The 72,089-nt window shown below is 36.7% G+C and overlaps 1 protein-coding gene and 1 non-coding gene across 2 annotated transcripts; both read left to right on the top strand.

Moving 5' to 3' along the window:
- The first annotated feature begins 18,673 nt into the window (after positions 1-18,673).
- On the top strand, positions 18,674-47,223 carry triqk (triple QxxK/R motif containing). The gene is made up of 4 exons (XM_026942443.3): positions 18,674-18,789; positions 24,687-24,753; positions 38,698-38,783; positions 46,213-47,223. Exons 2-4 carry the CDS (start codon positions 24,693-24,695, stop codon positions 46,318-46,320), a joined length of 255 nt encoding a protein of 84 aa, XP_026798244.1. The 5' UTR covers positions 18,674-18,789; positions 24,687-24,692; the 3' UTR covers positions 46,321-47,223.
- Positions 47,224-57,224: 10,001 nt separating this feature from the next.
- LOC113543915 (U6atac minor spliceosomal RNA) lies at positions 57,225-57,338 on the top strand. Its single transcript, XR_003404456.1, has one exon. It is a non-coding gene; the product is annotated as a U6atac minor spliceosomal RNA (small nuclear RNA).
- Positions 57,339-72,089: the final 14,751 nt, after the last annotated feature.

Raw genomic sequence — 72,089 nt, 5'->3', positions numbered from 1 at the left:
TGCCCCATTTACCAGAGATAATAAACCCTATTTCACTCTGTACTTATTTTTTAGATGCTCTGTTGAAATACCATTAAAAGAGTCATTTTCCAAGAAGGTTTTTGCCATTCATTTTATTCTTGTGTGCAGTTCTTTCCATGCCCATGAACTATTGTTTATATGCAAGATCTAAGACAAATTCAGACATTCATTATGGTACAGTTCTTGTATTGCATTGTTTACGCTATTACGTAACCAAAGAACTAAGAAAGAATTTCACCCAAAATCAGAAATAATCATATTTAGTCCACTTGTTTCTGATGATTAGGCCACAGGTTCTCATCTACATCGCATTTGATGTTTTCCCTTGCAATACACCGAGGGAAAACTACCTTGCATGACGTAGCCATCCCTGGCAGTCCTCTGCACCTATTGCCAGGCAACCAGCATTCATTGCCTCCAGGAGGGACATCTGGTCATAAGGTAGGTTATCATACACCTTCCATCTCCAAGCAGAGATGAACTACTCAATTGGGTTAAGAAAAGGAGAATATGCAGGGAGGAATTGCATCATCCCACAGGAGTGTGCTGCAAAACATTCATTCACAGGGCGAGAGTGGTGGAATGCAACATTCTCCCAAATGATAACATACAGAGTCATGTCAGGCCATGTCAGGTGGAACCAGTCTTTCATTCAGTGCATGCAGAAATATGATGAGATGTTCTGTATTGTATGGGCCAACAGTTGGTATTTGGCAAAGGACACCATCATGGGAGATGGCAGCACACCTGTTGATACTGGCACCCCTCTGCCATGGCCTCTCTTTACAAATACGTGCCTTTGGCCTCTTTGATCCATGCTTGCAAATAGCAACTCTAAGGTGTCATCTTTCATAGTTGGATAAGAACTGATTGCTGATTGAATAATAATGCAAAAGAGTCTAATACAGGTGCATTGGAGAATCATAATTACGCAAGTAATTGCTATTAGCTGTCAATAAAGGCTGTCCTTATGTTTGACACAATTAATCCAATAGAGTATTTGGTCTGTGATGTTGATGAGATGTGTGTTAACTGTTTCTAAAAAAGGTTGTGAAAAATGTTTGAAACCAATGAAAAATGTTTGAAACCAAAGAAAGTGCTAACACATTTGCAAGAAAAGACCTCTACTGTTTCATTAAGCATATCTTAGCAATCAAGAAAAACTGTACTAACTGTACATGTCTTAGCAATCAAGAAACACTGTACTATGACCTCAAAATCTTGAGCTCTGTATGCCTTTCAAGTTTTGTGCAAATCCATGCAAGCAATCATGAGTTACAGCTGTTTGAGTAAATTAAGTTCCGCCTCCTTAGAGTTGATTGACATGTGGAGGCGATACTGTTTAGAAATATCAACATGTTTTTGATCATTTTTGAGATTCACACTCTCCTGAGTAGTTTCATATCAGAGGGGATTAATAATAATAATAATAATAATAATAATAATAATAATAATAATACTGAGTGTTAGTTATTATAATTAAATATTAATTATAATGTGTTAGGAGTGAAGGAAAAACATTATCTGTCTGTCTATCTATCTATCTATCTATCTATCTATCTATCTATAAGTAGGAGTTAAACTTGTGTTAAGGTTAACCTTAACATTAATTAAATATATGGATTCAAGAATTTTAATAAATAGTGTTAGAATGGTGTATTCGTATATAAATATGTCATCTATTAAACCTTTGTTTTTAACAAACTATATTCTGTAAGGAATACAACACAACAGGGCACGCTGTTGTGGCCCAAAGTGTTTTATTCCTTTTGTTCCTCAGCAATAACATTTGGCAACAAATACTATTTTTTTTAAATTTATTAAAGAATGACTCATAAAATTTTTCATCTTATAGTTACATTTAAAATTGTGGAACGTCCACAAAATGAGTTAGGTCCTGTTATCACTCAGGTTCTAGCAGTCGTTCTCTCACCTGCCTCTCTGAAGGCAAATTGTAATGCTAAGACATCTGCTATAATGCTATACAATTCTATGCTTTTAACTTTGTTGCAACAGTTTTGGTAAGAGCCAGTCAGGTGTCCACATACTTTTGGCCATATAATATAGCTGTTACTACAGAAACGACAATGTATTAGAATGAGCACATTAATATAAACCTATGATTAGAATTATAGCCAACACTACTGTCAGAGCAATGTGGTCATAGAAAATTAATCAACACCTTCTGACCAATCAGAATTGAGAATTCAACAGTGCTGTAGTATCATCATAAAATCATAATTAACAACTGAGTCAAATTTTCTTCTGACAAATAGTGAAACCAATAACCACAGATGTATGGACAGATGTATGGACTTTACTGTATGTGTATATGTTCTTTATATGCTTTTAAATGAGCTGAAATCTGTTATTTTAACCTTAAACTCCAAATTGTCACAAACAACTTTTAAGAACACTTCAGACCTGGAATATAATGAACTCATTGCAGACACAGTGTGAAACTTTGCAGGAATGTTGTGAACCTGTTGTTTTTGGACTGAGTAAATTGTTAGTGTGATACAAACTATGGATAAACTAAAACGTACAGGGGAAAAAAAGATGAGATGATCAAAATGCAGTCTGTGTAGCCGTTCTGAGTCAGACAGCAGGCACACACTCCCTACTGAGACCATTCAAACCTGTGTGCTGAGAATCTCTAGCTGAAATGTCAACCTGATCATACGTCAAACTCTTAGGGACTCTGAAGAGTAAGAGTGAATTTTTTGGATTTCCTATGCATAAATCTCAATAAGAAGAGTTACAAGTGCTAATAAATCTACTAAGCTTTACCATTCATTATGTTTTGGATGAGTTAGATGTGAACCTTTACAAATTAGCGTAAATTTGAAGACCATGGTGGAAATCTTTTCCATCTATATTGCATTCAGTGTGATTAGGTAGCTTTTGTTTATGATGTTTCACACATGTAATATATTACTAATTTTATTTACAGTGTCAAACTGTGGAAGCCTTACACGAAGTACTGGCAACTTGGCAATGTTTAAGACCCCTTTAGCAACTTTGTTTCAAAAAAGATATAGCAACAATATGGCTCTCCAGCTTACATCACTGCTGCTGGTTACACAAGTTGACAAAGCAGGCTCAGACTTACCACCAGTGTGTAAAGTCTGAGTGAGTTGTGCTTGCACAAGCCTATGTTCCCAACTAATCACTGATCACCATTGTTCCCAATGACCAATCACCGATCACCATTGTTCCCAGTGACCAATCACCGATCACCATTGTTCCCAGTGACCAATCACCGATCACCATTGTTCCCAATGACCACTTACTGAACGCCATTGTTCCCGATGACCTATCACTGATCACTGTTGTTCCTAATGACGAATCACTGATCACATTTGTTTCCCAACTACCACTCACTGATCACCATTGTTCCTAATGAAGAATCAACACAAGTCTTTCCCAAAGACCAATCACTGATCACCATTGTTTACCAGCGCCCAATTACTGATTACCATTGTTTACCAGCGCCCAATTACTGATTACCATTGTTTCTCAAAGACCAATCGCTGATCACCAATGTTCTTGGGCACTTTTTCTTCATTGGCTATATTATTGGCTATATCTTCTTGGCTACATTTACAAGTAATAAAAGTGAACACCGTTATAATTTCCTTTATCTCTATTTCTGAACTACTCACTACTACTGCTTCTTGTTTATACTGCTTCAGAAAATCTTCCTTTTTCATGTAACACATTTTGATATGCAAATGATCATGATGGTTCAATGAATATATAAATTAGCTTATGATGTTTTTGGTGACTCCTACTGACTTTTGAGCATGCGTTAGTTACAATCCTATGAAAAGATCTGGCAACACTGCTTGCACAAATACAGTATGTACACATATGCAAGAATAGTTAACACATGGTGGCCTTATTACATGGTGGCCTTATTATTATTATTATTATTATTATTATTATTATTAATAATAATTACATATGAAATCCAAAAAATACAAATCTCTCTAAGTTGGTAATATTCTTACAAATGTTGCCTGTCTGTGCATATGATCTATCCCTGACTGTATACCAGCATAAGCATACTGAACTTTAGCTCTTGGAACACTATTAATATTTCTGAGAGGTTACTGTATTTTAGGTCCAAAATTAAACTTCAGTCAAACTATGATTAACAAAAGATTAACAAGCGTGGAAAAATAAGCTTTGGATTTAAAGTTTTGTGGAGTATTGCATAATGTTTCACGCTTCTTGTCTTCTTTTAGCTCTGAATTCTTTATGGTAAAAAGGCAAGGTACAGTCAAGGTTTTATGTCAATGCCTTAATGAAATAAAAATGTTATTTTAATATCCCAATATCTCTCTCAGCAATTTCGAAAATTTATGGTTGTCAGTTGGGCTTTGAAGAGTTCCATGTATCAAAGCCACGTATTAATTCAATTCAGGCTGCATATGTTAATGATAGTCATAAAGTTAAGAATTAATCCAATTGCACATTTGACGGGAACTGAAACTTTCAACTTGAGCCTTGAGCCAGTGTTTGACAGAAGCTTGATATGAGAGTGAAATAGTCATTGAGAGGTTGATTGTACATTCGCAAGGTTCCCTACTGATTGAATCAAAGAGTCTCAGTGCCTCGTTCCTTTATGCACATTCAATATCAGTCCCAGCTAAATAGCCTCTGGTCATTTATGTGAATGTGCTAGATTCATTGAAATGGCTCGCTGTTAAGGACCAAGGTTCAAATTTCAGCCTTTAGACCTACAATGTCAATATGTAGAAGACATTGTCTCAAAAAAAAAAAAAGGATTAGAGAAGTGCTCTCATTGGGCTAGTAATGTATGTATAAAGCTTTAGAGAATTACTGTTAAAAAAATAGTTTTAGAAGTCTACTTAAGACAGAAAAATTAGGTAAAAATGTGTTTTAAAAGTTCTCAGAGCAACTCTTAGTAAAGAGTAGGAGTTAGTCCTAGGAGTAAACCTTACATGTGTTTAAAAAAAAAAAAAAAAGAAAGAAAAAATCTCTCTAAAAACAGATACACAAGAAAGAAGTAGATAACACAAAATATGCTGAAAGTATTATGGATCAAAGCATATGTGATCACTCATATATCAGAACCTAATAACTAACAATGCTTCAAGCTGTCCTTCTCTTATTATGCATCTGTAATGACTGTCTATTGTACAGTATTGTACAGCTGAAATGCCTGTCTATTGTAAGGCTCGTTTATGGAAGACAGTCATAACAAAAGCACAGGACATGTTTCCAGGAAGCTGAAGTACACGAGTTATTTTCAGTCTACTTGTTTTGCTATTCTAACTTTTTAATTTGGAGCTCAAGGTAAAAATCAGATCAACCTTCTTTAGAAAGGATTCAACAGATGAAATACATAATATGATATAATTATATTTGTATTTGTATTTGTATCTGTGATGTATTGGGCTGTATTTTGAGCTCAAGGTGAAAATCAGATTTCAGCTTTCAGATTTCGTATTCACTGAGAGAATAGCTTCTCCTTGGAATGCTTGAAATATGCTTATATTTGTAATTATGAATATACTAACATTTGTTTGTGATGCATCAAGTTGTATGTTGAGCTCAAGGTCATATTTCAGACCTTCAATCTTGTCTAGAATTTTCTCTCTTAATAAAGTGTGACATAAGGCACCTTTAGTTTGCACAGATGAGTGAGACTTTACTTGCATGTGTCACTCATATGTCTAATTTGAGGGTTCCATTTAATTATTTATCAAATGCTCTTATCCAGAGTAACTCACAAAATGTACAACTGAAGAAGCAGCCATACAAAGCACCTGGAAAGTCTGCAAGGATTCATAACCTGAAAAAACATGAGAAAAACGGAAGTGCTGTAGTAGTATAGATAATGACAAAAAGACAATAATAAGATCAGGAAACACAGAAGTAATCTAAAAATGACTGTCAGTGTCATGGAGACGGACAGTTGGACACAGGTGCAGGTTTATAGGATTTATTTAATACCAGACAGGCAAACAAACAAAAAAGGGCTAGACATTGCTCAAATTAAGAGACAATTAAGTGAAGGGTCAGGGAATTGGCAAACAGACATAAACTAGACAAGGCTAATGAGATAAACAATGATAAACAAGCAAAATCAAACAAAGAGACGAAAAAAAAAAAACAGAGACCAAAGGATTAGAATTGTCACAGACGCAATACTGGAGTGAGACATCGCTAAATCTGTTTGTTTATTCCGATTATTTACGGGAGTGTGGGTGATTCTGAAGAGATGCGTCCAAAAGGTAATCTGGAGATTTTGTGACAATGATCATGTGACAAGGTAATGAGTAGAGGATCATGGGTATTGTAGCCTGCAAACAATGTGGGTATCATTCAACAACAGAACTGATACAATATTTCCTTTTTCAATCATGTTTTTAAATAATAATATTTCCTTTTTATTAGGTTTGTCCATTTTAGGCTCTGGATCCACCCCAAACCTGACAAGGATAAAGCAGTTACTGAAGATGGACAAATTAATGAATGAAATTAAAATTTCATTTTAAAATATTAACCAAGTAAATACTACATATAAGTGGTATCTCCTAAATATGTACTCAAATATATTTGTGTTAATTCTGTGTTTTCTGTTTGCATCATAGTCATATTAAACTTTACAGGGCTCCATTTGATTCATTTAATTTGTTGAAAGGTACTGCAAATATATTTAGTGATGTTTAATTAATATTACTTATAATATACCAAATCATTAAGATTAAATCCTGGAGTTTTTGCCAGTGAGAGACAGAGAAAGAGAGACAGACGGACAATGAGAGAGACAGAGAGAGAGAGAGAGAGAGAGAGAGAGGCAAAAAAGAAAGAAAGAAAGCAAGTCAAATGAAATGTCAGGGGATCAATGTGCCTTTCCTCTTGAATCCCTTTGAGTCTGTAATTAAGCAAAGTTCAAACAGCTCATGACTGATGCCTGTGACCTGGGACCTGGCTGCAAATCTGAACATTAATATTTCAATTTTTCCCATTAATTTAATCAAATTTCATATGCTGATTTAAATTGGCCACACTCTTCCTTCATGAGTTGACTTTAATCCCAGCCTAATTACTAATTATACGGTCGGAGGATGATTGAACCAATCCTTTCAGCTCAGGGCCAATTTGCCATCTCTGATGTCAAGGACATTTTTATGCTTGATGTCTTCCGTGTTTTGTGGACGAATGGATTTTTATCAAAGAGGCTGTGCATGCTGGCCTCTGTTTTCATTAATAACAAACCCTATCATACATCATATATCCTGCTGAAATAAACCAAAATCAAAGTTCTGTGTTTAGAAATGGGGACCAAAATGGAAAGGCTAGAAAAAAGAATCCTAAAATTTTCATTTCGTGGTGGGAATAAAACACCTGAATAATTTTGGATGTTTATATGTTATAATAACTTTCAGTTTTCAAAAGATTTAATGAATGCAGTGGTTGGATATGTGTCCTTCTCTCCATATCTCTATATTAATTAATGATAGTACGTGTGCACTTGTAAATGTCAGTTTAATTATTCCCTGAGCCTGGATCGTGCCATCTCTGATGCTGGAATAATAATGAAACTATTCAGAGACTAGCAAACCTTGGTAACAGCTAACAGATTTCTTGTTTGTTTTCAGAACAAAAAAGTAATATCAGAATTATGCATCATGTGTGGCTGTGTGTAGAGGATGACTTTAATGGCACTTCAGTATTAGTTTCGTAGCAATGTATAGTTAGTGCAGCTGTGTAGTCAGGAGTGTGCAGGTTTTTCTCTGTGAGCTATCAAGCCCAGATGGCATCTTCTGTTGTTTATGACCCTGATGATAATTTATTTAATTTTAAGTTTATTCATAACTTTACCCATAGTAAATTCAGTCCTCAAGACATGCAATGTCTCCTTCAATGCTGTCTTCTCCAATCTCTTCCATCTGATAAAAACAAAAAAGCCTCAAATGGCATTCTATAGTTTTTAAAAGACTGGGAAAAGACCAAGCAATGTTTTTCCAATCATCGCCTGTTCAATTTTGGTGATCCTGTGCCCAGTGTAGCTTCAGATTCCTGTTCTTGGCTGACTGGAATGGAACCTGATGTGGTCTTCTGCTGCTTTTCTGCTCACCATGGTTGTAAAGAGTGGCTACTTGAGTTACTCTAGGCTTCCTGCCAGCTCGAAACCAGGGTGACCATTCTCCTCTGACCTCTCTTATCGACAAAACATTTCTGCCCACAGAACTGCTGCTCACTGCATGTATTTTGCACCATTCTGTGTAAACTCTATAGACTGTTTAGTGTGAAAATCCAAGGAGATCAGCAGTTTCTGAAATACCAGCAATCATGCCACATTTGGATGTTTGATGTGAACATTAATTGAAGGTCTTGACCTGTATCTGCATGATTTTATGCATTGCTCTGCTGCTGCCACATGATTGGATGATTGGATAATTGCATGAAAAAGGATTCACTTTTAAAGTGAGTGTAAAATGCTAGATGATGAAAAACAACACACAGTAATTTAGTGACTGCAACACAAACATGGGCACCATCTCAGATAGACTTGAACTAATACATTATTTAAAACTGAGAGAAATTAATTGTTTTTGCTAACAAAACAATAAAGCCTTGTAAGAAATTGATATATATATATGAATGTTCTGTTCACACACCGTTTTTCTTTTTAATTTTTCACTGCATTTTCCTAATACACATACTATGACTGAAACGGCACACTATCACTATCAAACTATACATACACTTGCTGTCTCTTAATAACCTGATGTTGACTAAGTTACTGCATGTTAATGCTTGTGCTTTTAGTAAATAAGAACATTAAATCTCGACTTAATTGGTGAAGAAGGCACTATTTTTGAAAAAATTTAATTAAAATGAAATTGCCTTAATTAGTTGGTTATTTGGTAGGTTTTAGATAGATGGTTGATTAAAAATAAATATTTCTAAATATATTTGCAAATTGTAAATTTATACATTTAATAATTACAGCTTATTTCATGTTGCTAGTAATAAAGGAACAGCTCAGTGGATAGTCCTGACCAGCTTTGCATCTAGCTCAGTGCTTCTGTTTTTAAAAGCAAAACATGACCAGAGGTAGAAAAAGAAACATATAAAAAATAACCATGGCAACATAATGCAAATGTAACAAGGTCTCCTGAACCTACTGCTCCATTTTGTCTCTCTCTACAGGCTGCATTTCCAGAGCGTTTAAATTGGACTTTGGCCAATCTTTCCGCTACAGGAAGTGACCATGGCTTTCTGCAGCATGGTGCCGGAGCTGAGGCTGGTTAATGGAGGTCTGCATGTAGACAAACTGCCATCTAATTAAACTGTCTTAATATGTATATTATGCCCATTATGGATGCTTTCTTCCAGACCGGCTATGTGCATTAAGTGCCATTAAACTATAATTTACTGCTTTTGTTAGACAATGATTGGTGAATAAAGTAAACAAATAAATTATGGTTCTAGGCTTTTACAGAACAGAAATTAAGAACGCTATGGGTCCATTTTAAGTGGTAAGTGATTTGATGATGCCAATTCATGCGAATAGTAATTTGCAGCGCAATAATATTGTTTCATTTGTTTACAAATAGATTTACAATCAGCAATCTACTAACAACATTAACTAAGAACCGACAAATTAATGTTCACTGTAAGTAAACACAATGCGTAACATTTGACATGTAGTGTCTGAAATAGATAAACCCAGTACATTGCCAGAGTCTTGCAGAACAAAACTAAAAGTGCACATGAAATTGCACCTGTGAATTGCACAAGCAAACGTGTGACACCATGCCAACGATGTGATCACATGTGAAAAATGAAATACATCTAAAAATTAAAGACACATAACCTACATGTGGAAAAATTAACCTGGAAAACAAAATCATGTGGAAATCCACTATATGTAAAAGGTGTGAAACAACATGTAGAGGAACCACGTGATTATTCACACGTGACGTTAATGTGATTTTAAGGAACAGTATATTAGGATATTTGTGTATTTATTGCTGTGCCACGAGTGAAACAGAGAGAAAGACTGAAGAGAGAGAGAGAGATCCCTGAGGTAGTTATTGCTCAGAGTTCTACTCTGCTTCCTTCTAACGTGCAGGTGTGTGTGTGTGTGTGTGTGTATGTGTGTGTGTATGTGAGATTTACAATTTCTTCAAGACCGCAGGTGATGACAGACTTCATAACTATGTAGAGACATTGCATCCGGATGCGTTCACAGATTATAAGGTTTCTGATGAAACCGTCCACTGCTCAGGATTTTATGATACAATTGACAGCTTGTTTGTGTGTTTGTGTAAGTGTGTGTGTGTGTGTGTATTTGTGTATGTGTGTGTGTGTGCAGTGGTCCTGTTCATTTGGGTGGACTTCCATATTTCAAATGTGCTCTTTTGTAATTTATTGCAAGATGTAACGTGTGTTGCATAATCCAGAGCTTAAAGTCAACTTCATCTGCTTGCCTGCTGGAACAGAGTCTCAGCTCGCAGTATGTCTCAGGCTTCCTCCAGTCAGTTTGAAGAGTAATAGTAAGAATGCACAACATTTAATTTCACATAAAAACATGCATTCCAAATATTTATATTCACTGTAATTAAGTGGAATACTCAGTCCATTTAACAGATTATATTTATTTAAAGGGGATCGTACATACTGTATGCAATACTCTGCAAAAGTCATGTAAGGAATTCTGTAAGGAAAAACATCTACAGAAATTGTGCAAAGCAGAGATGCCTTAAATATGCTAAATAACATATTTTATGTATATATACAACATCTTGGAGGACCTACTATAGTACTTCTGCAGATTTTATTTGTCTCACATGCATTTGCTTCTGAATACCAGTATACCAGTAATATCTTTATGTTTTTAACATATTACCTAATATGTTACTTTCTTTAACAATGTAGAACCATTTCTCTGTAACATTTAATGTTTTTGGAAAATTAGTGTTTGGAATTTTTGCACATCTGCACTGACATGCTAATGCAGAAGACATACAAAAATAAAGGCAAATTGTACAGTAAAAAAATGGTGCTTTTTTGCAGTACTGTATGTTTAAATGGCAGATCCTAATAAATAAATATTATAAAAGTAATAATAATAATTGAGCCCAGGGTTCCCGGGATAGGCTCTGGATCCACCACGACCCTGACTGGGATAAAGCAAGTACATATTATGGAAATATATAATGGAAACTAATGTGTGTTCTAAAATACATATACAGTATGAATATATTTATATTATTTCATATCCATATTCCTGTTCACTCATTTGGAATATGCTTTTGGTTAAATAATGATACCAATGCTGCAAAATTGTTCTCCAATGTTAGGCTTGTTTTTATTAAAGTCTTTGAAATAATCCCTTCAGGGAAAACCTGTCTCTATCTTCAAGGTTGTTCTGATGCTTTGTTATATGAAGTACAGCTGGATAAGGCCTTGGAGGCTTGAGGGATGGCTGTAGACTTCAGGAGAAGAATGTACCCAGAAAGCACTGTGATCTGATGCACGCACTTAAACTTGTTAGTTAACAGTCCTCACTCCCATGACTACATATCTTTCCTATTTACTGTAGTGTTTCAGTTCATAGTCGATGAATAATATAGAGTGTTATTTTCTAGCATTTGGCAGATGCCCCTTTTCCAGACCACCTTACATTTTTATCTCATTTATACAACGGAGCAGTTGAGGGTTAAGGGCCTTGCTCAAGGGCGCAGCAGTGGCAGCTTGAACTCATGACCTTCCTATCAGTAGTCCAACATCTTAACCACTAAGCTACTGCTGCCCTATATACAGTACTTTAAGAAGATGTGGTGAGGGCACGTCAGGGAAGCTGAGCTTAAAACTACATAGAAACAAAGGATAGACTTTTAACAAATGCCCAGAAGAAAGTACAACATAGCCGAAGGACGGACAGAGAGAAACACAACTAAACACCAAGGCAGGAGCTCAACAGCAGCGATGGTTGTAGTGTATAATCTGTAACAGAACTGTCACCCAGTCATCTCTGGGAAGCTGTTTGTGCAAATGAAGCGTGCTTCTATCTCTGCAAATGAACGGAGCTTCTCCTTCTGAACCGTCTGCAGAATTGCAGTGGGTCGACCCTGGCAAAGTCGTTTTGACATCTCAAATTGAACAGCGATGAAACAATCTCACAGTTGCGGATTTCAATTTGAGGCCCCGAGGGAATATTGTTTCAAGCCATTACTCCTCATCATGGCTGAAATGGCTCTCCCCATTGCGCTGTCTGCAGAACTGAGACGCCACTGTCCTTGGATTTAAGAAATGAACTGCTTTTTAGGCATTCACAATGCTCTTGACACTAGACTAATCCTCCCCACTGACTCTGTTGAATATTCTCGACGGTAAACCCGGAGCACTGATGAGCCTGGTGCGTTGATTCATCTCAGGCCGAGCCAGACAGCGCAGAACTTTTTTGAATTAAAGGAGTGACGGGATCATGCGGCTTTAATCTTCCCCCGTCGCGCTGGCGTGTGTGGGGAGTCACGCGCGCTGCCGTGGGAGGCCAATGATCTTGCCTCTATCCCCTGCTAGCCTTCATGCTTTGCTCCTCAATAGGAAATGATCTATCTGTGCTTATTATTCTTGTGCCCTCCGGTAGCGCGAGATGAATCATACCTGTCAATCGCGGCTCACGCGGGGGCGACCATGTTTGTTTCTATAGATTGAGCATATGCGACGCAGCTGCTGATGCTCACCCACTTGCCTTTGCCAACCGAACAGTTGGCAGAACATGCAGTTGATATAAAAGTGATATAAATGGCACAAAAACAGATTGGGAGTGATTTGTGTGTCAGAACAATTAAGCTAAGTAGAAGCCTCTTTGTAAAGCCTCTTACAAAATACCACTGTAATAGGACATAGACTTGTATTTTATGGGTTCTATATTTATGAAACCTGTGGTTTAAAAAGGTTGTGTGTGGTTGTGGAAAACTCACACCACAGCATCTGGATATGATTACAGTCCTAGGATTGGTGCTAATTTGTGTGACTACTGTTTATAGACTTCAAAAATTTGTCAGAAGTCAAAAGTTAGTGTGTCAAGGACATGCTTTGGTCTGACACACATTGCTATGATGTTGCGGTCCCCTGACCCTGGAGAACTGAGGGCGTCAGTGGATATAGGTCATGTTTAATGTTTCAAAATCTAAATTACATGCTTGAAGATAACGCTGTATAAGAATGTGCAACTCAGGCTCTTTGCAAACAGAGCATCTATTTGATATCTTTCTTAATATTTTTGCTACGTTGGTGTACATCACAAGTATCCATGTTTGCATGCTGAAGATCCTGCTGCATTATAGCTGGGTTTGCCAGCATAAACAGTGGGCTTGATAGAAGGCCAGCAGCTGCACCTGGACAAATACACTCTGAGAAACTAGCTTACACAGCTGTAGCAGAACCAGCACACTCCCGTAACTTGCTTTACAGAAAATAGAGCAGCATATTGTACAACTCTAATATACTAGCATAATTTGGAGACACTTACTGCTACTAGCAGGCAGATCATGCTTGACATATGTTTTTGACCAACATAATTTGATCAAATTGCCCTATTCTGTATGTCAGTGGAGTCTTTGGGCCACCACAATTCAATCAGTTAAATTCTGACTATTTTACATGCCTGAAATAATGCGCTCAAATTAAATCAAATTTAATAAAATCATTACAATGTGGTAAACTTATGTATGGTAGGTTTTAGGAGGATTACTTAATTTTTACAAAAAGAAATGCAATTTATACAATGAATGAAATATTACTGAATGATAATTTAAACATATTTGTACTAGTTAAGTACGTTAACTAATACTTAACCAATACTTGTTTACTTGATATAGCAACCCCTTAAAATCAAAGCTTACTATTCAGTTATTCATTTTAAAGCTTATTATTCAGCATCTACTATGAATTAGGAAAGGCAACAAACCAAAAACAGCTTCCAGGATTATAATGCGGTAGTTTATATGGTGCAGTGCTTAAGTAAAGGAGTAAAACATGACGGAGTGTGCTTTTATAGGAAAGTAATCACTCACAGTTTTGTGTGATGTAGCCTGATGCAAAGTAGAGTTACTTATACCACAACTATTACAATTTTTTAAATTTATTAACGAACCAGTTATAGTTGCATTTAATATTGAGAAAAATCCATAAAGCAAGTTAGTTCCTGCTATCATTTTCATTATTGTAGCAGATTTTTGTCTTATTGAAGTTAAGGCAAAAAAAAGCAGCTTTTCATGTTACTGAGAAACCACAAAAAATAAAGATCCCCATCCTGAAGACTTTCCCATGATGGAACACAACAGAAACAGCTTTACTTTATTAGAAAGTGCCGACACTGAAGACTCCTTCCATAACTGTTAAAAAAGTAACTCCTTATGAAAAGCATCACCATATCAGAAATTAAGTTTTTATGATTTCTGAGTTTTGTTATAAGTCCCTGTGAATTAGCGCATTAGAATTAATCAACACCTTCTGATCAATCAGATTCAAGCAGTCAACAGTGCTGTGGTCTAATGTTAGTTATCACTTAAAGTAAGGTCCTACCAATTATTATTTTATTTTTGCAGGATTTACTGTAATAAAAGCTCAAATATTTTTAGCCAATCCAACTTACAAGTATGGTAAAAGAGAGTTGTTATGGAGCTTTCAGTGCTAAAGTGCCACAGGATTGATTGAAGTTTTCACTGACAGCCAGAGTAAGTGCTAGTGTGCAAAACTTATCACAAAAAGAAGTCAGACAAGTAATAGACAATAATAACAATAATAGAGTAATAGCCATAACCTCAGGGAAGATGGGCCATTTATTACCTCAACAGTTAACAGCATAGCCCCACAGAACTAACATTTACACACCCACCCACTCACCCACACACTCACCCACACACACACACACACACCATCAACACCAATGTTCATGTGTTCTCAGAAGAGCTGAGTCTTTACTCAGACTCCAAAGCTGTGAGGGAAATTGCAAAGCAAACAGTTCATTCTACCATTGCTGGACCACAAGTGGAAAAATTGATTGAGTTTGAATGTAGACTCTTAAAATGCCAGAACGATAACAGACCAAATGTGGGCCTCATATACAATGAATTAGCTATGCGACTGGTTTACGCTACCGTTGCACTCAGAGTCATGCATTTCAACCACAGTGAGCTGATAATATGTGAAATGGACAAATTTTATGCTCAGATAAGCATTTATCAGTGGAAAGGCAGTTTATAAATCCAGGCATCTCACAGGCCCAAATTCATTTTACAGCTATCGCTGCTTACACGGCTTTGTCAGTGTGGGACCTCTGTAGCGCAACGATAGAGCAGAGAAATTCACTACAGGCTTAAGGCATGCCGTGGAGGAAAGATAAGAATATTAAACAGTTGAATGTGTTAGTACATCACTCCCCAAACCAATAACTTTGGGCTGGGAATAAGAGTGAAACTCACATTAGTGTGAAGGAGCATTGCATTCCCTGAACAGATGAAAGACTTATAAAAACACTTCAGGACTACAGTTAGAGGAAATATCAGGATATTAAAGTCACAGCGATGCAGTTTTGCCATACTGGCAAAAATCATGATTTAAAGAGGAAACAAAGCATTTAATTTGGACTTTTTATTATATATATATATATATATATATATATATATATATATATATATATATATATATATATATATATATATATATGTATATTCACTGGCCAGTAAAATAGAAACACCTGTACAATTCATGCAATGATCCAATCAACCAATCATGTGGCAGCGGCACAATGCAATCAGTCAGTTACAAGTCAAGAGTTTCAGTTACTGTTCATGTCACACATCCGAATCAGGGGAAATGTGATCTCTGTGACTTTGATTGTGGCGTGGCTGTTGGCGCCAGATGGGCTGTTTTGAGTATTTCAGAAACTGCTGATTTCCAAATAAACACATAAAAAATCCAGTGAGCATCAGTTCTGTGGGTGGAAACGCCTTGTTGATGAGAGAGTTCGGTGTAGAACAACCAGACTGGTTTGAGCTACAGTAACTCAAATAACCACACTTTACAACTATGGCTGGTCCGAACTAATAACCCATTTTTATGATTTATTTTTTTTCTGCAGGGGAGCATCATCAGAGTTGCTTGACCACACGCACTCACAGCTTAGAGGGAACAATGTGTGTAATGTGTGGGTTACACATAATACCCATATTACCCTGACCTTGACCAGGATAAAGTGAGTGAGTGAGTATAAATGCTGTCACTGAATACTGGATACAGGATACAGAAAGTAGATGCTGCTTTCAACTGTATCTGTTGAACATTTCAATAGGTAAAAAAAATTAAGAAAAAAAAATGCAGGTTCCAATTATTTCTGAGTCTGAGCTGCAGATTCACTGTAGGTGGCATGAAACTGAGCAAGCCAAAGGGTAATTGTGATGTATCTATTTTAACTTGAAATAGAAAAAGAACAGCAATTAAAACTCAGCAGTATATCTTATGTAGGTGAGGTTAAGTTGTAAAGCAAAAAGAGGGTTTTTGGTTTTTTTTATACATTTTTTTTATGATTATTATGTTTTTTTATAACCCAACATTTATGTACCACATAAATTAAATGCGTAAATGTGGCTGTGGGTAGATAATCATGTGTCATGGTTATAATTGAGTTCTTGAGGCTATAGTGGGCACAAGTTCACCAGATCTGGACAGTGGAAGATTGGGGAAAAAACATATATATGTCAATGTATTGGAATCGCAAGGCCTTTTTTGTTGTACTATACATATATATATATATATATATATATATATATATATATATATATATATATATATATATATACATATATGAATATGAAAAATGGGTTATTATATATATATATATATATGTGTGTATGTGTGTGTGTGTGTGTGTGTGGTTTCTGCTGTATATTGTATAGTTAAAAACCCTGACAGAACCTAGGTCAAGAATCAAAATGTTGGCAATTCTTAATGAATAATAAATAAAAGTCATTATATTTCTTCTCCTCCATGTTCTTTCTTCTTAACAACTCGTGTCCATTGCGAATATTGACTAAATTCTGTAAAAAGCATGCTCTTTGTATGAGATGTTTAATTTTTTCCTCACACTAATGTGACACAATGGTGCAACATCATAAACGCTGATGAGAATTCATTTGTCACTTGACGTAAATAATGGATTCCTTGACAAGTTCAGTTTTTCATTTAGTAATTATGGTCTTGTGGGAGATATTTTGTTTTGAATTATCTTGCATTGCCTTGGTATAGTGTATTCAAATACTGCATTAATGTGTAAAAGCACTGGCGAACGATTTTTCTCCCCATCAAATGAATGTATTGAGCCTTAAGCGCTCTGCATTTATCAGTTTGACAGTGCATTTGGATGCTGCATGCAAATGAGAGAAAATTAATTATGCAAAACAAATGATAAGATTGCGTTGCAAGTCATAATTTTATACAGTTGCCATGATTTATCTGAATGTGTGAAAGAGGTCGCCCAGAGACCTTGTACATGTACATAATTTTTATACACTTTTGTGCATTTATGAAAAACATATGTTATAAATAAACCCTTTAGCTACATTTAACTTTGTATTCTGTATAACAAAACACAGTCATTGTTAATTCTTTTTAGGGAAATATCATTTGCTGCTGTCCTGTACTGATCTTACCAGCCAATCATTCATCAGTAACCGTTTTATACTGATTCCTGGTGGATCCAGAGCCTATCCCAGGAATGCTGTGTGTGAGACAGAGGCAGGTCACCGTGCATGCACACATTCACATCAAGGGGCAATTTAGCATAGACAATTCACTGATTGACATGTTTTTTGGAAGTGGGAGGGAACTGGAAAACCCAGAGGAAACCCCAGCAGACAGGGTGAGAACTGTACAGAAATTCTGCAATGGCATCAACCAAAGGTTAGGCTTGAACCAGGGACCTTGGAGTTATGAGGCATCACCAGCCATTCAGACTTAGATTAAACTGCTTCAGGCAAATTTCAGAGGACAGCAAGGCGATTCACGTACAGATATCACTGATCCACATGTCCTCACATCTATAGGAGAAGCGGCACTGCTACAGACATATTATAAACAGATTATTAGTTGCTGCTGCACTGTTTGCAAATTAGCTGCCCACTGGAAAGAAGAAAAATATTTTTTTTAATGTAAAAAGCACCAAACAGTGGCAGCCACTTTGCAAGCCATGTGGCCTCAGGCGTAATAAAGCAATAAGCCTGCATGCAATTATGCAGACAAAATTGTGAGAAAAAAAAAAGTGAAATGTAAATGACTGCTAAATGATGAAGCCGGTAAAAGAAAGAGACAGGAATAAAGTGTTGCTCTCTTTGTCTTGCTGGCACAATTGGGTTGTGAGTGAAAGCCATTTATGTAGCTGCAGGTATGCTAATATGATCTTCCCTCATGGCTTCATAATTACAGTGCATCATCCAGAGGGCATGCATGAATGAATAATTGATCACATTTATATTCCTGCTTATGATATTTCATTAAAAATATTTTCTCTTTGGTTTAAACGTTACTCTTTTACTGTTATGATTTTATTTCAATATTTTATTTTTTCACTTCATTTTATTTCATTTTATGGGAGTACTGCAGCTTGAAGAACTGAGTGGGCGGGGAAACGACGCTGATAGGCTGCAGCCGCATTCCCGCTGAGCTTGCGTAGACTGAATCAGGAACTGGATGTAGAAAAGATTTCTCTATCTGGTAAGACAAAAATCTTCAAACAAACCCCTCCATTTATCACACTTATATGAAATGACCCGTTTATAGAAGATAAACGTTCAACTACTCAGTTATTTTCTTGTGTTTGGGCAGTACACTTGCACCGCAAATGCAACTGTTTTCGTTATTTAGTATGTGTCTCTTTGGCGTCATTTCATTGGTCGGATTTGTCATGGCTATGCTGTGATTGGATAGATTTGATGCCTGTCGTTTTATTAGACCCTCCTACAGGAAACTAGTGGCAACATTGTCCAAAGTCCAGAAAGAACAGGCTAAATCCCAAATGGGCTTTTCGGAAAAATTATATACTACATAGGCTACAGCGGCCATTGTAATCATACGTTATGTAGTGCACATGAATAGGGAGTAGGGATTCATTTGGGATGTAGCCTCAGTGTAACGGCCTGTAGAGTATTGTTGTGTACGTGGCGCTTTCAGTAGTAGGGAAAGAACTAAAGACTTTTTAAAGTAATAACATTAATTAATTTAAATTAAAAATTAATAACATTATATTCTTATTATCTAATTCATATATATATATATATATATATATATATATATATATATATATACACACACACTCACACACACACACACACATATATGTAGTGTGTATTGTGTGTGTGTGTGTGTTTATAGAGTTGTTTTTTCTATGTCCTCATGTAAAATTCAAATTTTTTTTTTAAAAGATGGTGGCATACGTTAAAAATGGCATAATTTTGTGGTGTAAAACATTTATAGTTTGCTTGCTGATGTGTGTTATCTGTCTATCTATCTATCTATCTATCTATCTATCTGTGTCTACCATTCATGATTAAAGTCCTCAGTGATGAAAGCCCTTCATGTTAGATGTCTTTGAAATACACACTGCACATTAGTACACATACTTTGAAATACACATTCATTCAGCCTCTTAGCCATTCATTGATACATTGATTGATTCATTTGCACTAATTTTAAATGAGTAGTGTAGATTTCCTGTACGCTATACTTTTATCATATCCTACTCGTACTCATTCATTCATTCATTCAAGTGAAGGATAAAGTGTGTGTCAGATACCTCTGTAATTCACCTTGCCTCACAGCAGCTCTAATCATAAACAATTCATTCATTCATTCATTCATTCACTGATTCTTTCATTTACAGTAATCTTTAAATTCATTAGGCCAGTGCAGCCCATATCTATCTATCTATCTATCTATCTATCTATCTATCTTAGAGATGGTTTTATTCAGCTATTCAGTCATTCATTGCCTCCTGTATTCACTAGTATTTGTTGGTTGTTTATTCATTAATTTAATGGTATGATACAATAAAATATGAAATTTTATCTGTCCACAGCAGCTCCAATAAACAAACAGCTCTTTGTTTCATTCATTCATTCATTCATTCAGTCAGTCAGTCAGTCAGTCATTCAGTCAGTCAATTTTTCAGATATTCATTGATCTATTCATTTACAACAATCTGTAAAAATGTTATTTTTGCCTGCATACACAGAAAGTCTCAGTATAGAAATATACCCTCGCCGCACCTTCTCTTTTTATCTTTCACGGGTAGTGGAGAATATGTGGTCATCATGTTTATTTTAGAAGGTGCCTGAGGTGATAATTTTAACCTCTGGTCTCGTTCAATTGAAAATCTTAGGCAGCATGAAAGAGATCCTGCGCTTAATTGAAGTCCCCAGAGCAGGAGTGCACACTGCCTGTGGCTACCTTCAGCCTTCTTTATGGATTGTTCAGAGTTTCTCCATTGCATTTCACAAACGTTTTCAATGTGCAAACAAAAAATATTATTAGCGGTATTAACACATGGGTCATGCTTATGGCTAAACTCTGTTAGACTATTTAGTTTTGTTTAGTCATGCATGGCGATTTGGGAAGCTATTATCCAATATTCATGATCTGTGACCCTCTTCACTTCCTGACCCCTAGCTGAGTCTTCAAAGGAAAAAGTGCCTGAAGGTGTCGGGAAATTCACAACCCCCTGTTTACTTCCTGTAGTGGTCACGGTCACTTGTTCACAAGATTTTAAAGCCGTAGGGGCTTTGCACTTTGTTGTGTAAACGTTATAATTGCCATCTTCCTCCATTGTTGTCAAGAAAGCCATTCATGTCATTTCTGCGTGTGTGGCGTGCCGACACTCTGTAATGACATCACTTTGAGTTAGAGAGTAAAAATTCACAAAGCTTGAATTACACCTGGATTGTTAGCTGCTCCAACTGACCTCCTCTTGAACATTGTTCACTCCTGTTCCTCATCTTTAGCGTCATTATACCTCATTAATCTGTGTATGTATAGGTTGCATCCCCAAAGTTACTGTAAAATATAAGAAAACGATTATCTGAGGCTAATAATAAATAAATAAATAAATAAATCAATAACATGTTGCTATTTAACAAAGAAGAGTGTAGGGTGAAGCTTTCTGTAATTAATGGAAGGAGTCTCCGGTGTCAGCGCTTTGTAACGGTCAGGAGGTTTTCCACCATGGGACAGTCTTCAGGACAGAGGCATTTTTCCGGTTCCACTGTAACATGACAAGCTGCATTTTTTAAATTAATAATTTAATTAATAAAAAGGAGAGGCTGGTAAGGGAACAACTAATAGCTGCTATAATGTATGTGACTTGTCTTGAGCCGTTCCACATCATTAAATGTAAGTATAAATGGAAACATACAGTAGTACGACATGCCTTTGATTAGAAATAGTAATTGCTCTGGAAGAAGAGGAATAAAACACTTCAGAGTTGCGGTTATTGGAAAATAATCAAGGGTAATTTAGGGTGAACAGAAACTCCGCTTTACATCGGGCCACAGCACGCCACTCTGTTACTGATTAGTTTCCTATAACAGCACACCAAGTCGTGTTTTATACCTTATTTGTAAGTTGAGACAGTGTGTGTATATATATATATATATATATATATATATATATATATATATATATATATATAATATATATATATATATATACATAGCATCACAAAAAAGGTCGCTGTTAGGAAAGAAGAACTTTACTTAGTAGTCTAGTAGGTAAAATATTCCTTTGTCCTTAAAGCATTTCTATCCTGTGTATGTGGAAGTAAATTCATGGTTATTGAGTCGATGCTCTAAATACGTCCACACACTCGGCTAAAGACTGACAAAGAGGGAGTTACAAAAGAGAATTACACAATGATTTAAATGTCACAGCTCACAGCCATTTTTCAGTAATATAGCTGACACATGCTTGCATTGCATTATGGGTAATACACAGGGTGCCTGGATCTCCAAGCATATAGAAAGGAACAGTGGTAAAAGTTTGGTGGTCAAGTAGGAGTTGGTTTTAACAAACATTTAACAAACAAATTGTGCTCACTGCTACTGAAATTGTATGAAGTTACAATATTGAAAACATCAGAATGAATAATGTAGATATTTAGGAAAGACAGCTCAACACTGAATATCTTTATGCATTTTTCTCTTTTCTCACAAAATGCCAACTTTCACAAAGATGAAGTGAGTCCTGAATATTCATAATAGTGTTTACTTATCAGTGGTGAGAACTTTTTTTAATGCTATTACAGCATTTAATGTTTTTTTTAATATTATTATTATTATTATATATTTCCCAAGGACTGCAGACAACTTTCTCCAGATCTGATCGGTTTGTAAGGTTTTGTGGACTGGTCTGTGAGGGTGTCTGTAATAAAATACGTGCATGCCTTCTTCTTGATAAAGCTAATTACGCTCCTGTTCATGCTCGTATGAATAAACGCAGGATGCAGGAGTACAGCGTCCAGCAGCTTTTACCCAAAATGTACAACATTCTTTAATTAAAAAAAAATAGTTAGCATTGGCAAATTGCTATGATATAAGAGGAATAAAGTACTTTAGGATGTGCTATTGTTGGAAAATAATCAACTTTGGTTTGGTAATAGTAACTCCACTTTATGTCAGGCTGCATCACAGCACCCCATCATTGATTATTTTCCTATAACAGCATGCCCCTTTGGGTTTTATTCCTTAGATAAAATAAGGCTTTGTAGTCTGTCCGTAGTCATCATCGCCAGTTTAATCTGTACGCATTTCTGGTTTAGCTCCTAAGATGTAGGTTATGTTTTGTGTGTAATTATGGCTTTACTTCTGTTTACTGTCTAATGATGATCTTTCCCTTCATTCTGATGTATGATCATGAATGCAGGGTTAAGTTTCTCCAAATCCACTGACACAGCACTTAATGTCCAGATGTCTTTGGCATGTGACATGTAGGAAGTCATGCCACTCTTGAATAAATCAGGCTCTCTGATTTATGATTTATGAGTCAACAGTCAGGTCTGCTGCTTGATTTCTCTGAGAATAGGTCAGAGAGTTTAACAATAATATGGAATAAGGAATAAAACAAGACATGCCACCCTCCCTGAAGTCATTATTCTCCTCTAATTTCACAATGTGTAAAACACAATCTGTTTTATTCCTCTTATATCACAGAAATTTACTAATGATTCCATTTTTTATTTATTAAAGACAGCACATCTGTTGTTATGTTTTATATATTTTATGTTTATAGTTCAATGACATTTTGTGGGAAGTCCATGAAACAAGAAAGTTGCTGTTATCAGTTACGTCAAACAGCTATAAACAGCCGTTTCCTCACCAGTCTCTTTTTTTTTTCTCTCTCTTGCTGTTAATAAGACAAAGAAAATGCACTTGTCATGTTACTGAGAAACTGCGAAGTACAACATCCTCTCTCCTGAACACTCCTTTGTCGGAAGACTTGATACAAAACGCTAACATTGGAGACTCCTTCCATAAACGTTACATAAATTCCCACACAATGCTTCATTACAACACTGATATGTTTTTAATGTTTTTTTCAAATAACATGTTTTTAAAATCTATTTATTATTACTCTACAATTAATATCATCTTTCATAAAAGTCCCTGTTAATGAGATGTTGCTATACGAATTATAACATATTAGAATGAATACATTATTTTGCACTCACAGGCAGCACTATTGTCAGAGCCGTGCTGTTACCAAAAAATTAATCAAGACCTTCGGACCAATCAGATTTGAGAATTCAACAGCATTGTGTTCTACAGAATGTTCGTATGTGCTTAACCCATCTATAGCCTAATTAAAAATCCAACCACACCAAGGTAAATAAGCATGGAAGGCTATTTTGTCCTCTCCTCAGTTGCTATGGGAATAAATCAGAGAGATGTGTGGTGTAAACTGAATGCTAAAAATACCTGGGAGTCTTTCAGGATAGCACTCAAGCACGCTGTCTAAAGCAGACTACCTGGAATTAAAGATTCGGTTCTTTATACCAAGCATTAGGGCTAATGGTAGTTCAGCGGATGTGATTCAGTGCTAATAAGCAGAACTTGGTGAGTTCAGGTCCCAGGATTTCAGGAAAGCCATTGTTGGATCCTTGGCACTTCAACTTCAATTACTATTACAATACAGTAAAAGTATAGAACATTTATGCTATGAAGTGAGATTGCAAATTAAATTAATGATTAAAGACAATGACGTAAACGAAGATAATGTTGATGTGTAAAAATGTATAGTGACTGCTTTCCTTACATAGTGTCCTGCTTTTAAAACACGTGAATACACTTGTGAAATTCAAGGCTATTCACTTACAGTCCAATGAGAGATTTTTCACTTTGCTTTGCTTTCTCATCATTGATTTTTTTTTTTTTTTTATGTCATCTGAGATGTTTTAATATGCTTTCGTTGTTCGCTTGTTCTGCTCATTTCTGAATTGGGTCAAGTAAATGCACTTATTTCTGCTAAATACACTTCAACATTGAGTGGATGTTTGAAAGACTTTGAAATGTGGAGAGCAGTTCTCTTCATGTCACCCCATATATACTCCGTTTTTTTTTCTACAGGGAAAAATGGCGAAGAAAGATGCGAGCACTGCAAAGTTACCAGTCGATCAGTACCGCAAACAGATCGGTGAGTTTGTAACCTTTATCAGATATTCACCAGGTACTTCTAGCTTTTCCTAATTCATTTCTACTGCTAGGAAATTGTAATGAGATGGGCTGGCATTATATATGTTACAAATATATGAAGGGAAATGAGCAAAGAGTCTCTGAAGAACAAATTCCTGACAAACATGTCAGAAAAAAAAGCTTTTCAAAGCTTTTCAGTTAAGCTTTTTTTTAGAAAAGAGGTTGGAGGCAATTCTAAAGTCAGTGGATGGACAAACACATTGTTAGAGAATATTAAAATTACATTGAGAAGGGCACAGCAAACTTTTAAGATGATATGATGTTTTGTTTTTTAAACTTAATATCTTATCAGACAATATCTGATCATTTTTGTTTCTATGATAATAAAGCAACACTAACACTAAATGGTTGTTATAAACTAAATTACTCGTTCTTCTTCATTTTGTTCAGGGTTTGCAGAGTTTTTTAACGTGTCAGTATACATGATGTATTCATGAAGAGTACTGTATAATTGTTACGTAAAATTGTATTGTATACCTATTAGAGGCCATAAAATATTTCTTAAGAATTATAATATCTTTTGAAAAGTCATCTTTGATATTTTTGAGTTTTTCTTCGTTATTAATTGTAAGTGCTATAAACTTTATTTCTCAACAGTATATACATTGAAAAAAATACATTAGGCCAAATTTTTCAAAATTTGTGTACATTACTCATAAATATTGCAGTTTTAATTTAAGAAAATACCATAGGAAAATTGCAGTTTCTACATTAAAAATATAACACTTCAGAAGTCTATAAGTAAATGGAGTTACTTTTACCACCCTGAAGTTGATAATATTCCAAGAACAGCACATCCCAAAGTGTTTTTTTTAATAGTTATATTTAATGATGAAGAATGTCCATGAAACAAGTTAGTCCCTGTTATCACTTACATTATAGCAGCTGTAAATATTTTCTCTGAAGTTAATAAGGCAGAAGAAATGAAGCTCGTTACTTCGAACGTCCTCAGTCCTGAAGACTTTGCCATGTTGGAACAATTTTACCTCTGATTGTTACAAAGCACTAACACTGGAGACTCCTTCCATAAATGTTATATAAATGTCTCCTTCCACCATGTCCATGATTATACATTTTTCTTTGTTAACAAACAAATTTTGTAATCAGTTTTATTAGGCTTAGATTATGTACTGCGTCAACCGACAAGTCCCTGTGAACAAATTGTTACTATAGAAACAGTTATGAATTAGAAGGTCCGCATTAATATGAACCTGTGGTTTGAATTACAGCTGCCACTATTGTCAGAGCTGCTGTTATAGAAAATTAATCAGATTTGAAAATTCAACAGCTCTGTGGTATAATAGCGTTTATATAAAATGCTTCCATTGCAAGGTATTTTAAGCAGAGTTATGAATTATAAATACAGGCTTTGTTCCAAAGTTCTAATTGTGAAAATTCAAATGGGGAAGGTTTAACTCCACGATGTTGTTTCACTAGGCGCAGCGACTTTGCTTTGTGTTGACATAGCCTTGATATTGTGTACATAGTAACACAGTCTGTCATCTCTGCCATTACCCACATGCTTTATTTTATGTGAGCTCATTTTGAACCCCTTAGTAGGGTTATTTAGCTTGTTGTGCGCCGTCACCCCATCTCATCACACCTCTGTTTCATGTCTTGGAAGAAACATAACAAGCTGAACCCCTGCTGAAACCTCAGCATCTCAGCCATATTTGATTTTGTTTCATATTTTTTTTCCATCTCGTCTGTTCAAAGACATAACAGCAGGTAATGGACAATAAGAATCCCTCCTCCCGTCTCAGTTTGCTTTGAAAAGAGCCTCCATCGGCCAATTTCAACTAATCTCTGTTTAACGAAAAAAAAAAGAAAGTGTCACCTGAAATGGCACAAAGAAACACAAAAGAAAGAATACACAGCACAATTTGAAATCGTAATGAGGAGGTAATTTATATCCCGTCAGGTTTTTTTTTTTTTTTTTTCTGGCCAGTGAGCTTTTGTGATGTTCTGTGTTTCAGCATTGATACATTGTCCTTAAATGCTGTTATTACTTCTCATAATGTAGTGAGAGTTTCCATGATGTGTGTGTGTGTGTGTGTGTGTGTGTGTGTGTGGGGGGGGGGGGGGGGGGGGTGTATGTGTGTTTATGTGTTGTTGTTGTTGTTGGCTCTTGGATTTTGCCTTTGTCTTGCATTATTTGTAGATCTTTGCTAAGTCAGTGTTGATGCAACAGGCTTGTGTTCACAGTTAAGTTTGAACGTTACAGCCATGGCATCATATACTATAAGTCTCCTAAATCACATGACCATGATTAATCTTTATCATGAGCTGGACTTCATTCCCCTAGTGTTTTGCACACACCCATGACAACTTCCCTTTTCTATGTCCCCTGTCGCAATCTTTCGCACTACTTTTATAAAGTGAAGTTGTTTTGTTTGATGACCCCTTGCAGGTTTGAGGGATCGGGTCAGCATGACTGTACACATCATAAGCAGAACTTTCCCAGAATGCATTGTGATGTGACACAGTGAAATAAAAACATTTGATACATATTGACTGTGGTTTTTTGGTGGTGTATCAAAAATGTAGTAGAAGTCCTTGTGGGTGTTTAGTCCTGTTCACTGTTCACTGAATTACCTCAAAAATGTTGTAATGCTTTAAAAACTGAAACAGTAAAAATTTTCTAATTTCATAATTTTGTAATTTCTGAGTCAAAAAAGATTTATACAATTATCTATACAATGTGCCTGTAGCTAGACTAACCACCATTTAATAAAATATAAATAAAATTCCCCCCAAAAAAACAGGAAAATGAGCATTTCCACCATTACAGGGTTAAGGAGAGTAATGCAGGGCATAATGATATTAACAGCAGCGCAGTCAGGAACTGCTTGCTGGCAGTGGCAGTTGCAGAAACTTAGCTGGATGGAGGTTTTTAAGGTGATCTACAGTATAGTATAAGAAAGTAAACAGTGAAAAAATATAACAGCACATTTTCAGGAAAATATTTTTACAAATCAGTTGTCTAATGTCCACATGGCCAACATTTTCACATTTGATCTGCTGCTGCTCAAAGCACATTAACTATGTTATTGTTGTTCTTTCAGTTGCTCCCATTGTCCGCATATTGATTTGGCACAGGTTTTACGCTGGATGCCCTTCCTGACACAACTCTCCCCATTTATCCAGGCTTGGGACTGGCACTGAGAGTGTTCTAGCCTGTGCACCCCCAGTGGCTGGGGTTGGCACCTAGCATGGGGCTCTTCACGATCGTGCATACACCTCGAACATACAATTTATCCATTTTCATATTGATGAACTAATAATATTCTCTATTATTATACCTTGACAGAAATTGAGGTCGCCCCACAAGTCCAGTCGAGAGCATGTGAGATTCTAGCCAGTGTTGGTTAATTATCAGAGAGTTCAAAACAGTCATTCAATCTAGATTAATTAGCTCATCTCTCATTTCATTTCATTCATTCAGAGTTGGCTTTTGGTGCTTACGGCATGTTTTTGAGTGAAAACTCATACTAGTGTACTCCGATATTAAGTCACGGATCTCCTATGCAAAATGAATAAAGGTTGGTAGAGCTTGTAATATATTACAATTGGAGCAAACGTCATTGGGCATTTGTGTCAGTGTAACGTTGTGTAGGTACTCTTGTTAGTACCCTTAGACTTTAGCATGCATTGTCAAGATACATTGGCACAAAATCTAGGCATGGGACATGTTGGCAGAGTGGTAAGGCTTTGGGCTACAGGTCAGAAGGTTGTGAGTTTAAATTCCAGCACCACCAAGCTGACACTGTTGGGTTCCTGAGCAAAACCCTTAACCCTCAACTGCTCAGTTGATCTCATTTGCAAGTCACTTTGGATAAAAGCATTAGGCAAATAAGATAGTGTCAGTACCACAGATGTTGACGACACAGCACGCATCAGATTATTAAGCAGACTATGCAACCAGTCTGTTGATGGCCCAGTGGTGGCTATCCATCAGACAGGACTGTAGTCCCAGATGAACAGGTCACTGTGGCACAGCAGTTCACACATCTTGAAATATGGGTGTGGCCCCTGGGACTAATATGTCCACAATGAGACTTGTGGTTGGCACTTGACCACTGGGAGCACACAAACTAGTCAGGACTTTTCTCAAAGGGTACATAGTAATTGTCCAGTAAATCTCGATTTTTGTTAAGCAGTTTGTGCTTAACTTGTCAATTGAACCAACAGAAGATGCAGATGAGTTGATAAATTACATGCATTATTGGTCATCAAGCAGTGTTTACTTTGAATGAAATACATATCAACTGTGGCCGGACTCAGGATTCCTGCCAAGTGTATTGGCATTGCAGCATATTAATATCAATCTCTTTACTCTTGCATGAGTATGTGGCCAGACCAGCCCTGTGTAAATGGCTCTCAAGCAGCATTTGGATGGGACCGCCAGCTGTCTAAAACCAGTTTAGCCCATTGGATAAAGGAAGTGAAATACCTCATGGGCAACACTAAGAGGAGGATCACTTGTAATTGTGAAGCGGCAACAAGGTGATTTTACAGATTGAACGTTGCTTCATTGGACCCCCTGTGCTCTGTGGTGAGTTTGAATGATTCTCATCCTCCATACAAGGACACTAATTTCCAGGAGCGGCAATAGAATAACTCACTGCTTTTTTCTGGATTTGCAACCAGCTTTCACTCTTCATTTCTTCACTCATGTACTTGAGTGCAGTTCTCAGGGCTTCTTTCTACTTTCTCTGACTTTGTCATATCAGACTGGTTCTTTCTTTGTGTGCTTGTGTGTTTACTTGAGGCAGCTTGGCTTGTGTGTGTGTGTGTGTGTGTGTGTGTGTGGTATTTTTTTTATCTCCTCTGTCGTTGTGATGTGATGTGAGAGACAAGGGCCAAATGGCTCTCATGTGGTGGGAGTCAGCCTGTAGCACTGCTTCCTGCTGATGAATGATGGCAGTGCTTCGCCTCTCTCTCTCACTCTTAAACAGAGGCCTGTCGCCAGGCCATCACTGTTCCTGGCCCTCTAGCTAGGATTCGAGACTGTCCTCTCCAATCAGGCATCACACTGCCTTTAACTTTAATTCCGAACAACATTGCCTATAGCCTTGTCACAAAAGCTCTCACTGCTTTTTTTTCTTTCTCGGAGCAGTGTGTGTGCGCGCACCACGGCAGCTTCCTGATTCATGCACCTGCCCTTTTTTTCCACAAGACCTGTCGCTTTTCTGATTCTGTGATTGCTTGTTTTTTGTTCCTGTTCTCCACTCTGGTTGAGGCTGTAATTGTTCCGACAAACTGTACACCCATTCTGCTATGTACGAACATGTAAAAGTGTTTCTGTCTTCAAGAATTAAATGATAATTGGAAAATTACAATAATTGCATGGCACAGGAAGCATCTTGTACTCTTAGAAGTGTTAGATGGGTCTTCTGGTCTTCATGGAATCAATTTAGTAAGTCATTATTTATACATTTACATTTATTATTTTGGTAGATGTGTTTATCCGAGTGAGGTAGAATCCAGTCTTAGCACCTGGATGGTGAGGGAGCTGGAAGTGATACCACAAAATTTCAGGGCGTTATTTGAATAGTATTCGAGAATAAATTCTTGAGAATAAACTCAGAATAAACAACAAACAGAAAAACTACACATTTATGGCACAAAACATATTATTCTCCTGAAAACATTATATAACGTAAAACATGTTAACCAAAATGTACCAGAGAGTAGTAAAAGAAAAATAGTTTTTAGTTGGACATATCTTAAACAGCTGCAGCATCTGTTAAAATAATGGGCTATTGTATTATTATTATTATTATTATTATTATTATTATTATTACACATTTGGTAAATTTTTCAGATACGTCAAATACTGGCTGTTGAGAATTACAGCCTATAACTACACTGGTCACTGAGATTATAAGGTTCTGACACACTATAAGGTTCTTAAATTGGAAAATGTTTAATGTACTAACATTGTTGAATATTTGAATATTCCAAAATATTTTGTCATCTCTAAAAGTAATTCTACAACTATAGACCAAATCAGAATGTTTGTACACTTAAAGGTGGATAATACCACTGGGGCGAATTCTGGGATGGGGGTAAGAGTGAGTCTGCATTTGCCGTTGAAAACCTGCATGTGCTGTTGGCAGTCCCCCTCAAATTAAGCGTTTGCTCGAGTGCGATTGGATAGTGATGTACAACCTGTGGTACTGAACACAACGAAATTCTCTATGCCACCATGCAAGAATTTTATTGATAGCTTTTAGAATGGCAACTCAACAGCACCTGGGCTAGTTTGACAGACCCTGAGCAGCTTAACCTGGGCCACATGCCTACTGCTGATATCTGCATTGTGTCTCTGGTGGTATCAATCTATCTGGGGTAGAAAAAGCTCTACACCCAAATGTGCACTTCCAGAGCATTGAATGCTTATGATATTTTACTGGGTATGGCATGCAATGGCAATAAGTTAGTTGTTCTCCTGCTAGCATTGGAACAAACACTCCAATATGCAGGTTGTCTTGCATGCATTAGTGGCCAGGTGACTGTGGCATGACCTTTAAACTTGGAGTTTCTGCCCAAGGCCATTTTTCACAATTCTGTAAACGAGTTGATTGACTTTGCAGTGTCAGCTTGCCATTGCGCACACTACCATGGTACTTAGACTGAATGGTAGCAATCCGATCCTCAGACCAGCTGTTCGTCTGTCATGGCGGGAAGACACCAGGGGCTCCCTTGTTTAAACAGAGCCTGGCCCACTGGGTGGTGGACATCGTCACCATGGCCTATAAGTGGGCAGGATGCCCAGTCGTGACATATTTAGAGGCTTGCCATTCCAGGACGTTTGCATTTCTGTACCTGGACATCACTGTGTGTCATCTCTATGTTCTTCAAAGTTAACATCACTGCTCTTAGTGGTGTTAGTGCAGCCGTCAGCTCCAAACACATTTCCTGTGGTAGTTCCTATTGACGCTGTGGTGTATGTTACCCAGGTGATTCTCACCACCCCTGTCAAGTAGAAAGTGTGAAATTGTACTCTGGTTACGTATGTAAATGTGGTTCTATGGACCTCAGATAACCCCAGATGTCATTTGGAAGCATCGCCGACCCAGCAAGAGCTTGGCGAGAAGGTTCCAGGGAAACTATTTATCGCAAGTACTGCGTCATTTGTTACTTCTTGACTTTGTTGGAAGGTCTTGGCATGCATACAAGAAGGTGTCCTGGAAATTCTCACTGCCCCTGGCGGTTATTAAGGGTTCAAAGAACCAAAGTTACATGTAAATAAAGATTATCCTAGTTTTTCAACTACTCATTGCTACAGTTCACCATTTTGAGAAAGAACAGTGCACAACCCCCTCATCTGAGACCAGTCAACATCTGGTATTCAACATCTGGATCTTGGAATTAAAAGGTCCTTTCTGACATGATTGGGATTTTAAGATATTGAGTCTGACTGGTTTTGCAACAATTATTTGGCAATGTTTTTTTTTCAATGCTATTTTTCACTTTCATCTCTCTCTTATATTAGCACTTCAATTTTGTCTTTCTGCTTTGATCCTGAGCTTAGGTTACTGTCTGTGTAGGTTTCTCCCAGTGTCTGTGTGGGCTGTCCTTGGGGTCCTCCGTTTTCCTCGTAACTCCCAAAACTTACTCTAAATTGTACCTAAGGTTGAATGAGGGTGTGAATATTTGTGTACATGCAGCCCTGGACTGGTATCCCATACAGAGTGTATTCCCACCTCACGCCTGGATCCACCACACCCCTGATTAGTTACTGAAAAAAAATGAATGAGGTTTGTCCCTTTTTGACTTGGGTGGTGGTGTGGAGGATTGAAGTGTGACCAATCAGTGGTGGTAACATTAACTAGTAGTCAGCTTAGTGGATTCAATTAACTACTATTTATCAAAGTAACGGGTTTAACTGAGGTTGGAACTGCAAACAAATCTAATGAATTAGTGCCTATAAATTTAATTAGCGTGTGAACATTTACTTATAAACTACACATAGCTTCGATCAGTGTTGGGCAGTAGCTATTACTTTTTTAGTACTTAGTAGTTTGTAAACAATCAGTTGTATGTAGTCAAGCTATTTTTTTAAACCAAGCAGCCTTTATATATGTGACATCATTTCCTTCCAATTATTTTACCAGGGTAGTCGCATTGAGATTTTTTTTCCAAGTGAACCTTGAAACAATTCCCTATATAAATAGCTTAAAATCTGATAATATTGCAGATTAATTGCAGATTTCAATTAAGTTTCATATAGTACGAGTATCAAGTTTCTGTCAGTCATTCCATGATGGTTGGACTAAATGCTGTCTTAACAAATTCAAGTCTCATTAGTGGAACCCTTTTTTTTTTTTTCTTTTTTTTTTTGCACCAATGCAGATTTATACATAGGAAGTGAAACAAGAATGCACATAATATATACAGTTAATATTTTTAAGAACATGTACTGTATATGAATGCAAATAGCATCTTGATTTGTTTTTAATGATATGCAGGGTGTGGATGGGTGTTAAATAGCATTATTCTTTTACTTGTTAAATCTACACACACAACTTTGTTACATGAAGTTGCAGGTGGACTGCAACACTTGATGCAACACTGCTGAATCTGAGTCAGTGCAACAAAGCTGTTTCTTATGGAGACTGTGGAAGAGCATCATGATGTTGTAGAAGTTACACTGTGCACCATTTGCCCAGTAGAACACTATTTGAGACTCGTGTCACAGACATAAATAGCGGCTCATAGCGTAAAATGTATTTTTGTTGCATTATAATGTTTTCTGAGATCTTCTGTGTTTTAATTCCGATAAAAATATTGGCACACTATTAGTGAGGTAGACTAGCAGAAGAACAAATCATGGATTTATGTTTTAACTGAAAATTATTCAATTTCAGGTAATCAGTTGAGTGGTATTTGATTAGTTAGCAACTGATATCTTTCACTAGTGGTAACTTGTCATGGTAGTTAGCTACAGTGCTAGCAGATTAAAGTGATAACATCATTTCACATGTATAGATAGGGCAGTTGCTGGCATTTTGAATGTACAAAATCATTTGAATATTACGTAGCTATTCCTTCTATAAATTTATTGACATGTGCTGCCATTTTTGCTGTTAGTTCAAAAAGGAAATTTGATCAGATCGTAATGCCTTCTCCTTCTGAAATCTGTAGTTGTTTTGGAGTGACCCTTAAAGCCGAATTTATACTGTACGATTTTCACAAATTGTAAAAGTATTCTTTGGTGGCGAGTTGAGATCTTCATCAAAGTTCTGTCAGTGTCTGAAATTTTATATTAAAATCTCAGAGTATGCGCTGCTAAAAGTCATCGATAGCAGGACGGAATAGGATTACGCAAAACTGGTGGGTCAGCTACGAATATGGTAGCGGCAATGGCGAAACATAAACAAAACAATCTAATAGACAGAAAAAAAGTTCTTATTACCTCAAGCTCACTTTGGAGAAGTTTTTTTTTATGCGTCACCATTTTCTTCACGAGCCCGGGTCATGGTGATCGATGACATAACCAGAACATATTCATTTTCTTTAATCACAGATCTGTCGTTATAAGGGTCTTCATCATATAATCTGACATGGAGAACACGTTACTGCACAGTCTGTTGGCGAATTCGGCCAAGATTTTACTGGGATCATCTTGTACAGTGTGAAATGTAATAATCTTACAAAACTGCTGAAATGGCCTACCAGCTTAAGATGATGAGGTGATGAGGATTATCCCAAGAGCAACTGGCGAGAGTGTTAAATTATTAAGTATTGGAACACATAGTGTAACATGCATTAAAATGCATTGAGTGCATAAATGACAAAGTCAGTGTGCACCAGCAAGGCCTCTCACTGTATACACAATTTATTCACATTTCTCAGAGCAATTACTTTGATTTGGTCACAATTAACTATTCATTTGGAACAGATGGTCGAGTCTGTTTGCTGTGCACATTTTGCCCCACGACAGGAGTTTTCTACAAAAATAAGACACACACCTAATCTCTCCCTGCTGCTTTTGAACAAAACAAGGTTTGCTTTCCACACGGAGTAGAATCAGTGCAGATGCAGGAGTGAACGCTGTAGTGCTTGTGTACGAACGCATATCACTGAAGGTGTAGGCTAAGTGCTCCGAACATGGAGTAATTGCTTTTTTATGGATCTGCGGAATGAGTGACTGGAGAGATGGATGTGTTTAGTTTGCCAATGCGCAGTATTTCAAATGTCACACATGAAATACTGCACTGGGAGTAATACAGGATGTATTAGAGCAACACATGATGTTATCTTATATTTCTTCATTTTGGCTGACAGATTTAACCATAATTGAAGGATAAATGTTTTCTACCAGCAGGATTCTGCCAAAGTGTGGTAAAGAACAAACTCTGTTTCCCTGACCTCAGCTTTAGAAACTCATTATGTGGAATTTCCATCCAACTGTTTTTAGCTAAACTTTGAAATCTGACTGACATTAAAAATGGTTATATACAATATATTAGCTGTTTTTGTATGCTTTTGATTTTGGTACGTATAAAATCTTAAAAAAATGCTTACAATCCAAGTGTCTGATATCTTTACTTTTTCAGCACAGCCTAGCCAATATGACCTGATAAACCTTTTTTTTTTTTTTTTTTTTTACTTAAGAATACTTTATCATATATAACATCTGATTTAGAAAATTATGATTTTTTCTTTATTCAAAACCACAAAGGACAAAAATATGTGACAAAACTGACCAATTTATATTCTAATTTATATTCCAATAAATGCACTGACTGTCCTGTGTCAGTTTGACAATGAAAACATGCCTGATATCATTTTTATATTAAATTTAACTCACTATATATCGCCATTTACATGTAGTTTATCAACACCAAGCAAAAGCTTCGCCTCTTTCAAGCTAGCACTTTCAACATAATTTGGCCAAAAAAAAAAGAATGACGCAATGTAATCACGTGGGCGTGATCGGCGACCTCGGAAATTAAAAGACCGACTCCAATGGCATTTTTCCCATTGTCACCATCTGCATCACGAGCCTCTGGCCAACCTGACATAATCACTGCTGGTGTGTGTGTGTGTGTGTGTGTGTGTGTGTGTGTGTGTGTGGTTCACATGGACACAGGGAGAACACGCAAAACTCTACTCAGACAGTAACCTGAGCTTAGAATCTAACCTGGGTCCCTGAAGCTATGAAGTAGCAACGCTTATTATTTATTTGCCAGTATTTATTTTGGCCATTTTCACAGACAAAACGGACGAGTTCATTAATTCCCGTGAGTTGTTCATGACTTTTGAAATCCGTTGTAGAATCTGTTAATGGTAGAAAGGCTTTGACTGTTCTATAACACAGCCTGTTTTGTTCTCTATCATCATTATAAACGTCACCAGTTTAATAGATGCTCATTTTAACCTGTCTAAGCTTATTTCTTTGAGCTAATACATTTTATTTGATCATGTACAATGGGAACATATGTTTACAATAATCTGACAGTCCAATGCAGACAATTTACGCAATATATTTACTTACTCATGGTGAGAAAGCAACTAAATGAAATTCCAGGCGTCAATGAATAAATGACATCATGGCAAGAGTGAAATTTTTGAATGACATACGGGTTGGGTGAAAAATGAAATAGTTCAATTAAATAGTTAATGCATTATGGCACCATGATGTTGAGAAAGTTTTACTTGACACGATATGTCTTCATCAAAGCTGCTGGAGTTGCGATAAAATTAGCAACTGATTAAAATAGACATTTGCTCCATTTGCTCAATTTTCATTCAAAGATTCATACATAAACAAGCATGACCTGTACTATACAAGTTTTCTGCTGATAATAAAATAAAGTGGGATTTAAAAATAAAGTGTGATTAAAAGAATATTTCGCTAAATTGCTTGAATAATTGTGATTTCACCATTGAGCAAAATAGTCCTGATTATCATGTTTAGCTGTGATTAGGCAGCCCTGGACTGTTTTGACAAATGAGTTCCAGATTCTCTGTCACTGTGTGTGTTTGGCTTGCGCTCACTGGATTAGGTTACCGTGATCAAAGCACACAGTGATTTTGTTTTCTCTTGCTGATTTTTTCTGAAAATTAGGCTGGAAAAATATCACAAGAGATACCAATATTTCCCTCATAACTATGTACAGATGGGTGACAAATTGAAGGACAAAAACGGTGGCTTGCTATGCTGTATTTTTGATGCCATAGTTTAGGTCCACTTAGAGTGAAGATTCATTGCAAATCGATACAAAGTTATTCTGAATGATCACCTTTATCCTATGGTGAAACATTTCTATCCTGATGCTAATGGTCTCTTCCAGGATGACCCCACCCACATTCACAGGGCTCAAGGGCTCACTGAATGGCTTGATGAGGATGAAAATGAGTAAATCGTATACTATGGCCTCCACAGTCACCAGATCTCAAGCATGTTGAACACATATGGTAGAATTTGGAGTGACACATTCAGGCCTCAGCATATGTCTTGCGGAAATGGCGTTCGGCTAGCTACTACGAAAAATGTTACGTTATTGCTGAGCAAAAGATTGTCGTACAGAGGCTTCACTGTCTATGCAAAAAAGCCTGTGAGCAACAAGTAGAAAAGGTGGGAACATTCACATACCCCACTCCCAGTACTGAAACTTGTAAGCTTGTGAAGGAGGTTTTGTCATCATGCAACCCTTGCAACAGCGTTCTCTACCACCATCAATAAAACACCAACTGATGGAATATCTTCTGGAAGAATGGTGTCCAATACAGTTCCAGAGACTTGTAGGGCTCGTGTTGGCATGTTTGATATTCTGGGTGATGTGCAGCAGATCCCTGATTCCAGTTTATAATCCATCTGTTTGTGTTGGTGTGCAAAGGCAAATACTATTGCTTATATAAGAAGTTTGGTATGTCATACCCAAATAATTGTTAGGAACAGGAAAAATAAACACAAACACAATATGATACCTGGCAGCGAACAGTATAAAAATAGCTACATTTCACTATATAGTACTTACAGTTCTCTTTGCAGAACAGACAATCCTGCATGGCTATCTCCCCAACCAATACTTTCTCAAAACAGCAAGCTGCTTTAGATGCTTTAAAGTCACCTGCTCACTCTGTAGCCTCCTCCTCTTCATGTAAATAAGTCTTAATGAAGGAGGAGCTGCACTTAAACCGGCCCTAGTGTGTATCAACTTCAGCACATTCAGTGCTAACCTACACACACATACAAACTCGCTATCCCTCCTCACCCAGCTGTTCACTTTTCTGCTTTTATTTATTCTTCCTTCATCTTGTTGTTTCCAAGCTGACACAGAAAGTACACACACACACACACACACACACACACACACACACACACACACACACAGCCAGGTGGTTTATGTGCCCTCTGGGTTCACGGCACAAAACGGTCTTGCATAAACCTGGTGCTTGTGTGAGTAATCAACGCTCTGTGCATGCAGCAAAAACTGTCAGTACATTTATGGATTAGTTGTTAATATTATGAGCTTCTTGTGAATAATGTAAGTTATTTAATATATTCCAGAAAAAACCACACATACCCACCTCACTGGAATAAAACAGATATATTAATGCATTTATTAATAAGTAAATGCAGACGTGCACTTAGTGCGTCTGACTATGCGTTAACAAAATCCATTAGTGTAATGATTCCTAATGAAGCATTAATGAAGACAATAGCAAATGTATGTTGTTTTATTTAAGTGTTAATAAAGAATTTACAAAGACTTGTACAAAGTAGAACGTCTTCTCACTAAATAATTACTGCTAAATTATATAAAAATAGCGCTTGAAAATATAAAAAAATGCTTGATTGGATGCTCATATTTGGACATCAAGGCAACAAGAAGTAATGTGTGTGTGTGTGTGTGTTCTCTTTCAGGAAAGCAGGATTATAAGAAAACCAAGCCGGCTTTGCGAGCCACACGACTGAAGGCCGAGGCAAAGAGGAGCGCTCCGGGAATCAGGGTGAGACTTTCTTTGTTGTCCTGACTGATATTTGTTTAACATACACAAACATCATACTGATCTCGAACTTTCTTCTCAGAGTCTCTCTTTTTCTTGCTCTCTTTCCCTTTAATACATAAATGATGAAGAACGCAATACCCTGGCAGCTCCTGTCATGTATTTTTTATTTTAAATGCAACTTTATTTTCCACATTGCTGTAGGAATCAAAGTAGAGGCAGATAGGATTTTGCAGGATTTTGGTAGAAACAGGATGATCACGCATGTTTTACTTAGTTACAGGGTGACCATTTAGTCTCAGATTCATGCTCTTGGCTGACAGGAGTGGAACCTGATGTGATCTTCTGCTGTTGTTGAGCATCCATCTCAAGGTTCAACATATTGTGCATTCTGAGATGCTTTTCTGCTCACCACGGTTGTAAAGAGTGGTTATTTGAGTTACTGTAGATTTCCTGTAAGCTCGAACCTGTCTGGCTGTTCTTGCCAGGTGGTTGTGGGGGTTTAGCAATGACGTTTGTGTGCTAATGAATAGAAAGCTATGATTCTCAGGATTTCAAGAGAGCCCCTGCTCAACTCTGTTCTTGGAAGGGAATTGGATTCTGCCATACTGATAAGAGTCTGCCAAATAAATAAATGTAAAAAATATGCTTCTTTATGCAGACGAAGGTGAACATGAGATTGAATCCCATTGTTCCTGTCATTTTCTCAGTTTGTTTGCATCCTCTGTGAATGTTAGCACTTGTTTAGCTTGTGTGGAAGATTTTTTGAGGAATGTGTTCTGCAGTATGGGTTGGAATTTGTCTGAGTGGTGAGTAATGAACTCCTCAGCTCTGTCTCCTTTTTTTTTTCGGCCTGCTAGGCAGTATGTCTGCCTTGTCTTCACTCTTTCAGAGAGTTGACTCAGAATTCTTTACTCCGCTCGAATTTCCATTGCTTGTTCCCTGTGGTGGTAAACGTTTGGCACGTGGCTCTGAGTCTCTGACCATAGCTTACTTAAGAGGTGGTACTTTAATGATGACTGACATGTGTAGAGCTTTCTCTCTCTGTCTGTCTGTCTGTCTCTCTCTCTTTCTCTCTTTTTTTTTCCTCACGTCCTCCTGTGTTCTGCTCTGCTCTTAGCTGTGGTTGGAGCAGGTTGGCAGCTTTTGTGAGCTGCTGTGCACCATACACTGACCAGTTGGCATGCTGGCACAGGTAGCTTCAGGCACCAGGCCAGTTGGCGTGGGCATGGTCCTGCCCCCAAACAACAGACACAGTGGATGGAACAGCCTGGCCCCAAGGAGAGGAGCTGGCTGCATCCTCACCATAGACTCAGTGGCCTGAAAATATGCCATTCGAATGCACTGCCTGCTGGCACTGAATACTAAACAGCCACTAAACAGCCACATGACGTTTAACCCCTTTCCATTTTACATTCCGTTGCATATTTTAATGTTTTTTTTTTCTGTTTTGATCCTACACTTTTAATTTTAGCCAAAAGGGGAGCAGAATTACAAAACTACAAAGACGGTTTTTCCAAAATGAAACTTGGGTTCTTTAATTTCTCTAATGAATTTCTCTAATATAGGCATCATTTTGAATCATATTTCAATTACAGAGATGCTCAAAGTTTGACATGTCGAGATGCTGTTCGAGTTACCGTAGCTATTTGAGTTACCGTAGCCTTCCTGTCAGCTCGAACCAGTCTGGCCATTCTCCTCTGTCCTCTCTCATCATGACACATCATTACACATTCTGTGTAAACTCTAGAGACTGTTGTGTGTGAAAATCCAAGGAAATTAGCAGTTTCTGAATTACTCAAATAAGGGCATCATTTTAAAGTCATATTGAAAATATTTTTACAAAGAGTAACATGGTGAAGTAAAAAAGTTAAAAATAACTTAATATGAAACAAAAATGTGACTTCAGTCACTGTGACATCGAATCCATCTGTTATTTGACTCTTACACACACACACACACACACACACACACACACACACACACACACTGACACTTGCTCTCGCACACCTGCTTTTATGGTATTGTTACATTGTTTACGATGATTGGGTATTTTAAAATAAAGTTTAGAATTTGAAGTTTTAAAATCTAAACAGATGGCCCATGTTAAGTAGTGAACTGGATTTTAATTTGGATTTTTCTTTCAGTTAGTATGTGAATACCACCAGTCCACACATGATAATGCGCAGAAGTACTTGTTGGATGATGTAACCTCTTGCCATTACCTCGTTATGCACCTGTATTTACAGGATCGGAGTAGCAGCAGTCAGTCAGCACCTCATATAACTCTGCGTAACATCTCCGCTGGTGTTGCAGCCCTTATCTGAGCTGTGTTTATGAAGCTTGTTCACACCTCAGTACTTTATGAGTGCTGAAACTCACTGTTACGCTGCACACATGCACCAAGACACTGGTCATCGACCGTCAGTGGGGAACATATACAACACGCCTGGGCCTGATGAACCTCTACGCAGCCAGTTAACGCGAAATCCAAGCCCATAACCGTAGTTGCTGTTGGCCAGCAGTGTTGGCAGCATAAACTGACCTGCTTTAGTCTCTGTAGCTGAAGAATAGTAAACAAAAAATAAAAATTGTGTAAAAGTGTTTAACTGTGTATAGAAAAAAGGCAGGGGGTATTTTTCATCAGTAACAAGGGCTCTGATTGTTGAAAATAACAAAAAAATGCACACATTATCCGTCTGTGAAATAGATATATGATTACTTTACTCGTCTTTTTAATGCTACCAACCTTAAAAGCCATTATTTGGGAATAACACAAGAAATAAAACTTTATCAAAGTTTTACATTCTTGGCGAGTATTAAATGCAGAACTTTATTTTGAGGTAAATTTATGTTAGTTTAGTTGTGGTTGAACATTTCCTTAAGGGATAAAACACTTGAGGCCATGCTGTTATAGGAAAATAATCAATGATGGTGTGATATATATATCTTTATATATATAACATCTCATATCATATCAATGATTATACGTCTTTTTAAGTAACATGTTTTATTAAAGGAACATTAGGGCATTAGGTAAGATTTGCCAAAATTTGCTAAGACTAATTCTATAATGGTTATAATGGCTATAAGTAGTTTGAATAGATTGGAATGATTTTCCATTCCCATTTCCATGCATGTACACAAAGCTCCATCCCCAGAACCTAAGGTGGTTCAGCTAGAGTTAGCATGCTAACTAGCATTAGGCATCACTTTCAAGCATGCTTGAAGGCCGAGTTATAACACTACAAACACATGAAATTCGACTCATACTGACTTATGAGAATGGTCGAGTGCTTTCTCTTTCCTGTTTTTCTTTGTAATAAAAAACAAAGATCTACTCAATCCATTGTAAACACAGCCATTCAAACAGTTCATAGCTTTATACAGATTGCATTTATATACCTATCCAGGAGCAGTGTCGCTAATTCTGTGTCCAATTTCATCCCATTCACCATTAATCAATGACTTTGTCATGTCATTAAGTTTTTTTGAAGCCCAGTTTGTATTTTCATGGGGAAATATCTGGCTGCACTGGGCGTTTGCTGATTTCAGACTGGGATAGGGAGGTGATATTTTTTAATCAGGTTTTGCATATTTATCTCTTTGTTTGTTTGTTTTTTTACAAGTAAGATAAAAAAATCGACTTTTGTACCTTTAAATAATAATCCATTTATTATTAGGCTTAGATTATGTGGAGCATTTGCCATAAAAGTCCCTATTAATGAATTGTTACTATAGAAACAATAATGTATTAGAAAACAACACATTAATGAAAGCCTGTGGTTTGAATTACAGCATAAACTATTGTAACAGTTGCTGTTATAGAAAATTAATCAATTTTCAACAGTGCTGTTGTATTTGTATTTATACCATCATCTGAACATTACATGTGTAAGCCAACTCAAAATCATGTAGTAAAAGTAATGCACACGGCCACACACTCATTACCAAAACATATGAACACTCGAAAATAACAGCCATGAAATTGTTTTGGAACAGGTTTTGTGAATTATAGTATATCTTAAAATGGATGCTTTTCTAGTAAAATCACCAACCAGACATTTATCCTAGCATCTGAGACACAGGCTAGATTTCCAAAGTATAAAATAACATGCGATTTTATTCTAAATATGACTAAACTACATTTGCCCGAGGTGGCGAAAATATTGCTGAAACATCTCATAAGAGACAAATGCAAAACAATCCAAACACTCCATGCAGTAGCAATTATGCCTGTGCACAAAGCAGTTTACTTGACAGCTAAATCAACACGGGTCCAATAAATGAAACTAAAGGGCATGAAATGTAAAAGTTTTCCAATTACGGATGACTAAAGCTGTCTGGAGCCTGGGTGGATGAGATAGAAATGCAGGAGCTAGTAAGTGCTAATGAGGATGAACGTGCTGTTGATGGCCGCTGCACTTTACACACAGATAGTCATGGCCATTATAGCGACTTTTAATAATTTGGGTTTGTATGTGTGTATGCGTGATATGCTTTATACATTTGTTTCATGTCTAAATTGGCAAGCTTCAGAATTTCCATTTCTCCCGTCTTTTACTTTTCTCTCTCTCTTAGTAGAAGAGTTGAAGGAGAGCTGGGATTGTTGTTTGTGATCTAGCACACACAATGTCTCTGATTTAGCATTGTTCCAAAGTCAAATTTCAGATTTGATCATAAATTGAACCATGTTCCACTCAAAACAAAGCTAAAAGCCCAGAGGTTCAAAAGCAAACCAGAGAATTTCTCCACTTAAAAATCCACATACACTGTTCAATATATTAGTGCAATTTTCTTTCCATTGTGCTGTGTATCTGTGCAATTTGCACACATTGTGCACAGAGAAAGGCTCCTAAAGTACCTCATTTTGATTAGAAGTTTGATAAGTTGTCAAGATGAAGAACAATGGCTTTGCTAATTTGCTTTACTACACGATTGCACTTAATGAAACTGAGGTTGATGAGAATTGTAATTGTAATGACTAACTTTTTTTTTTTTTTTAAATTGAATTCATGTTTGAACACCAGTCCTGCAGCTATCATTAGTTTAACTTTGCCATTAAACCCAGGAAAAGTCTTAATTAGAGTAGTCTTTTCTGTGAGATTAGCTGTTTCTCTCAGCTTTTTTCTCCTCAATTAGAAAAGGCTTTTCTGCGAGATTAGCTGTTTTCCTCGACTTATTTTCTCAGTTGAGCCACAGAAGACTGAGTTTACCTTAAAACAATATTTTTATTTTTAATAAAAAAGAAATTTAGTTATTTATATTTTTATTTATTTATGTTTGTTTTTGTTATTTAATATCCTTCTAGTACATATATCAACTTCAATTTTACACACATGATGTCTTTTGACTTTGTACTTATAAATATAAGCATGAAAAAGATGTTTAAAAAACCAAATTGATTGTAAATAAGTAATTGGATACCATATGTGTGTGTGTGTGTGTGTGTGTGTGTGTGTGTGTGTGTGTGTGTGTATATATATATATATATATATATATACATACACACACACTGTATATATGTATATATGTACACACACACACACTGTATATATGTATATATATGTGTGTGTGTGTGTTTTTATTTTGCAGCATAGATATAAATGCTGCAAAAAGTGTTCTCATGCAAATTGCACCTGGTGTCATTATAAAAGACGTTGCTATTGTTGGGAAGATTTCACACAAGTAGCAATCATGGTGGACGTGAACGAGCTTCCTGAAGTTCTCAGGGACAAGATTTTTAAACAAAATTCAAATAGAAAAAGCTTCACAGCCATAGCAAAGACCTTAAGTATCTCTGTCGGCACAGTCAGTTTGATAATATGCAAGTGGAAAGTGCATGGAACCAGAAATAATGGCCCCGAACACGTGCGAAATGCAAGACTTTACAACATGCTCTCAGACTAATGATGAAGAAGGTAAGCGAGAATCCAGCAGTCATTCAAAAAGAGTTGCAGGATAACCTGAAAGCAGCAGGAACAACAGTCGGGCAACGAACAATAAGCAATGAACTGCACCACAATCATCTCCATTCCTTCCGTCTCACGCATATCTCTTATGCTAAAAAAAGAAACACAGAAATGTAAAAGCATTTAGACATTTCAGAACTCTTTCGGACAATATACTCTGGTCAGACAAAACAAAAATACAACTCTTTGGCAATAATTCAGCTTGTCATGTTTGGAGAAAGCAGGGTTACACGTATGATCCCAAGACCACCATCATACCCATAGTGAAGTACGGAGGTGGGAGCATCATGATATGGGGCTGCTATTCTGCAAACAGTACTGGGGCATTACACATCATCAAAGGAACCAGGAATGGAGCAATGTACCGGGACATAACAGAGGAGAATTTAATCTCATCAGCCATGAAACTGAATCTGTGGAGAAGATGGACATTTTTCAACAAGACAATATCCCTAAACATACGGCCAAAATAACTTGTGTGGCTTAGCCAATCTCCTGAACTGAATCCGACTGAAAATTTATGGAGGACTATAAAATTGTGCATCCATCAGTGGGAGACTATAATCTTGATGAGTTGATTTGCAAAGAGGAATGGGCCAAAATTCAACCACAGATGTAGAGAAGCTGTAATTTCCAACAACAGCTTTGCAACAAAGTACTAATGTTGGTCATTTGTGGTGTCTGAATACTTTTTGTATCTTTGTTTATGCTTATGAACACCTATATTTTCATACTTATAAGTACAAAGTCAAACAACATTGTGTGTGTAAATTTTAAGTGGATATATACACTGTGGCATAAGAGGAATAAAACACTTCAGGACATGTTGTTGTTGGAAAATAATGAAGCTTATGTGTTTTATTCCTTATTTGAGAAATACTACAGTTAATAGGCCATACTGAGATTTTATAAATGATGAAATAATATTTTAAGGTAGTGGTAGGCTTGAACACTGTAGTATGTCAACATTTATACATGCATGCCATATTTGCTTTTAGAGCTGCCTGTATAAACAGTAAAGTAGACACGGTTTTCAGGGATGAGAGCATTGCAGGTTGAATTTTCCTGCACTTTGCCTCATCAAAATAGTTTTGTTTGTTTGAAAGGCTTTGCAAACCTGGTCTGGAGAGTGTTTCATTCACATAAAGGTAGCACACTGTAGTTGCTAGGGTGTTTTGAGGTCAGGACATTGATAGAGCTCTTTGCACAAAAGCATTTATTTTTGGCACATGACACACACCTGCACATTTTAAAGCACATTAAGTGCACTTATGGCCTCCATGGCTGTGGTCTACAATGTATATATAAGAACCTGTGACTGGCTGCAGTTCAAATCTGAGTGCTTCATGTCATATCAGTGGTTTATCATAGTAATTTGGTTAAGACTGAAGTGCATGTATTCATCTGCTTTAAAAGAATTTTCCAGTTTGGTATGGATTTTGAATTGTCCCTTGTTTTAGGACACCATCTTGGTGATCATGGCCGTGCTGGTCTTCCTGCTGGGGGTTTACGCCTTCTTCTACCTCAACCTGAGCACCGAGCTGAACCTGGACACGGACCTGGACTAAAGAACCCGAAAGAGCACAAAGGAATCTGCGAGAATGGAGGCTGTGTTACAATCAGAACGTGTTCTACTCCAACAGAACCTCTCAGTGCCCTTCTTGCCTGCTAAGAACCCAGCGATTGGACCCTAGGTTTTGTCTTTGAAGATGCTGACCATCTGCTTTTGCACATGTTATGAATGGTAATACTTTCCTATGGGATTAAAAGTTAATTAATTGAGGGTTGTTACTCAAAATCCAGGTTACCATATGTGGCTTTTAGGAGTCTAAGGAGTGAACCACGATTAAGTCTTTCCTTGCTTAATGCTATTTTTTTCTGTTCCAGTGCTTTCTTTGTTTTTATATCTTCTGGGATTTATGGAAATCTTTCAGTGTTTTTTTTCTCCACAGCTCAGGATATTAAAGACGTAAGGCCAACTGAGTGTGTCTGAAGAATACTGTGTGTGTGTGTCTGTGTAGAGGCATTGCCCATCTTATTAGAACCTTAAATAATCACTGTCTACGAATCGCTAGCAATAAAAGACATCATTTTGTCATGAAGATCTTAGTGTGCTCTCTGCTTATAATAGTCTGTGAGCCCTCTGTTACTTAAGAACCTGCATGGTTCATGTGTATACATGTGGGAAATATAATGCTTGACATTCCAGATGAATTTTGATTTTTTTTGTATATTGGAATTCATGCAAACATTCAGAACTGACTTGTTTTAGTCCAGAGTCTGGAAGTTGGATAACGGTATTATTGCCTGTGTGAAACTTCTTTTGCTCAGGATTAGTGTTCAGCACATTTTGCTAGGAAGGATCACTGTTTTCATCAGTGGATGTTCAATTCAAAGAAATGTATTTGTACTCCATTTGTTTTGAAGGATTTTGATGGACCACAATAAAACATGAACTGTTTATGAATGTACCACGTATAATGCTCTTTCTTCCTTCTTGCTTCTTGTGAATTTGTTAATTTGTCTGATAAAAGCTAGCTGTCTCACCTTACATTCACTCTAGCAAGCGACGAAGCAACAGGCGACTGTTTATTTTGTGTGTACTGTACATGCAACTATTTCAGCGACAAAGCGACAGCGCAACCAGCAACATTTGCTTATAAATGTTAGATTTTCTCAGTTATATTCAAATTAGGTATGTTATGATAAAGAGACAAATCCAAACAATTGCCTTAAATGTTTCTTTGGACCAATCCTTTGCCATGTGCCTTCCAATGTTTTTTCAGTTCTTGTCTTTTATTTTTTCAGTTCCTACCAATTACTTCCAAAAATGGAAGAAAAATATATAACCATGGTTTCTCATTACACATTCTCATTAAATGTGTATAGAGACATTATGAAGAAGAGGAAGTAGCAGAGATCACTGCCTCGTGAGTGTACTTAGCTACTACAGCTGGCTCGCTTTGGTAATCGGCTAATGAAGCTAGTACAAAGCCGAGCAAGTAACTTGTAAATTGAGTTTAAATACATTTTAAACAAAAGTTTGATGTGTACAAACAGTTTAGTGGGCTGTAGGCTATACTTTTTGTCTACTACTTACTACTACTTTTTCATCAGAACTTAAAAAACGAACAACCCAAAAACGAAACGCTGGACAGTGCATGCCTACATGCGACAACCCTATCAGTCTCTACAAACCCACAAAAAATAAACTACAGTCAGGTCCATAAATATTGGGACAGTGACACAGTTTTGGTAATTTTGCCGCTTCAGTCACATCTTGACTGCTTCATTTCAAATCCACTGTGGTGGATTTGAAATGAAGCAGTCAAGATGTGACTGAAGCGTAGACTTTCAGCTTTAATTCAAGGGGTTTAACAAAAATATTGCATTAAACGTTTAGGAATTACAGCCATTTTTTTACAGAGTTCCTCCATTTTCACAGGCTCAAAAGTAATGGGACAATTGACTGATAAGCAGTTTCATGGCCAGCTGTGGCCTGTTTCCTCCTTATATCATGATAAATTAAGGAGATTAAAGGTCTGGAGCTGATTCCAAGTGTTGAATTTGCATTTGGTAGCTGTTCATGGGAACTCTCAATATGCCGTCCAAAGAGGTGTTGATGCAACTGAAGGAGGCCATCATTAGGCTGAAAAACCAAAACAGACCTATCAGAGAGATAGCAGAAACTTTAGGAGGGCCAAATCAACAATTTGGTACATTCTTAAAAAGAAGGAATGCACTGGCAAGCTCAGCAACACAAAAGGCCTGGGAGACCACAGAAAACAACTAAAGTGGATGATTGCAGAATTCTTTTCTTATTGAAGAACAACCCCTTCACAACATCTAGCCAAGTCAGGAACACTCTGGAGGAGGTAGGCCTATCATTGTCAAAGTCTACAATCAAGATCCACCTTCATGAATGTAAATACAGACGGTTTACCTCAAGATGCAAACCGCTGGTAACACTCAAGAACACAAAGGCCATATTAGACTTTGCTAAAAAACCTCTAAAAAAAGCCTGACCAGTTCTGATGCAAGATTAACTTGTACCAGAATGATGGGAAGAGAAAAGTATGGAGAAGGAAAGGAAGGGCTCATGATCCAAAGCATACCACATCATCCGTCAAACATGTGGAGGCAGTGTTATGGCATGGGCATGTTTGGCTGCCAATGGAACTGGGTCACTGGGGTTTATTGATAATGTGACTGTTGATAGAAGTAGCAGGATGAATTCTGAAGTGTACAGAGCTATACTTTCTGCTCAGATTCAGTCAAATGCTGCAAAACTGATAGGACAGCGCTTCACAGTACAGATGGATAACAACCCAAAACATACTGTGAAAGCAGCCCAAGAGCTTGGAAATTAAATGTTCTTAAATGGCCGAGTCAGTCACCTGACCTCAACCCAACTGAGCTCCTTTTCACTTACTGAAGACAAATCTGAAGGCAGAATGACCCACAAACAAGCAGCAACTGAAGATGGCTGCAGTAAAGACCTGGCAAATCATCTCAAGGGAGGAAACTCAGCATTTGGTGATGTCCATGGGGTCCAGACTTCAGGTAGTCATTGACTGCAAAGGATTTACCTCCAAGTAATAAAAATAATCCTAATATTTATGATTATATTAGTTTGTCCCATTACTTTTGAGCCTGTGAAAATGGAGGAACTCTCTAAAAAATGGCTGTAATTCCTAAACGGTTAATGCAATATTTTTGTTAAACCCTTGAATTAAAGCTGAAAGTCTATGCTTCAGTCACATCTTGACTGCTTCATTTCAAATCCACTGTGGTGATGTACAGAGGCAAAATTACCAAAACTGTGTCACTGTCCCAATATTTATGGACCTGACTGTACAATTGACACGAGTGAATGGAATTGTATTATGAAATATGACTGCATGTGATATAAGACACTTGTATTACTCTTATTGCTGTACATAACCTTCCTTACTCTAAATTTACAGTGTGAAAACTTTTGTGAGGAGTGCACAAATTTTTGAGCATATAAACAGTGGTGGCTCAGTGGTTAAAGGCATACATTACCAGTATTAGTATTTTAGGTCAAATCCCAGCCCTACCGAGCAATATTTGGTCCTTGAGCAAATATATTAATATCATTTATATTAATCTCAATTATAAAGTGTCAACTAAATGAAAAATTGTAAATGATAAATAGAAAAAAAAAGTTCCCTTCACTCTCCAGGCATTTGTTTTTAGCAACAAGCTATCCTCCAGCTGACTAGCAATAACACCGCTCGCTTAGCTTGCTAGTTAACAGAGTGCTAAGTCATAGCTAATAACAGTATCCCACATTATTTATTTTAACATTGCATCAACATTCTCACCAGTTTTACTGGATATTTCAATACTAGACATCTTAACTAAGAAACCATACATATATGTACTTATGTTTTTGCATACTATAATATATAATGCTAGTTCATAATTAGCTTGTTTATAATGGTTACTAGCAAAGAGCAAGAAACAGTGACTCGTAACTCACTCTTAATTCCTCAGCATGCTGTAGATTTGAAGGTTTTTACAGAATTCAGTGTTTGTTCTGTCACAGTTTTATAGAAAATAAACAACCTGTCAGAAAAGTGTGTTAATTACCAAAAGAGGTAGTGACAACAATGTCTAGAGAACCATCCTAATTAAGTCAAGCAGTGTGTGAACTGTATACAGCAACTGCCATATATTTATTTAATTTGTATTTCATTTAATATGTCACAAAAAATATAAAAAATGGCAAATATGACAATTTAGGATGGAAAATGAGTAACTACTTTAATCACATGCATCATTCACATCAGTCCCTCTAGTCTTATTTGTTTTATTCTAGTCTATATGTCAGTCACGTCAGTCATTTGACAAACAGGAACGTCAGCGTTGCTCTTGACTCAGGTTTGCTCTTATGTCAGTGAGGAAATAGTCACTGATTATTTCAGTGAGTTTGTTGGCTAAATTTCAAATATTTTTGATTAGCATTCAAACGTTGTCCACTGCCGTCTCTACAGCGTCAGCGACGGTGTGTGTGTGTTGCGGAGAATTTGACAGCTGGTGTTTAAACCATTTACAAACTGAATTTGTTAGGCTTATGGCACATATCCAACAACTTGATCAAAGTGTGACGTTCACTGTGTGACAAAAACACACTTAGCTAGCAAGCTAGCAATTAAAACACCTGTTTTTACAGCCATGTTTGTTACACGAGCTCTTATTTACCTAATATGGTCTCTGCAGAAAGCCTTGGAAAGGTTATAAAGTAAATAAAAACATTTCTACATCATTGTATTTATTGATTATTAAAATAGAGGTGTCAGCATGTAAGAGGCAAAAGACACAACCAGAATTTTTTCATCATTTTTGGCTGTTTGGTAAAATTCAGGTGCTGCAACACCCAAATGGTTTTCCCATAATGCCACAGATATTCAAATTATGATACACTGATATTCAAAGTATGAAATGAATCATTTTTTATGACATAAAAGCAGATCTTGTTAGTGCAACCTGAGTTTTGGACCCTTCTGTGTATCTAGTCTTACGTTTATAACTAGTTAGTTTCTAGTCTTACCTTTATAACTGTTTGTGTGCGTGGTGTTTGTGTGTGTTTGTGTGTGTGATTAGAGAGCCTCAGCTGCTACCATGGCAACTCACGTTGTTAGCTCTCCCGGGGTGCCACCTTTGCCCGCGTTGGCTGGTTGAGGGCCTGTCTGTGCTGGAAGGGTGTTAATGCCGCTGGCATCTAAAGCACAGGAGCGTGCCCTGCCTGTGCCCAGTGCCACTGATGTCAATTCAAGCCAGTGGGGCCGTGTTAGTTCACGAACCCCGCGCTGCAGCTGGGCACGATTCAAATTCACACACTCATTAGGAGCAACAGGTGGCAAATAGAGAGCAGCGGCAGGAGCCCGACTTAGTGGAGGAAAGCGGCACGCCATTCATAATCACTTCTATAGCCAAGCCCATGCATTTATGAATGTGACACCATTGTCGCAGGGTCACTGGAGCTTTATGTTAACAATGGACTTGAGTTGCACCATGAATATTAATGTGATATTGACTTGTTGAGTGTTCAATGTAGACATGACTATCTACACCAGGCAAGCTTGCACAAACCACTGTGGAAGTAATAATAATAATAATAATAATAATAATAATAATAATAATAATAATATTTTTGGCTCACCTTTGAATTCCTATAAGAAATTATAATTATTAGAAATAAATTATACAAAGCATAAATTAATTGCAAATGAAGTATAATTAAATAATAATAAATAGGTATAAGTAATAATGCAAAACTGTTGAGTAATTTTAACAGATGCATGATTTTGACCATTTTACAGGTCTAATACCAAAAAAAGACAATTCCAAGACCTTTTTTCTTACATTCAATGTGTGTTGGTTTGGGACACACCACTGGATATTGTTGTGGCTGAATTCTGCCAAATGGAAAAAAGAAAAGCGAGAGAGAGAGAGAGAGAGAGAGATCAGGTTTTGGCTGAAATTTTTTAATAAAACAAAATTTTATTTACTATTTTACTGAATTTTATGACCAGGCTATCTGCCAGCTGTTAGGCAGTCTACCTAAGGATGCCCAAAACCTTGCTAGCAAGTGTGATTTCCTCACATAGTGAATGTCAGGCTTTGACCAAGTTGTTGGATATGTAATTATGTGCGAAAATGACATAAGCCTAAATATTAATTAATCAGATAACGACTGTCAAAATGTCTGTTATGCTGCTGTGTCGCAGTATCTTTAAGTGCAATGTTTTACAGACTTTAAATGCTGTAAGTTTACTTTTCATTGAGGTAAATGTCAGTTCAATATAGATTTCAGTTCAGGAAAGCCTATAGTTTTCAGAACTATATATATATAAAATAGAAAATGTCAAGATTTCACCATGTTAAGGATTTTCCCAATCTGCCACTCAAATTAGAATGTAAAAACATCATGTAAATGCATTATTTCCATTTTGTTTCCATTTTTGCTTCCACTTTTTCCTCAATCAGATTCCTCCCATCTCTTCTTTCTCTTCTTCTATCACAAGCCTCCTTGCCTGTCTGTCTGTAGAGCCTTTAGTGCAGTTCAGTACATTCTTAAGCACAGTAACTGCACATTGTCTGTACCATGGACATCAATTAACACAGAAGCTTCTGTGATTTTGGCAGCCATAGAACCCGGCTAATTAGAAATGATCTATTAGATTTTATCCCTGCGTCTTTACATTGGAATTAATCAGGCGCTACCAAGGTGCTGTTTAACTTGACCTTAGCTGCACTGCTAAGAGACGTGTTCTGAGGCAACATAGCTCCGGGATGACAAATGGACTGGTTGTGGTGGCCTGCGATTGTCTCATTAGTCATGTGAAGTATGTCAAGCAGAGTAATTACAGCTGGTTGGGGCTACCTCCTTCCCACAAACATGTACAAGACTACGCCTCCAACAAAAAAAAATATTCCTGCGTTTGTCTTGTAATGAATCATAATCATGGCGTAGAACTGGTGCAAATGGGAGATATTTGCAGTGGAAGGACTACACACAGCATTCAGACTTCACGTAATCTACAGTAAGTAAGGTTTTATTTAATCATTTAGCAAAAACTAGATTGATCAGATGTTTGAGAAATTCTCACGTTAATTTGAAAATATCCACTCACTGACCACTTCATTGGGAAATCCATACTATTACTGGGTAGGACCCCACTTTGCTCTCAGAACAGCCTCAGTTCGTCATGGCATGGACTCCACAAGGTCATTTCTTTGAGATGTGAGTGCATGACATAATTGCTGCAGATTTGTCAGCTGAAGCTTCATGCTGCGAATCTCCTGTTCTACCACATCCCAAAGATGCTCTATTAGATTCAGATCTGGTGACTGTGGAGGCCACTGAAATACACTCACCTTATTGTCATGTTCATGGAACCAGTTTGAGATGACTTGTGCTTGTGATGACTTGGGCGAATTAGCATGCTGGAAGTAGCAATTATAAGACTTGTAAATTGTAGACATAACTGGATGCATGTGGTCAGCAACGATTTTCAGATAAGAGCTTTGGCATTTAAATAATTCTCAACTTGTAATGGCCAAGAAAACATTCCCCACACCATTGTGCCACCACCACCACCAGCCTGAATGATTGACACGTGCAAGTTTGGTCCATGGAATCCTTCTGTTGATGCCAAAATTCTACCATCTGCAGGTTTCAGCAGAAATCAAGATGATGTTTTTTTCAAGCTGTCCAGTTTCACCTGTGCCCATTGTAGCCTCAGATTCCTGTTCTTAGGTGACAGCAATGGACCCTGATCTAACAATCTGACATTCGCTGTGTGAGGAAATCACACTAGCAAGCAAGGTTTAGACATGTTTATGCAGACTGATTGGTTTCACTGCTGTGTTTGTTAAGCTGGCTCCTTATAAATTATGATCTTTGCAGGCAGATGCCAAGCAAAGCCTAAAAATTTCCTTGTCATTTTGGTAAATTATATTTATGTTTTCATCAGGTCGAGGTGTCTAAGTATATTAAAGACTCACTTTTTTGTCAAAACCATTTTTTGTCATTTTTGCCTGTTTTCCAGAATTCAGTCACAGTGACATTGATGGATTTTCCCAGACCCCCACATATATATGATTTATCCTTTTTACACACCATTGTAACACAATATTTACATTAACCAGTGACATGTACACTTCTTACACATAGTGTTGATTGCCCCTAATGAGAAATTATACTCTGACTCAATTATAAGATCCTCTATATGTTGTTGTTGTTATTGCCTTAATAAATGAGTGCTCATGTGTTTTTTTATGATGTGAGGGAGTATGATGGAATCTTGTTTGATAAATATAATAAGGAAAAACTGTGTTAATCTTTCATAATTGATTATATTAAAACAAGACTTTTTTTGGGCCGGATTGTAATCATAGTCGATCGCCAACTCCTAATTGCTAGCTAAATGCACAGATCCATAAATATCTGACACATTCAGGCATTTACAGTACTGTGCAAAAGTCTTAGGCACATGCAAAGAAATGTTGTAGAGCAAAGATGCCTTCAATAATAATGAAACTAAATGTTTCTACATTAAAAAATACTATAAAGAGCATTAAACAGTAATAAATGAAACAAAGTCAATATTTGGTGTGATGATCCTTCGCTTTAAAAAAAAAACAGTAGTCTCAGGTACAGTGTGTGCAGGTTTATAAGGAAATGAGCTGTAAGTGTTACTGAGCATCTTGCAGAAGCAGCCACAGTTCTTCTGGAGACTTTGACTGTCACACTCGCTTCTTATGTTTGCAGCGAAACCCAGCAGCCTTTATTATGTATTTTGTCTAAAAAGTGTCTCATGTAATATTCTGCTTTCTTTACTGACATACAAACATTTTTCTGGAACATTTAATTTTGTGCTGGAAAACTAATGTATGGAAATCTAAAATGTTTTTGTACTGACTCTATAATGTAGAAGTCATCAAATAAAAATCTATAACAAAGTTTGTACTAAAAAAAAAAATAGGGTTCTGTTCTGTATATCTCAAATTTTTCTGTCTCATGTCCCCATTTATTTCAAAGTAGTCATATGGAAAATCTGTATTAAAAATCTATTCCTGCAGCTCGATTGAACAAACTTTCTTCTTGAGTAGTTGATCACTGTGTGATATGTTTTTGCCATCACTATAACTGGATGACAGCAGAACGTAAATGAATGTGACTTCCGAACAGGGTATCAAATTAACTCGAGCGACAGCTTGTGTGTGTGTGTGTGTGTGTGTGTGTGTGTGTGCTATGGCCACAAAACTGATACGTGTTACTGATACCACAGTTGTTCATCATTATTACCCTCAAAAACTATAAATAACCAACTACATTAAATGTTGGTAAAATCATCTAACTAATAGATAATCATCAGTTATGTGTCGTTTAAAGCAAGCTATCATAAACAAAAATAAATTGAGACGTTCAACAAACAAAAATGTTTCAGGTTACTAGAGTTTCTTCTTATTTCTCTTTTATATTAAATTAGATTTTAACATAAACTTGCTGTGCTCAGAAGCTGTGAAATCATGATGCTTAAGCAGCGATCGTGGATCTAGGAGGTTTTATTCCAAGCCTTTTTTTAATCATTTGTATTGTTCCATTTATTACAAAACATGGAATATTTTTTTTAATATGACAGCTATGCTTGAATGGATGGTAAAATTTCAAAATCATAGAACATTAGTTAAGCTGCGCACTCCCCAGTATGCGATTGGCTGAGGTAGTACAGTGTTGCGAAAACACCCAATGCATGATAACCTTTGAGCTTAGACTTCCATGACTTCAGCTATGCCTCAAACTGTGCACTACACACTATTTTTTTTAGACTATACATTATGTACTTGAGTATCTGGTACCTGTATTTTTGTAGTGTAATAATGCTTTAAATCAAACTCTAACACTAACATGGAAATGACAAATTACTTCACATCATGAACTCCTCCAGAACAGCTTCTATAGGAATTACGGCCAATTTAAAAATCCTAAATATTTGCACTTTTGGCTCCTCATTTGCATTGGCACAGTGTTTTCACTTGGCCTGTCATTCATTTAAAAAAAAAAAGTACAGCCAACTGTTGCTACAGGTTAAGTACTGTATATCATGAGAGTATTTATCATATTACACTAATAGCCATAAACAAGAGTTTCAATAATGGTTTCAAAAATAGGTTTTTCAATTAATTAATTAATATTTTTAATTCAAAATGATTTCAGGATCTGGTATCTAATTTAATCTATTTATTCAATTTACTGAAATTGCATTTGTACTAGACTTTAAAGGTCTGAGTTCATTATCAGCTATTTTATTTAATCTAAAAAAAAAAAGCTAATACCATTTCCTCTGTTTATCAGTATTATATAAGTATACAAATGAATCTGTTGTGTTTTTTTTTTCTAGTAATCTCATGAAACTGTAATCTCATTATCTCATTAAACGGTTGGCATACTGTTCATTAGAGTGGATTCAAACTTGTGACAGCTCACATCAGAAAAACAAACCAGCCTCTCTGAACACATATGCAGCAGAGTGATCTTTTCAGTATGGCTTATGTAAGAAATAAAACACTTGGGTGCGTGCTGTTATATGAAACTAATCCACAATGGGGTGGTGTTATACGTCCCAACATGAAGCGAAGTTGATTCATTTCCAATAAAAGCACGTCATGAAGTGTCTTGTTCATATTTTACCACAGCATTTTGCCAACAATTGCAATTTTTATTAATTAAAGAATGTGTGGGTTTATTTTCTATAACAGCCCGGGTGTGACAGTAGTCCTGGCTGCAAGACAAATCACAGATTTAGATTTTATGTGCTCATTCTTATATACATTTTATTATTCCTATAGAAACAACTTTGGTGTTTGATTAGGGCAGTGGTCTCTCCTGCCATGATAGGCGCATACCAGGCCTTAGAAAGCTTGGCATGTCGTTACAGTGTTGTATGAAAGGAGAGAGCTTATCACTCCGCTTGACAAGGACAGAAGAGGCCATACAGTACATGGTTAAGGCACTGCTACCTACCTCATGGCATCTCTAACCATGTTTAGTGGCACTGATGGGTCAGTGGTTAAAGGTTCTGGGTTGCTGATCAGAAGGTGGGGGATTTAAGCCCCCGCACCACCAAGCCGCTACTGTTGAGCCCTTGAGCAAGGCGCTTAACCCTCTCTGCTCCAGGGGCGCTGTATCATGGCCGCCCCTGCGCTCTGACTCCAACTTCCTAACAAGCTGAGATAACCGAAGAAATGATTTCACTGCACTGTAATGTATATGTGATAAATAAAGGCTTCTGTTCTATTCTAACCTACACAGGCACTTGTATAGCAGATGCTCCACATGAACAGATTAAAAAAATGTGCATAATTGTTGATGTTTTCTGTCAGGAGATGTTTATTTAACATTTTGGATGAAGTCTCCAGTGTCAGCCAATCAGAGCTGAAGCTATAACTTTATCTTCAGGACGGAGTGCTTTGCGGTTTCTCTGTAATATGACAAGCTGCAATTTTTTTTTGTCATATTAACTTCAAGAGAGAGGAAAAAAGAGAGGCTTGTGAAGGAACACCTGTTTCTGGCTGTTATAATGTGAGTAATAACTTGATTGTGGCTGTTTGTGGGCGGATAAAATGTATGATATGTCGTTCTTTAATAAATGAATAATTGTTAGCTTTGGCAAATTGCTGAGGTTAAGAGTAATAAAACACTTTGGGGTGTGCTGTTATTGGTAAATAATCAACTTCAGGGTAGTAACATTGATTTAATGATGATTTTCCTATAACAGCATGCTCAGTTGTGTTTTATTTCTCACATAAATACATCACAAATGCAATTTTTTTGCATTTGTTTTTGATAAATGCTGAAATAAAACTCAGACTGTAAGACTTTATTGTATATTTTTACACTCTTTGTGGAAATGTACCTGCTGCAATGGCTGACCGGTGAGACACCATTCATCCATCTCTCTCCCCCTCTCTCTTTTTCTCGTCCTGCTTATCTTTCTATCATATATGCAATGCAAATCACATAAAACAATCCTTATTTATAGTACACATCTCAGTAAAAGTATACAACCTATTCATTAAACTGTTAGTTTACCTTAACCGGTGATTCATTCCATTTTTACTGCTAGGTTTCTGCCTTATTTTCTGGCTTTTTTTTTCTGTTTTCTCCCTTTTTAGTTTTTTCTTTCCTCCTGCATGTATAGAATTTTATAATGAGTGACACCTTTTATTACGAGTGGCTGCCTAGAGAGAATTTGCATACCAAAGTGCCCACACATCATATACACCATTAGCAATGATATAAAAATGGTGTCAAGATTCAAGGTTCTCAACACCACAATCCACACATACACATAACAATGTCTTTAATTTCACATGTCTGTAAAATCCATGCTTCATAGGCGATGTCCAGTCATGTAGCACTGAAACGCTGTTCAGAAGGGGCTGATTAATTTTCTATAACAAGTGCGGCTCTTATATGTGATTGTTCTAATACGTTTCTATAGTAACAGGGACTTGTATGGTGGATGCTATATATATATAATCTAAGGCTAATAACGAATGGATAAATGAAATGTGTTGTAATTTAGCGAAAATGAAAATAAAATCGTTGATATGGTTGCATTTTCTGCAAGGAGCTGTTTACATAACATATATGGAAGGAGTCTCCATGTTAGTGTTAGAGCTTTGTAACAGGAGAGTCTCCAGGACGGGGGATTTTGTGCTTTCTGAGTTTTTTCTCTGTAAAATGACAAGCTTTTGTCTTATCAACTTCAAGAGAATGAAAAAAGAAAGAGGCTGGTGTGAGAATGCCTGTTTATAGCTGTTATAACATAAGTGAACATTCCACAACATAAAATCTTACTATAAATACATACCTAAAAAGCACAATTCATTAGGAAATGTAAAATTATAAGGAAATTGTTGTAGTATAGGAGGAATAATACACTTCTAGACTTTTGGATTATTTTTCTGTAACAGCATTGAATAGCTAAGCATTGAAAAGGAGATTTATTAGATGTTTTAAAATGAATGAAACAATGACACTGCCCTGGATTAATAAGACATCCATTGCAGAATAATGAACAGAACTTGAGGGTAAACGGATGAAGGAGAAGAGGATGAAATATAAAATGTAATATTGGATTTGTGCTCATCAACATGTGAGACAGCTGTGAGGATTCATATAGAATATTAAGGCCTGGCTCATAGCAAAAATCAAAATGTGAGCTGCTAGTAGCACGTTTGAATATGCTCTGAATGTATTAATGAGATTGGTGTGTGTGTGTGTGTGTGTGGATTAGAGCACCTCTGCATTCTGTGAGGTGTGTTGTAATGGCTGACTTAAAGGATTTTGCTCTATACACTTTGATTGCCTCCCTAATCCAATCCCAGTCATGTCTTTGTTTTTTTTTTTATTGGCTGAAGGTGAAACAGAGACAGAATGAGTAATGCAAAGGACACAGAGAGACATGACTAATAAGAAATCGTCCTTGAATGCAAATCAGGATGTAAACAGGGTCGGAGAAAGAACAAAGAGCTCGGCGTCCTTAAAATGTGATAAGTGGCTGTGCAACGTGCTTTTGTGCTGCACTGAATATTGCAGGTGTTCAACAGGTGAGCCATGACACCAGGCCCTGTGCATTTGCATTTGTTCTCATACTCTCTTTCTCTCTCTCTCTCTCTCTCTCTCTCTCTGTGTGTGTGTGTGTTTGCACTAGTTCATTGTGTTATTCATAGACACACACCTGGGCTTGGTGCACCTGGGCCTGCTGGCTGCCAGATAATGGCACAGTGCCAGTTCCTGTCCGGACCAGGAACCACACACACACACACACACACACACACAGCTCTCTATAACAGGCAACTGTCAGCCATACTTTATTCAGCAGTATTTCTGCACCATAATTTTAGTACATAATGCATCATTTTATTTAATCCATGCTAATTACTAATCAAGAATATATTATCTAAACCTGACCCAAAATTTTTTTTCCTGTTTTAGAAATCGTCATATAAAATGACAAATTTAATTCAAATGGTCACACATTGGGGGGTGGGTGGGTCAGGGGTGCAGAGCATGCAGGTTCTCCCCGTGCTTCAGGGGTTTCCTTCAGGTACTCTGGTTTCCTCCCCCAGTCCAAAGACATGCGTTGTAGCCCAACTGGGCTACATTTCCAAATTGTCCTTAGTGTGTGAATGTGTGTGTGCGATGGGTTGGCATGCTGCCTTGTGCCCTGAGCTCCCTGGAATAGGCTCCAGGCTTCCCTGCAATCTTGTGTAGGATAAGTGGTATGTTAGTGGTACATTTTAAGTGGTAAGTGGTACATTTTACAGGCCTGATGTGAGAAAAATGCACAAAAAAGTCAGTCGAACTTGCATATAGTAATATATATATATATATATATATATATATATATATATATATATATATATATATATATATACATATATATTTAATTGTCCTGAAGATGTTTTGATAAAGGCTTATGGTTGAAATCTGTTTCTAAGACTAATTTAAATAGGGATGTTAATGCCCATATATACAGTTTTTTCTGAATTAAAATGTACTTTTGTATTTTTACTTAAAAATGAAACAAACAAAAAACATTGCTTTTACTTAGTTACGTAAGAATAACATTCCGAACACACCCAAAGGCTTTTATTCCTCTTATACCACAGCAATTTGATGACAATTTTTAAAAATGTATTTATCAACAACATCATACAATTTAACCAATTATAGTTATATAGTTATATAGTTATAGCATGTACTGTATATTTAATGTTGTGGAAACATCCACAAAACAAGTTGGTTCAAGTTATCACTTACTCTCACTTGTAGCAGCTGTTCCCTCCCTCTTTTCCTCTCTGTTGAAGTTAATTAAAAAAAAACTTCATGACATGTAGAGAAACTGAAAACGTCTACATATTTGGGAACTTTAATAAAAGTTTCCTGTGTTAAGCTCCCTAATGAAGATAGTTGAGAAGATACCAAGAAGTTTGCAAAACTTCATTAGGAATACTAGTAAGAATGTCAAATATGAAATAGTCTTGATTTAACACTTTTCTTGGTCACTGCATAATTCCATATATGTTATTTCATACTCTTACTGTCTTCATTATTATTCTAAATCAGTAGGAACATAAAGAATGTTTCTGTGAGAAGCTATATCCAAACTTTTGTCTAGTAGTGTAGGTCTTGGTAATGGACTCAGAATTTTGCACCCTGTAGTGTGTATCTGAAGATGTTCCCCAGAACACTATGGTCAACGCTGTACTGTCAAAACAGGAATTAATGCTATGGAAGAGAAGACACAGTCCTGCATTACACTCCACCCAAAGGTGATTAGGATAGGCAGGGAGTTTCCAGAGGAAAAGTGTAGCTGACAGAATATAGCAATATAGCTTGATAAGCCAGTCTGGGAAAGTACTGTTTTACATTATTTTATTTTTTACTGTTATCTGACCATAACATTTCGTATCAGCATGTCAGGTTGTATTAAACTATCCCTAAATTACACATACTATTTGAATGGTTGATTTTTTTTTTTTTTTGGCAATTCTGTGCTCCAGAATTGAAAGAAGATAATTTATTTATTTATGCAGTCAAATTTATGGTTTGATGAGTGGTACTGGAATATTTTGTAGCTTTAATGGAAATTAACACTCAAATACTCTGTGCACTACTTAAAAAGCACTATGTGTTTAATAGCTTTCTGGCCATGCACTAAAATACAGGCTGGAAACAGCAGTGATTGATGGGAAAAGGCACGTGAGCACAGAATCGCCCCCTACCCCTCGCCCCAATCATGTCTGCTCAACGAAGCTTAATGTTTTCTCTCTTTAATATAGCATTTTGACTGCTTTTTGGATGTAAAATTAATCTAAAAGCCATTTTAAACAGGTTAAATCATATCCAGCTGTACTTTTGTTCCTGTATTTTCTAGACTAGTCCAAGTTTCCCATGTTACATTGACTGCAATTCAGTTTTATTTGTTTAGCAATAGACATTGTCACAAAGAAGCGTTACAGAAAATGTTACAGAAGCCTGGAGAGGAACCAGACTCAACAGAGTGACAACAGATAATAGGATTATAAATCATTACAGTGTACAAGTGTGGAAAAGTAAAGACAAACAAACTTTCATTTACACAAAAGTGTGTTGAAATGATGTTCAGTATGAGCATATTGCGAATAAGAGTCCTAGGATGAGCACAGTACAGTCTTTATGATTACAAAAGCAGGTCTATAGTATCCAGGTGAAATTATCCACTGAACCATAACTGAAATTTGGGAATAAACTGTTTCTGAGAAGTGCAAATCTTTAAGGTATCTATTTAGGATCATCTACAGTAGCAGAAGGTAAGTCACAAGTGCAGGAGCTCTAAGCAGAAGTAGAGCATCAAGATGAATCAGGCAGGTCTTGAGGGTGAGATGTCGAAAGGACATAGGCTTCACCGTTTGTGACTGACTCTGAAATTATGTTGTAAAGCTACATCATAGCTAGTTTAAAGAAATAGTATATAAGTATCTTGTAATAATGAGACAACCTCAAATAATGACCTACTATCTTGAAAAAATGAGATAACTCAAAATAATGATGTATTATCTTGAAATAAAAAAACTCAAAATAATGACTTACTATCTTGAAATAATAAGATAACTTGAAATAATGTCATACTGTCTTGAAATAATGAGATAACTTGAAATAACAATATACTATCTTGAAATAATAAAATAACTTGAACTAATGACATACTATCTTGAAATAATGAGATAACTTGAAAGAATGACATACTATCTTTAAATAACAAGATAACCCAAAATAACAAAATACTATATTGAAATAACAAGATAACTTGAAATAACAATATACTATCTTGAAATAATAAAAATAACTCGAGCTAATGACATACTATCTTGAAATAAGATTACCCGTAATAACTAAATACAATATTGAAATAACGACATTCTATCTTGAAATCATTACATATTCGAAAATAATGGCATACTATCTTGAATGAATTACTCAAAATAACTAATTAATATCTTTAAATAATGAGATAACTTCAAATAACTACTTAACATCTTGAAATTATAAGTAAAAACAATGAGATAATAAGTTAAAATAATGACATTCTATCTTGAAATATTGAGTCTAAATAATGCCATAGCCCTTCAACATTTTTGCAGTTCAGAGCTTCTGTATCACAGGATTGCGTTTTTCTTTTTTTTTTCACAAACATTGATCTCAGTGGTGCAATAAGAGCAGCAGTTCACTGAATGTCTCATATCATTCTATGAGTTTCTGCCATTTTGACCTTTCAGACCTGACATATCATAGCATCTTCATTTTGGCAACAGTGCTGAAGGACAGAGATGGATGACCAAGAGGAGAAGGCTATCAAGACTCTAAGCCTGGCATCCCATCACCTCCTCCCTGTCTCTGTCTCTCACTTTCTCTCTATTTCTCTGTGTCTCTCTCACTCTTTCTGAGCAAGCAAACACACTCACAACACAGAGTAGGTAATCACTGAAACAAGCCTGGGAACACAACACACCGCTCTACGTCCTTCCTGTCTCTTTCCCCTTCTTGCCCTCAAGTCACAGGTCCCTATTCCACCTGGAGAATGGGGGTGGCTGTCTCTTTCCCATTTACAGCCACATCTCTGTGTGGTCCTGGGGGAAAGACAGAGAAAAAAAAAGGGCGAGGGGCATGAGAACGACCTCCATCATGAAAGTGGGCTGCTACCCCATGACGAGGGCCCGAGGATGTAATTGACGGCGCTAAACACGTCTGCTGCCGCTACTCAGATTCTATGAGCTCCATAGCCGTCCCCTTGGGGCGATCCAGAGAGAGGGAGTGACCGCCGCTCTCACATAGACGCCACTGTCCTTGCCAGAGTCCAGCGAGTCTGGAGGGTCACCAGGGGTCAAAAGGGAAAGATATTCTCTCAAGGACATTCAAAGAATGAAAGGGCCACTTTTCATCCTCCAGTTTCTGCCATTCTTTTCTTCTCAGTGGTCATTCTAGATGTGGGTCACGGTAGTAATGCCAAGAGACTGGCTGTATGAGAAGGCCCTTTCATTGGGATCATGTAAAGAAGGCCGCAGGTTTGAATGGATAAAACAGTTAGCATTGCGGCTCAAGTCATATTGCTGTGACCTTGGGTAGTACAACATTTGCTCTTTGTTGTTTAGAATGAAAACTATTCTTCTGATGATTTTTTTAAACATATAAGCTCTGCGATGTGCTGGGCTGAAATGTCAAATGCCAGGTGTCAATCAGCTCAAACATCAGGACGTCAAACTCCACAACCAATTATACACTTTAAGAAAAAGGGTCTTTTAAGCATTATTCAAAAACGCTTTAGATATGATCCCTTGCATAAGTATTCATACCCCTTGAATTTTTCCACATTTTGTAGTGGAACTGAAATGGACTGAATTGGGATTATATGTCATGAATCTACACCGAAGTCCACAATATTGAAGTCGGGAGAAAAAAATAAATAACAGACTGCACAAGAACTAATTCAGGGGCTGCACAGGAACAGAGGTGAATAGTTATGTAATCACAACTTTTACAATTTTTTTAGTTATGCAAGGCACTATTCTTGAGGGTTCTTAGCTTCGTAAAGTGGTTCCATCTGGTACCATTTCTGATAAGTAAGGGTTCTTATATAGAGTTATACAGAGAACCTTTAAGCATTCCCCCAGAGGGACAAAGGAAGAACCCTTAAAATTTCTAGATGTTTCTTTTTTTTTTTTTCCATGAGCGTATGAATGAATGTTCATGTTTTGTGTATAAGGGTACATTAACAGTAGAAGGTTGCTTGGGGACTGCTTTGTATCTTCATGCACGTGTGGTTGTTTGTGTGTGTGTGTGGCCCCAGTCAACACTCTGCATCAGTGACATGGCAGTTTGTACAGGTGTCTCATCCCACCATCAGTGAAAGCAGCCTCTCTTATATTTGCATCTGACTCCCAAACAACCCTTCCCTTTAAAAAGCACACATGCACACACAGGATATAAAGCATTACCATTCTTTCATTCTTTCTCACATTGAAGTAAAGTAATATATTTATACATCTAATTAAATGTAGTGTATAATTATATATAGGCCTTCCTATGAACTCACTTCCCTTTCTCTCTCTCTGTTCACATTTTTCTTGTTTCTTGTTTTGGCTTTTTTTTTTTAACTCTTTTTTTTAAACTTTGTTCTATGCTAGCAGTACTCTGACCATTACTACACATTATGACCAAGATATAGGGAATAATCTGTACCAGGTGTTACAGGTGTGCATTAGGGGGAGTGATTAGTTTTTACTGTCATGCGGGTGAGAGCAGGCAGTCAGATATGAATATCATGGGACAAAGAAAGGCCATGTTCATTAACACGGGAGTGCACTGGGTGCTCATGCAGCAATGACTGATGTGTTTACTGCATTTATTCATACATCTAGTCAGGATCAGAGTGATTTAAATGAGTAATTTGTTAATAGTTTGGAAAATATAATCAATTAATCAACTATATTCTGTGGGAGTGGGCAGAATTGGTCCGAATTCCTTTGGGTGCATATGGGAGCAGGATTTTTTTATTTATCTCTTGATAAAATAATGCATGAAACTGTCACAGCTAATATTTACACAAAATATTAATATAATTATAGCAAAAAATGCAACTTTGTGTATAATAACTGTCCAATTCTGAAATATTATACCACTTAGACACCTAAACCAGGACAACTTCCTACGTTACAGTATTTTACAGTTAATACGTAACGTTTCCAGGTAGCTACATTTGACTAATTGCTAAACTGAATAAAACCTCACCTGGGACACTGAAGCTCCTTTTTCTTTTCTTTCAGTCCTAGTTTCTATTAATTCACTGCTGGGAAGCTACTGATAATATTAAATGACAGGAAATATATGTTCGCTAATGTTAACCAACTAACTAGCGGTAGGCTAGTGTAACTAGTGTTAGCTATCTAGCTAATAGTCTCTGCTAGCAGTCTTTTAGTGAAAACTTAGCTAGCTAATGTTTTACTTGCTCACTCACTGGGCTGATTTGTGAAAACATTCTGATGTCCATGTTTTGGCCTTTGGAAATATGTTTTTGGAAGAGTTGACAAAATCATTATGTTTAGGCAGTGGAGATAGCATAGCCTAGCACTATCTAGCTCACAATTTAGCTACAATTGTAGCTTAGCTAGGTATAACTGACCATTCTAGCTAATGTTACTTTAGCTACATGTATAAATCGAATTCACTTAGTAGTAGCTTGATTATGTAAACAGATGCCGGATAAAGTTGTTTATGAAAGCTGTTCTACAAGCTAATTAAATGAGTTCATTATTGAGAGACACAAACAATGTAAGCATTAACATTTAATGTGATTTAAGCTGATTAAAATGAGCTTGTATATTGCTCAGAATGTTGTTTAGGACAATTCATACTGACTTAAGGTTGGTCTATCATCCATTCCCAAATCTACCCCCATATCTGGCTTCCATTTCTCATAGCTTTACTGAGAGATCATCATACGTGACCCTGTTATGTCTGGTATCTCTATTATACTGTTCTGTTGTTGATCTGAGATGCCATTAACAAGTTCACACCCCAACAATGTAATAGGGAGTGCAGCATAAAGCCATATGAAATATGTCAAAATGTCCCACTGTAAAATTGGAGCAAGACTACAAATGATTTTTCCAGCATGAAAGCGTAGGTGCTTGGCTCCATTGTCTGCCAAAGCTTGAATTCCAACATTTGTGGATATTGAATTATGAAAGAACATGAAAGAAACAAGTCAAGGTTGTTCACAGAGCTGATTTAAAAACCAAAGAAGTTGACCAAAGAGCTGTACAGTAAGTTCAAATTAAGTCTACTATAAAAGCAAAACCTTAGTTAGTTAATTCTAAAAGTCTGTGATGGCACCCACACTGAAAGATGAAAGATATGTTTTACATATTGTTTCATAATTTAGGAATTATTTGGCTTATGCTTACTATAAATCACATCTTAACAGAAAAAAAACATGATTGCAAATCCACTCATAGCAATAAAAAAAAGATGTTATTTTGTTCATATTATAAACAAGTACTCTGCAAAAATTTTGTATTTTGCTTTTTTTTGCTGTTCCAATTTCAAGCTTGATGTTAGTTACTATAGTTACTATGTGTGTCTGCTAGTTACTATAACTATAGCACACAATCATCACTTTATTATTCGGTCCATACGCCAGGCTAGTTACTAAACGTTAAATTATCTATGCTGAAAAAAATTATAAAACACCACATACAGTATCTATTTAAAACTTGCCAGTTAAACCTATGTATCAGAGACAGGTAGAAATAGGCATAGACCTCTGAGAGTTAAAAGAAAATAAGCTAAAGCATTATAAAATATATAGAGGCACAATATACAGTAATCACAGTACCACAGCTACTATAAAGGGTATACAGTACATAGCACAATACGCAATAAAAGATGGGGAAATAATATAATAAAATATAATAAAAATATGAAAAATAAAATATAATAAAATGTGAAAGAGACAATAAAACCTCAGGCAGTTTAATTATAATAATTGTATATTTTATTTATTCAGCACTTTTCAATAATTCAGAGACACGTACAATGAGTACATATATCACATATGGCACACTTGAACATAAGCAAAAGATTGGAGATGGAGGTTATGGGTCGGGTAGACTGTAAGCTAGAGAAAACATAGGAGAGGTATATACGGAGATATTTACACACCACAGACTTCTATGGACTCAAAGGCCAAAGAGTAGAGATGGGCTCTTTTTTTATCTGAGCGACGGGCAGTGTTTATTGTCCACCTGAGTAATTACTGTATGCTTTATGGAAAGCAGAGACGGTGTGGAAGTCACACATATAATATGTTTTGACAGCTGGGCCCTGATTGGCTATTGGTGCCCGGCTTCTGCTTAATGATGGGAATGTGAACAGAACACCTGTGGCCCCCCAATCACATGCTACACTTGGCACTGGTGTGGCGCTGGCACACGCTCCACTCCTCATGGGCCCATTCAGCCTCCTGCATTTGGATTCAAACGAGCCTCTCTAATAGCTATATGAACAGAATGATCATCATATGTGGCTACGTTATGGTTATTATCTCCGTTTCGTATTTTCTCTTTAGCTGAGATGGCATCAACAAGTTTCCTGGCCCACAATGATGATTATAACCTTTAGGTTCTGTTCAAAATGTAATTTTTTTTTTTAAATTTGGAAAAATACAATTAAGGTGTTATGAATTGACAGGAGCAATGGAAGCATAAAATGACTCGCTTTTGTTACAAGGTAATTTCTTTGTCAAATGACGTCTGTCTTTTATTTACTTTCTTTAGTTTATATTGCTAATGAATGATTCCATGATTGCAGTACCATTTGCGTCCCACTTACATTTATAAATATGTATGTAAAGGTAAACACATTTTAAACATAGGTAAAGTGAGTGTCCTTCACAACAATCTGTTTGCATGTTTCAATAATAATAATAATAATAATAATAATAATAATAAAACCTATTTTCTAGATTTTCTAACACATAGAAAACACCATTTCTGCCTGTCCCAGCTCATTAGAACATCATTTTACCTTGAAATATAATTATTTAAGCACTTCAAAAATCATGTCATTCTTTTCATTAATGTGTGATTATCAAGCTCAAAACATTATTTTCAATGAGTTTAATATAGGTTATGAAAAGAATTTACATTTTATTGTCCCATGATATTTCCTGACCAGATTCACCCCTATGAAACACATTCACCCAAGAAGTCAGGGTCAACAGGAAGTTACATTATATACTGTAAATTTCCTGAAGATCATGGGAAGAAGAAAAGCTCTCTTTCTTATTTTCTTTATTTGTTGTTACTGTGATTTTGACTGACAAGGTCACTTTGAACATACAAACCTCTTACTCAAATTAGAGATTGAAAGTAAATTATGCATTTAAAAAAATAACTTTAATTAAAACATTAGAACATTCTTAATGTCCTTGATGTTAGTTAACATTTTTGGTATTTGCTAATTCAATGCCCAAAAAATACTTTAGGCTTTTTAGCATCTAGGATTTAGATTTTAATGATTAAAAAAGTTACATTTTATTAGTTAAAGGGCTTAATGGCGCTGCAATCATATGATCACCCTGACATCTGAGATAATATTTTACAATACATTTTACCTGGTTAGATGAGACAGCCATTTCTAAGTAGTGAACAGAAGAGTTGACATAAAAAAGGGATGATGAAGTTGCATCTGTAGCCTTCCCACATGTGTTCATGTGCAGAAGATGAATAATAGTGCTTTAAATCATTACACTGAGAGGGCTTATCTCTGTGGATGGAGTGTGAGGCGTGGGAGAGATAAACGCCTCCTTTTTTTTCCCCTGTCTTCCCACCTGTGATACATGAGAACAGAAGCTTGTGGTTAGACCAGAAATGCTGAAGTTGCACCTCATGCCTTGCGTTGGCCCCCTGAGACAGTCTGAGTGTAGGGGAGAAAGACCTCGGGTCTCGTCACACACTGGTACAGACAACCATCCCTCTGCATTCTTACCCCCTGACTCACACACACGAGGGCTATAAGGTTGAGCTTCACCCGCTTCACCCTTCTTAATGCATGACTTAATATTTTAACTCGTTGCTGTGGTTATTATGCAGCAATATTTGTTTTTATAGCTATATGACTATTATGATTACAATAAAATAGATTTTTAAATATTTGATATAACTTTTGTGAAGTTGTTAGTCATATAAGCAGTATTTATGGGAACACATCCGCAAACACTGAGAGCACATAAAGTGTCATATTAAGTATAATTCCACTTTTAGGGAAAATATTCAATAGGTTAATCGACCTAAGCAGATTGTAAGTGCTAAAAGAGCTTATATCATATAAGTCCTTGTTTCAGCTGTTGCTATAGAAACAATAACATATTAGAATGAATGCATTTACATATATAAACCTTGCAGCCAGTACTACTGTCCCATCCGTGCTGCTATAGAAAATTAATAAACACCTTCTGACCAATCAGAATTGAGTATTTAACAGCACTCAGCACAGTTGTTACAGGAAAATAATCATTGACAGGATGGAGGGATCCAGCCTGATAAGAAGAAGAGTTACTGTTATCACCCTGAAGTTGATTATTTTACAATAACAGCATGCCCTGTTGTGTTTTATTCCTCTTACATCATAGCAATTTGGCAGCTCTAACAAATATTATTTATTAAAGAATGAAATGTCATAGTTTTTTATGTGTTAATAGTTGCATTTAATGTTGTGGAATGTCTGTGAAACCTGTTAGTTCATGTTATCACTTCTATTATAACAGCTATAAATAATCACAAACAAAAAGCCTAACTTTCTCTCACTCTCTTGAAGTAAATAAGAAAAAAAATGCAGCTTGTTGTGTTGTAGAAACCTCAACGCCCTCTGTCCTGAAGACTCTCCCGTGTGGGAATACTTAAAGGAACAGCTTGCCCTTTGACTGTTACAAAGCTCTGACACTGGAGACTCCTTCCATTGATGTTAAATAAACATTTCCTTACAGAAAGGTTCACTCTATCGTATCAACAAATACACACATTTATTTACGTGAATCGTACCCCATACAAGAGTCTGTTAAAGTGGTTATTATAGAAATCACACCTTCTGACCAATCAGAATCAAGCATTCAGCAGCGTTGTGGCATTAATATTGTTAAAACCCAACTAAATTACTAGCCATGTTTAGCCAGACTGATAAAAATGACCTAGTGTATTTTGTTTGTAGTTGTATAAACGTGCAAAGAGACCCAGGAAAAGGCAACATCAAATGTTTTTTTTTCTATCCATCATGAAATGCTTGTATTTCTGCAGTGTGTGATTCTGGAATCTACTGCATTACTATAATGATCTTATTTATTAGTCATTTGGTCAGGTGTCAGCGAGAGGGGTGTGGGGCTAGTTTGTGTTTAGCAGAGCTCAGCTGAAAGACTGTATTTCCATAAAGGTTGAAACATATGGTGCTTCACCCTGATTACTATGAGCTGATAATTTACTAGCTTGTCACATTTTTTACTTGCAGGTCTCCTTAAGTAACACTTAAAGAAAAAAAAACAGCATATGCTGCTTTGACTGTCTATAAAGAAAATACTCCTTCATATGAAATTCCATAAAACTGTTAGAACACCAGTTCACCAGTTCTTTGTTTTCTGTTATGGTACAAATAAAATCCTTGCTCATTTGGGATCAAACTGAGAGGCGTGTCGATGTACATTAGCAAATGTATTAGTTAGCAAAATGCTGTTAAATGCAAGCAATAGTAGTAAATAGTAGTTTGAGAAAATGTGAATAGATATGTATTTGATATTCACTGTCACACTCAGATTACAGTTATTCATTTGACAGATGCTTTTATTCCAAGTGACTTTTATGCAAGGCAGAATTTAATGAAAGCACACAGCTGTGCAGCTCTGGGTTAAGGGCCTTGATCAGAAAATCAAAAGAGGCTCTTGGGCAGTCTTGGGATTTAATGTCAAAACCTTTCCGTCCCAAGCCCGGAGCCTTAGTCACGGAGCCACAACAGACGATGAATATCACTAGTACTCTTTCCAAGCAACACTGAGAAGTGTTGATTTTTGAGTATATTTGCTTACACGCAGTTAAATATATCTGTCATTGAGAGACAATCGCTACGGTCTCATCATCACAGCTTCGTATGAGAGCTTTCCTGTAGTGACGCTGAATGCCCCACTGAACCAGCCTCCAGCCTCATTCA

Source organism: Pangasianodon hypophthalmus, chromosome 29 (assembly GCF_027358585.1).
Source record: "Pangasianodon hypophthalmus isolate fPanHyp1 chromosome 29, fPanHyp1.pri, whole genome shotgun sequence".
NCBI classification, from domain to species: Eukaryota; Metazoa; Chordata; class Actinopteri; order Siluriformes; family Pangasiidae; genus Pangasianodon; species Pangasianodon hypophthalmus.
Note: the sequence above shows the minus strand (reverse complement) of the source record. Positions and strands in the feature narration are given on the sequence as shown.

What these genes read in the sequence shown, in the direction of transcription:
- triqk (XM_026942443.3), top strand. Translation starts at nt 24,693, where the DNA reads ATGGCGAAGAAAGATGCGAGCACTGCAAAGTTACCAGTCGATCAGTAC. An exon ending in TCAGTACCGCAAACAGATCG is followed by an intron (nt 24,754 to 38,697) that starts GTGAGTTTGTAA and finishes GTTCTCTTTCAG; the next exon opens with GAAAGCAGGATTATAAGAAA. An exon ending in GGAGCGCTCCGGGAATCAGG is followed by an intron (nt 38,784 to 46,212) that starts GTGAGACTTTCT and finishes CCCTTGTTTTAG; the next exon opens with GACACCATCTTGGTGATCAT.